Source organism: Diabrotica virgifera, chromosome 1 (assembly GCF_917563875.1).
Source record: "Diabrotica virgifera virgifera chromosome 1, PGI_DIABVI_V3a".
Classification (NCBI taxonomy): domain Eukaryota; kingdom Metazoa; phylum Arthropoda; class Insecta; order Coleoptera; family Chrysomelidae; genus Diabrotica; species Diabrotica virgifera.
The window spans coordinates 242013460-242085548 of NC_065443.1; the positions used below are offsets into that span (position 1 = coordinate 242013460).

Below are 72089 nucleotides of genomic sequence, written 5' to 3' on the forward strand. Positions count from 1 at the left end.
ATGGTAAACCCCAGCTCTCCACCAAGATTTGGCTTTCCGGCTAATCTAAATGTCTATATTGACCGGAGTACATAATATATACGAAACATGTAAAATCCTATTGGTACCGATTCATATACAGAGATTAAACGAATTGTGCTCTTTTACTATATAAATATGTAATATATTTTCTTGGTTAGAGATTTTATGACTTGGTGAGTAATACATATAATAGATATTTTGGGTTTGTAAAGTGGAAGGTAATTCCTGTGTAGTTATAGCAAATTGTTTGATCTCCTTTCTTGTGAATAGGTACAATTATACCTACGTTCCAGTCTTCTGGTAGTTTTACCTGCTTCCAAATAAGTTCTACGTTAGCCTACATATACCACAGATAAGATTTCTTGCGGCATGTTGTAAAAGTTCAGAAGGAATGGCTATGGAATATTAATAGTTATTTATGCTATGTGTTAAGAGTACAATTTTAAGGCACGCATGTGAAAGTTTGCAATTCACATGAGTGCCTTAAAAATGTACTTTTTAACACGTATATCATACAATATTTTTTCTACAAACGTTATAAATTTATAAAATACAATATTTTTGTTAATTGCTGAAACCATGAAACCTATGACCCGTAAAAGGTAGAATTGGTTGTCTACACTCGAGGGGAATGTCTAAAAATTCTTAGCGAAAATATTATACCGTTACATAAACATGTTTTTTTCTACAAACGTGTTAAAAATGCAATAATACAGTTTAAATTAAATTTTAAAAAAACCTTTTAAACCACCTTTTTCAAATTGCGCAAGTTGTATTATTAATATTAATGTTAATAAATGAAATAAATGAATAAATATTTTGACGTTTCACAATTTGACAATTCTCTTTTAACTGGAGTGCCTTAAAATTCTTAAAGCACTAGTGCCTTAAAGTAGCATTTTTAACGCTCCTATGGAGTGCTAAAAATTGCATTTTTAACACGGTTGTAGAAAAAATACATTAATACTATATTAGTATTCCATAGCTGCTTCTCTCTTTTACATAATTCCATAATTTATTTATCTATTGAAACAACAATACATTGATTTTGTACATACATATCACATGTTTTTTGTTGTGATTTAATTTATACTGTGGTAGGGGAGCAAAATATGCTAAATTTGCAGTCACTCAAGCGTTATGGGGACCTATTGGGTTGTGATTAAAACGAAAAAAAGTTAAGTAAAATTTTCCATTTTAGTGGGGACTTTCCATTTTTTAAATTAATTTTCCATTTCCAACAATCGTTTTTTCCGATTTTAGCTCCATCTATCCATAATTCGAAAAAATGTTTAGAATAAAAGTTGCTTATTTTTACGTAAAGAATCCAAACATGCAATAAAAATTTGGGGGTCCCATTTAAGATTTTAAAGTAACCTCCCACCCCACCTCCGTGGGGGTCGTGTTTGATACCATTCGATAGATTTTTCAAAAACATTTTGAAAGTGTATTTTGCAGTTTTTCGATCTGATGTTCATTTTGCGAAATATCGCGGGGTTTGTATTTAAAAGTTTAAATTTACCCCCACCCCTCTCCGTGGGGGGTCATGTTTAGTACTGTTTGATAGATTTTTGAAAAGTATTGAAGACGTATTTTTTTAGTTTTTCGATCTGACGTTCATTTCGCGAAATATTCGCTTTTTTTTGTGAAATTTTTGACTCACCCATTTTCTTACGCCCAGCTCAAATTGTCAGATTTTTCAAATATACACTATTTTGCATGTACTTAACTTACCTTATCTTAATCTGACTATTTCGAGTGTTTTTAAGGATAGATTTTTTTTCGGGCTCCCCTTAAAGAACTTCCCTGTGTTAAGAGCCAATATATGGTAGAGGTACATCTCCAAGGTACCAGGTTTCTCCCCATATGATAATCTGACGCGCTCGAGTTACTGCAAAAATCCCCGCTTGGGCTCTCCTACCACTCTGTTTGATAATTTTATAAAGCAAGATGCAAAAGTTCTGCTTGGTATTAAGTATAATGTTTCTGAAAGAGCAGAAAAAAATTAGGGGAATAATTAGTTTTATTCTTAGTTAAATATATCTTTTTTAGGTCTAATCTGGGCCCAAATGATGGACGCTAACAAACAGACAGATGATAAAGATAAAACCCCAGATGTAAGCATTATTGTCAAATTAGAACACCTGTCTCTAGAAGCTTTGCCAGGAATGGTTCGCGCCTTGAGCATTATTCCATATGAAAGCCAAAAGCGTTTTTTAGTAATGGTCAAAGACATCGTACCAACAACAGTGCTATCGAATGTAGAGTATGCTGTTGAAACTGTTAACAAAGTAGGTGGTCCTGTAGTAACTGTAGCTTTAGCAAGTATACAACTGGCATATGAAGCTATTGTTAACATTAGAAGATGGTGGAAAGGAGAGATTTCAGGCAAGAGATGTTGTAAAAATATTATAGATTCACTTGCTACAATTGGTGGTAGCGTTGGTGGAGGATTTGCTGGTGTAGCTGTGGGAGCACTTGGAGGTAATCTTTGTTTTAATATATGAGCGTGTGTGGCCCAGGTTTTACTTACTAGAGCAGATACAATTTTATATTTAACTTAATCGTTGAATGATTTCTACCCGGCTCGATTTTCATTACTATTAAATTTTAGAGAAAAAAGGGAACGCAATAGAGCTTTACTATCTAATTAAAAAGAATAGTTACATCCAATTCAGTGTCATTTGGTAATGTAGCTTGGGAGGTAGTGTCAAATTTGACCGGATCATTTTAGCATGGCTGTTTTTTTATTTAGTTAGGTATTCTAAAGCATATCAATAAATGATGTGTCAGCTGGCCCAAAACCGGGGATTTTAGGCAAGAAAAGATAAAATATGAAAGTAGATGGAAAAACCCTACAACTTATGTCAAATATTTATCTTCGTGCCTTACATCCATAATGGCCTAGTGGTCCTGGCTCCTGGCTTTGACCCAGGCGAGTCGGGTTCGATTCCTGGAGTCGGCGTCGGAAATCTTTTTTGTTTTTAAAATTGACATTTTGATTTGAAGAATAATTGTTTTTATAATACTTTTTTAAATTGTGTCGTATAAATAACAAGAATAAAAAACCGCTAAACACTGTAAAAATGAGTGGCGCGCACACAATATTCCAGCTACAAAAGAGCTGATATGAATATTACGTGGCTCAAAGATGGATTTTCATTTTGATGGAAAATTAAATTATAGTTTTATTTTGAAAGATTTTTCCATAATATGTGCTAAATTTGAAGCAAAATGCGCCACAAAAGAGTAACTTGTTAAAGTTTGCATTTTGAAGCGCTTTTGTGGCGTGTTTTACTCCAAATTTAGCAAATATTATGGAAAAATCTTTCAAAATAAAACTACAATTTTATTTTCCATTAAAATTAAAATGCATTTTTGCACCACATAATATTCATTTCAGCGCTTTTGTTGCTGGAATATTGTGTGCGCCACTCATTTTTACAGCGTTTAGCGGTTTTAATTCTTGTATCAGGAGTTTTTCAAAGTTTTTTATAAATTAAATATATGAACTTAAATGTTATATTTCTCGATTACATGTTATGCATTATAAATGGTAGCCTTTGTCGCATTATCGTCCAAACGAACTAGTCGTTACGACATTAATCTTGTGATAGGGCTATCCGAGTTCATATCCCAGCCATCCCAATACTTTTTTCTTCCAATATAATTCTTTGTGTGCACCGAATATACACTAGTTTTTTTTTCTATTCGGAATAGATTCAAAAAAATATTGTGATGGCTGACAAATGGACTCGGATTGTCCGATCAAATTTAGCGTCGTAACCACCACAACTAGAACATTTCGGCGATAAGGGTTAAATTTATTATAATTTGGAGCTCGATAACTTTTACAGGGCTTAACCGATTTTGATCACTATACATAAGTTAGAAAGGTATTGACAATACAAAGGTAGTGTCTGATGCATCCAAGGTCAAATATGATAACCTGAAGGTTTTATAGGATTTAGTGAGCTTGAAAAATCGTTTTTTCCCATCGGAACTGGATTTGATCATATATATTGAAACAGGCTCAAAAATCACAGCCTAAATGTCGCAAAGTCCGACCCTGTCGTTATCAGGGTTGAAAAAAAACATGTTTTTTTTATTTTATACAAAACAAACGTTTTTTTTTGTTTTAAACGGTTTTTTTTTGTTTTAAACATGTTTTATTTTCCTTTTTTATATTACGTGTTTTAAACAAATAAAACGTAGAAAAAAACATTGTTTAAATTGTATTTCTTAAAATGAGAAGGATCTGTTTGAGGAATTAGGCAGCACAGATATATATAATAACTTATGGCTGTTCAGCCCATATTATGAACTTACTTGCCCACAATATAGAAGTGCCAGGAATAAAGAACAGTGTCAAAAAATTGCAAATATTTCAGAAATGTACATCTTGCTAGCGCAAAATTCCGAGAAGCTGGTGATTCTGCTCTTGTATTGCATTAGGATGTTCGTTGGAATACTTTATCGGAATGCTTAGAAAGTTAGTTGAAAAACTGGCCAATATTATTTCACATTTGCTCTAAACAATAGAATAAGTATTAAAAAAATTGGAAAAAAATCCTTTGTAAAAGGGGTAATTTTTTTTTCTTTTCTTATTAAAATCCCTTAATAGGGCTACATCTCATGGCAACCAGGATAATGCCCTGAGGTAATGTATTGAAATTTCCCAACACGTGGGATTCAAATTGAGTTGTTTACATTTCAATGACTTAATGGCAACTGAATGCGAAATGAGTGATGTTTCTGAAAAAACCCCTTTTTTCACTACAGAGATATGGCTAGAACTTCTGGAAACATTCGAGACTGAACACGCAAATGGCGAATTTTTGGTAAATGATACGAATAAAGTCAAGGAGCTTATGAAAATGGCTTTGATCCTGGCTCATTTCTTGACAAATTTGCTTGCTCATCGCTTTAGTGGAAATAAATTTAGTCAAGAGCAAATAAAAACTGGTACGGAATATGTAGAAACTTCACTTCACATTCAGAAGCATTGCCAATTATTATTAATTACCAGGCAAAGTGTGTACCCTTTAATCCATATACAGTATGTCCCTGTAAGTTGTATCCAAATGGAAAACTTTTTTATTATTAATTTTACGAAAAAAAGTTATTCTTCATAAAAAGCTCTGCATGGTCCAAAACCTAAGATTTCACTATCAAATATCAAATTTTTTGAATATTATACGAGGTATGTCAAAAAGTTTGAATTTCACTCAAGAGTAAAGTAGCTTTATTTTTCACAATATTGAAAATTGCTATTATGAAAAGTTGTTTGGAATTAAAAACTGTATTCTAGTATGCAATTACATCCTTCTAATTGAAAATTTTTTTTTGAAAAATTATGGATAACTTACGTTATTTTCAGTTATTTTAATACAGATAAATTCTTTTATTATTAATTTTACGAAAAAAAAATTCTTAATAAAAAGTTCTGCATAGTCTAAAATCTAAAATACAACCATCTTATGTCAAATCTTATCAATTTTATAAGAGGTATGTCAAAAAATATGAATTTCGCTCAAGAGTAAAATACGTTTATTTTTCTCAATATCGAAAATTGTTATTATAAAAAGTTATTTAGAATTAAAAACTATGTTTCAGTATGTAATTACATCCTTCTAATTGAAATATTCTGAACTATAAAGGTACTTTACTTTTGATCTAAATTTATCTTTTTTGACATACCTCGTATAAAATTGATAAAATTTGATATAAGATGGTTGTATTTTAAGTTTTAGACCATCCAGAACTTTTTATTAAGAATCACTGTTTTTCGTAAAATTAATAATAAAAGAGTTATCAGAATTTAAATAACTGAAAAAATAATGATAGTTATCCATAATTTTTCAAAAAAAAAATTTTCAATTAGAAGGATGTAATTGCATATTGCAAGGCAAAATCCGAGGAAAGCGAAATGTGGGAAGACGAAGAACATCCTGGCTTAAGAACTTACGGGAATGGTTCGAATGCAGTAGTGTAGAGATATTTAGAGCGGCAGTCAACAGGGTCCGCATTGCCATGATGATTTCCAACCTTCGATAGAAGATGGAACTTAAAGAAGAAGAATTGCATATTAGAATATAGCTTTTAATTCCAAACAACTTTTCATAATAGCAATTTCCAATTTTACGAAAAATAAAGCTACTTTACTCTTCAGTGAAATTCAAACTTTTTGACATACCTCGTATAATATTCAAAAAATTTGATATTTGATGGTTAAATCTTAGGTTTTGGACCATGCAGAGCTTTTTATAAAGAATAACTTTTTTTCGTAAAATTAATAATAAAAAAGTTTTCCATATGGATACAACTTACAGGGACATACTGTATATTGTCTAAACATCGAATGTACAACCATTGACATGGTGGCGTTCTATGGTTATACAACATAAAAAAACTCTTCTCATCATGCGCTTTAGTCAATTCCAAACTATGTAACGGGCTAGGCAATGTCAAAGCTGCTAAGTTAGTTTAAATTTTTAAAGAGCTTAATTCTATAATTGTGTCCCATTATTAATAAATAAAAATATATTTGTTACAAAGTCTGTCTAATAATATATTATGTATAAGATTTTTTTTCATATTTATGTAGTATTCACAAAAAAAAATTAAAAAAAAACGCTCGTTTAATTTAAGTGTTTTAAACATGTTTAAAACAGTTGTTTAAAACAAAATGTTTAAAACAAAACAACCCTGGTCGTTATGGATAGAAATACGACGTAATGTAACACCCAAGGCGTTTCTCATAGACCACCCGCAAAAGCGAAAAGATTAATATTCTACGAAATGCTAGATGCCTAAGTGGGTCATTTGGCTATTGCAGTAAGTAGAGATACAAAGAGATGTTAGGGCTTCGGCTGCACATGGATTCGCTCCCGGCTTCAGGTAGGAAGACCTAACCCTTCGGTCATAACTTAACTTTCGGGTATGAGTTTCGGAGCGAACTCGTGTACAATAAAAGTGGTTTTATAGGGGTTGGGAGCGAACCCATGTGCGCCGAGGGCTTCGGAGACACGTTTCCTAGGGAGTTGTTTATCCTGTAATGAGATGAAGAATTAACAGGAAGTTGTCTCATAAATAACCATAGTAGGATATTGCTAAGTGCTCAGTTATAGAATTCTGGGAATCCAACAGAATTGAGGCGCAGTAGAATTCGTGGAAACCTTTGGATGGGTACAAAAAGGACAGCGATGGTGATTGGCCGAAAAAGAAACTTATGACCATAATAGGATGGCCTAAGTATTACTTTCCAACTACCCGATTGGTAGGGAAATGTTTTGGATAGCCATTATTGGACAAAGTAGGTTATGGCTATCAGAATGGGAGGTGAATTCAGGCGAGAGAAAGAAATCTTGTCCGAGATTAGGACAAGAAGAATTTTTAATTAAGTTCCAGCGGGCATGCAGTGAAGACGTTCTATTTTTTTTGGTCTGTGCCGAGTTAGGCTCAGAATGGAATCTTGAGGATTCTGTAGTGAAAAGTCACAAGTGCGATATGTTGTCGTCAGGACCGCGTTTAGGTCAATTGACGCCCTAGGCAATTCTCTAGCAGCCGCCTTTCAAACATGTACCATTTTTGCAAAAAAAATTGCAAGCAGATTTTTTTTATTTAAATAAGAATACATAAAAATTGTCATTCCAGTTCGATCACATCAGATTTCCTTCTTGAGTTTTCTTTGAAAAAATCATCTATAATGTCGTCATAATTTATCGCCTTTGTTACGTCACTTTCTATGGACAAAATCGACAAATTGTTAAGACGTTCTTGCGTCATACTTGATCGGAAATTATTTTCATGACTATTTTCAATTCTTGACATTTCCGAAAATGACCTTTCAGCGGACACGGTGGTTGGCAACTGGAAGGCACAAATAAATGCACAAAGCAATATCAAAATTAGGGAAAATATCTTTCAATCCACTCTTCTTTAAATATTTAGATATGTCAATTATTGGTGATTTTATTGTGCTATCCAAATGAACCTTTAAGTGAATGCATTTATGTATGAATAATGTAGGTATCTATTAGTGCAGTCAGTGAGGGTATTTGGCTCTGAATTCCATCCTACTGCATCAATTTACTTGATATTTTTACTGTAAGTAGGAAATAGCCCAAGAAACAAAGTCTACGCTATGTCCTATGACGCTTTTAACTTAGGGGTGGTTCTCACCCGTTCTCGGGGGTGGAAATTTTTTTATCAAGCTAACACCGGAAGTGGCCAAAGAAACTAATTCTAAGCAATAACTGTTTTATAAATGTTTTTGAAAACTCAATACTTTTTGAGTTATTCGTGGTTAAAAATTTGCAATTTTCATTGAAAAATGACACTTTTCGGAGACTGTTTTTTGGAATACCATAAAAATTGTGCATCTAACGAAAAAAACTATATAAAACATTTTTGTAGTCTATAAAAAATCGGAGAGATTCATTTTTTCATAAATCTTCTATTTTAATAAAAAAAGAGATGGTAGGTGAAAAAAGATTTTTTTTAGTGCATGCTCAAATCGGTGTATTCAACTTAAAATAACAGAGAAATTGTCGATTTTAGTGGTATAATGCTACGATTACCTTTTATAGTGCTTGAACAGACCTTTAAAACGAGAACTGTTAAATGTCGCTTACACACAAACTAAGCGAGATATGGTGCAAAAAATCTTATGACTAATGTATTTTAAGGAAAAATGAGAAGTATATTTAACCCCCCATCCACCAGAATTTAAATGCATCGTTTTTCTTCTAGAATACCTTCTACTGTAGTGTTATTTCTATATTCAAAAAGTTGGACGGGTTTAAAATGAATGGTTTTTAAAAAGAATAAGATCAAATTATAGAGCGCATTTTTAAATTTTCTTAAAAATCTTCCTTTTTCTCCATGTAATTTGAAAGTGATAAGAGATACGTAAAAATATACCTTAGAAAAATGTAGGTTTTTATTTAGATAACAATTTTATTTTTCTTTCATTACTGTATCTCATTATTATCATTTTCGAGTTATATGGAGAAAAAGGAAGATTTAAAAAAAAATTTTAAAAATGCTCTCTATAATTTGATCTTATTTTTTACAAAAACCATACATTTTAAACCCATCCAACTTGTTGAACATAGAAACAACACTATAGTAAAAGGTATTGTAAAAGCCAAACGATGCATTTAAATCTGGTGGATGAGGGGTTAAAATATACATACTTCGCATATTATTTTAAAATAAATTAGTCATCCTTTTTTGTTGCACCATATCTCGCTTAGTTTCAATGTAATTGAAATTTAACAGTGCGGTCGTTTTAAAGGTCTTTTCAGGCAGTACTTGCAAAAGATATTGATAGCATTATACCCTTAAAATCGACCATTTCTCTGTTATTAAATTGAACAGACCCATTTGAGCATGCACAAATAAATTTCTTTGCACCTACCATATCTCTTTTTATGTTATCACTAGAAGACTTATGAAGGAACGAATCTCTTTGATTTTTCATAAGCTACAAAAATGTTTTATATATAGTTTTTTTTGTTAGATGCATAATTTTTAAGGAATTCGCAAAAAACCGTCCGAAAAGGCGACATTTTTCAATGAAATTTGCAAATTATCAACCACGAATAACCCAAAAGGATCCAGTTAAAAATATATAGAACAGTGCGCTTGCCGCCTTTTCGGTGCTGCCGACGGCCCAATAATCCCTAAATTTACGATTTCTGTCCATTTTGAATTAATAGTGTTAAGCAAATGCAATTTGTTTTCTAGAAATGAATGCCCACTTATATTCTATTGATGGATGTACTATGTACTTAAATGTTATTCGATTTTAATTGTTATATACAAATATTTTTTGTACAGTATTTTTGCCGCCCTCTCATAATGTGCCGCCCTAGGCAACTGCCTATATTGCCTAATGGATAAAGCAGCCCTGGTTGTCGTAAATACCATACCGGTATATTCTTTGTGTTGTGCCCGGTACAATAATGGAATAGTGTTCCTAGTACGGCGTTTAGTATGTCTCTTGCAAAAATAACTACTTAATTCAACCTTCGTGGACGTAGCTCCCGTTTAGCATGCCTTCTGCAAATTAACTTACCTAATTCAATCTTCGCGGAACGTGGTTCCCGGTCTTTTGACTAAAGACAATAGTCTAAACAAAGTATGTTTTATCATCAAGTCAGTGAAATGTATCACTAATAATTAAATACGCAGTTATTTTCTTTTCATAAAACAAGACTATGGAATTTTTATTTTTCATATAATAAATAACAGTTATGTAATGGTACTTTAAATCTAAAAATGTAAAGTGAAAGTGAGTTCGTCGCAACAACCAGAGCTCTAAAGAGCTAACCGATCCAGCACTACAGCAACAACAGATCGTAGCCAGATCCAGCACTACAGCAACAACAGATCGTTCACCAGGTATTTGTGATAAACTTTATATTTTTTTTTTCTTTTTCGAACTTTTAAACGAAACGCGAAAGACTTAATTTCTTTATTTTTCTAATCAGATCAGTTTTTTTTTTGACAATTTTCTACCTGAATAAATAATGATAATTATGTTTTAAACTTATTTCTTATTACAGTAAAACCTCGATAGAACGGACCTCTATTTAACGGACTTCGGATATAACGGACAAAAAATCCGATCAAATGTAAAAAAAAAATTAATTCAAAAAAATAGGAAAAATCCAATTCTGTAAAAAAAAAATCAGGCAAGATGATCTCGGCACTACTTTGTGGTAACTCCGATGTATCGCATGGATTGACTGCTATAATTGTTGGCAAATCTCGTAAACCTAGAGTTGTCAAAGATATAATGCATCATCTACCCGTTTTGTACCAGCACTGAGAAAATTTCAAGAGAAGAAACTGGAAATACCGCCGAAAGAGGTGAAGTGTTTATTGATTTTTAGCCTAATAAAATAAAAAAAAGTCAAAATGTAAATTCGTACAGGTTAAAACAAATTTTATATCAAAGTTTAGGTGGGTACAAAAGATATTTTTAAGAAAGTATCCAAATCATACAAGGGGATCATTGTTTAAATAATTAAAAAGGGGTCATTTTTGCAAAAAAAAATACTTTTTTAACTGCTGAGGTAATTCACTTATTAATGAAGGTATATGGGATTTTTTTCTACAAAGATGAAGGGTAAATCTTTCACATAAGACTTACTAAATTAAATTTGACCCCCTATTTATTTAAATAATTGTATATAAAACTTAAAAAACAAATTCGCAAATAATCATTTTTAGCGTTTTAAATAAGCACTATAAAATATCTTGTTTTACAGACTAAGTTGCGCTATATTACCAGTATTAAGCAAAAAAAAAAATTGGTCGAAAAATATTTAATATTTTTTGAGATATTGAAGTTGTTTTTTAAATGTTACTATATTTTCAATTGCAAAAACGCGGTTGTTGCCAAAGAAATACTCACCTGCTTAAGATCTCATTATTTTTATTTTTATGTATATTTTCGACAATTGTATGGATAAATTCAAATTTCAATTAAACTCCCCCCTAAAATGGCATTTGAAAATCATACAAATTTGTTTATAATTTGTTTTTTTAATAAGGTCGCGGGGATTAAGTATTTTAAAATGCCGTTTTGATAATTGGGTTCCTGGGATTTTTTTACTAATTACCACAATTTTTTTGTCGTTTTTTCTTCTTCTTTTTTTCTTTGGAGTTATATTACTACGGGCCTTTTAGGGTTAAATTTTATTAAGAATGTCGAGTCTATGAGATCTAGATTGTAGACCTAAAAATATTAAGATTTAACTAAAATCTCTTAAATAAAATGTGGCTACTTGCTGAGTTACGGGGTAAAAAATTAAAAAAAAAGTTACTATTTAAAAATTATTGTTACCAAGTACTTTAAAACTATTTAACGTATCCGTATCATACTTGGCAGAAAGTGTGGCTATTATACACCCTACTAAATTGTGATTAATAAACGTTTATAGCTAGTGCCAGAGGCGTACGACAGGGGATAGTGAATGATTGACCCTTCCCAAATTCTACGCCACTGAGTGAATTACTATTTTAACGAAATTTTTCGATTCTCCAATACTTTGTATGTAAATAACTTTATTGGTATCGATAAAGTCATCAGTTTGAGAGATATTGGAAGTTTAAAATGAATGAATGAATGAATCAAATTAACTATGCCGTTTCATTTTTAACGTCCAATATCTCGAAAACTAATAACTTAATCGTTACCAGTAAAGAGTATATTATTTACATATAAAGTATTGGAGAATCGAAAAATTTCGCTAAAATAGTAATTCCCTCAGTGGCGTAGAATTTGGAAAGGGTCAACCATTAACTATCCCCTGTCGTACGCCTCTGGTAGTAGCTAGAAACTTTTATTTGTCACAATTTAGTAGACTGTATAGTACCCACACTTTCTGACAAGTATGATAAGGATGCGTCAAATAGTTTGAAAGTACTTGGTAAAAATAATTTTTAATTTTTAAATAAAACACCCTGTAACTCAGTAACCAGCCACATTTTATTTAAGTGATTTTAGACCAGTCTTAATATTTTTAGGTCTAGAATCTACATATAACTTAGAGATTCGACATTCTTAATGAAACTTAACCCTAAAAGGGTCCGTAGTAATATAACTCCAAGAAAAAAAAAGAAGAGGAAAAAAAGACAAAAAAATTTGTTAATTAGTGAAAAACTCCCAGAAACCCAATTATCGAAACGGCATTTCAAAATATTTAATCCCCGCGACGTTATTAAAAAAACAATTTATAAACAAATTTGAATAATGTTCAAATGTCATTTTAGGGGGAAGTTTAATTGAAATTTGAATTTATCAATACATTTATCGAAAATATACATAAAAATAAAACTAATAAGATTTAATACAGGTGAATATTTCTTTGGAAACAACCGCGTTTTTGCAATTGAAAATAGAGTAACATTTAATAAACAAATTCAATATCTCAAAAAATATTAAATATTTTTGGACCAATTTTTTTTTGATTAATACTGATAACATAGTGCAACTTTTCCTGTAAAATTAGATATTTTATAGTGCTTATTTAAAACGCTAAAAATAATTTTTTGCAAATTTGTTTTTAAAGTTTCATGTATAATTATTTAAATAAATAGGGGGTCAAATTTAATTTAGTAAGTTACATGTGAAAGATTTACCCTTCAACTTTGCAGAAAATAATCCTATAGACCTTCATTAGTAACTGAATGACCTCAGCAGTTAAAAAAGTAATTTTTTTGCAAAAAATGACCCCTTTTTAATTATTTAAAGAATGATCCCCTTGTGTGATTTGGATACTTTCTTGAAAATATCTTTTGTACCCACCTAAACTTTGATATAAAATTTGTTTCAACCTGTACGAATTTACATTTTGTTTTACATGTAGTGAAATTTTATTTTACTAGACTATTTAGACAAAGCTCCTACTTACCCCCCTGAAAATATTCGACATTGAGAAGATGTCAACTTTAATTGTATGTTTTTGCCAAAAAATACATCGCGTATTCATCTTATGGATCAGTGAATAATTTTGACAACCAAACGAGCACATTGCAGAGTTTTTTGATGAAGTAGAAAAGTAAAATAGTAGTAAACAAAACTTTATTCCCTTCTTAACTTACACAGATTTGTACACTGTATCTAAATACAGTACGTGTTTTCAAAATAAAATTGTTGATTGATTTTAAACCTATTTTTATATAACGGACTTTCGGCTTTAACGGACATCCTGTTCCCCCAATTAGTCCGTTATATCGAGGTTTTACTGTATTATATTTGCACAATTCATCTCAGATCCTTATTGTAATAGGAAAAGCAGACTACCTCAGACACCAAGGGTAAGTACCGTTACTATACAGTGGGATACCATTTTAAGTAATTTTTTGTAATTCTTACTATGGCAATAGATTTTGATCTTTTGATGGCGCCCAAAAATTAATAATTTCTTTTCTTTATCTTAAATATTATTGTTAGAACTTACTCTCTAAAATCTCTTGATGACTTGAGCTACCGAGGTACTAAAAAATTATGTAGCACGAATTTTGTCAAATCTAAGTATATCTTTATGTTTATCTAATTTGTCGTTCTTCAATATGAGGCCTATAACTTAAAAATTCGAATTTTCCCAGATGAGGTATACACCGTTAGACACGTCTAAAGTCCTCCTACAAACGCTCAGTTATTGGCGCAATTCGTAGGTTGAAATTTTGAGTAATTGTCTTCTTCTTCTTCTTCTTCTTCTTCTTCTTCTTCTTCTTCTTCTTGTAATAGGACTATGTCCTGTTTCTTCTGTTACAGTCTTTGCTGCGATCCGGAGCTCCAACTCTCGTACCATCGTTTTTTGGGTCTTCCTATGGGTCGCTTGGTGTTGGGCTTCTGTGTTTTCGCCCAATGCGCCATACGTTCAGGGTCCATCCGATCTACGTGGTCCCTCCACATGCGTCGTCGCGCTCTTGTCCATCTCACTACGTCCTGAACGCCTAGCTCTCTCAATGTGTCTTCGTTTCGTACTCTATCTCTGAGTGTGATACCTCTTATGGATCTTAGGGTTTTCATCTCTGTTGTTCTCATTATCTGTTTGGTCTTTGTTGTCTCGGCCCTTGTCTCAGCTGCGTATGTCAGTACGGGTCTAACACATGTCTTATAAATGCGGACTTTGCTTTCGGTGCTCATATATTTATTCCGCCAGATTATATCCCTCAGGAAACCAGATATTCTCGCTGCTTTCATTGCCTGCTGTTTTGGTTCTTGCCACAGATGCCTGTCGCTAGATATTTCCACACCTAAGTATCTGCAATCCATTACCTGTTCGATTATATGGTCGTCCACTACTAACTTACATCTAATTGGGTTCCTGGATATTACCATCGATTGGGTTTTCTCTTTGGATAGTGTCAGGTTATACTTTTCGGCGGTTATTTTGAATTTTTGTAGTAGGCGTTGTAAGTCATCTTCGTTCTCGGCTATTAAGATTGCATCATCTGCGTAGCAAAGTATTCTCATGGTTCGGTTACCCATTTTGTATCCCTGATTCATTATGTTAACACTACCTATAACTTCATCCATTATTAAATTAAATAGGCATGGACTGAGGCTGTCCCCTTGTCTAATGCCTGCATTGATTTTGATTTCTTCCGTGAGCCCGTGTGTGGTTTTAATTCGTGTTTTGTTGGATCTACTGAGCTCTTTGATTATGTTTCTATACCTCTGACCTATGTTTTCTTTTCAAGGATACTGAGCACGTCCTTTAATCGTACTCTGTCGAATGCTTGTTTCAGATCTACAAAGCATGTGAACATGGGCTTGTCGAATTCTATTGATTTCTCAACTAATTGTCGCATTATGAAAATAGCGTCTATTGTAGATCTGTTTGGGCGAAAACCCTGTTGTTCTTCCGATACACCGGCTTTCTTATATATTTTTTGGGATAGAATTTTTGTCAATTTGTTGTTTACAATTTTTTGGAATAATGTTGTTATCTCTTCTATTACTTTTGTCCCTCCGTATTTAATTAATTCATTTGGTATATTATCCGGACCTGGTGATTTTCTATTTTTTGATCTTTTGATTGCTTCGTTTACTTCTTCTTGGGTGATGTTGTCATTCTCTGTTTCTTCTTGGTGAATGTTTTGTAGGTCATTTCTTTGTACTTCATTATTATCGTCGTTATCGTCTTTGTATAGATTCTCGAAATGAGTTACCCATTCTTCTGGTTTTAAACCAAAATTTTCAAAGTTAAATTTTTCAGTTTTTCGGCTATACTGAGCCGTGTGTATGTTCGATCCTGACCGCTTAGGCACGATTTCAAAGCTTAACTCAGCGCTATTGATTTGTTGTATTTTCGATTTTCCTGTCTCTTCTTGAACCTAAGATATATACCCCCAAAAATATGCAATTTTGTACCTACCCAGTCCTATAGCTGGCTTATGGGTGGTCAAAAGTAACAAACTACACCACTTCTGAATTGGCCATCAACCCCTCTTAAAACACAAAAAAAATTCAGATCGGTGTAACTTTTTCACACACATACATACATACCCACAAACATTTTCGTCCTTTTAAATAGAAATTGAGTCATATTTCTGAGCTCGGTAACTTTTGAATGGTATAACCGATTTTCAAAATTAGACATGCGTTGAAAAGGTAATGATCAGCACTATCAGAAGCAGTGAAGGTCGGGCTTAAATTTTCAAAATTTTTGGGAGTTTTGGGGACGAGAACGAAAAATAGACCCTAAATGGGAAGGTCCGTAAAATCTACACCCTTGGACCAAAATGTATGGTTGACCTATGGTTGGGCGAGTCTTTTCCTAAACTTTAAGATGGGATTTGGCCAAATTTTCAATTCGCTCAGATTTAGAAAAACGAAAATTTCGTGTATACATAGTGTCGCATGTAGGATTGTGCGCCACTGGCGGGAACTGCCGTTCTCTGGGATACAAACGTGGTATTATAAAAACAATTATTTTTCAAATCTAAATGTCAATTTTAAAAACAAAAAAGATTTCCGACGACGGGAATCGAACCCGACTCGCCTGGGTGAAAGCCAGGAGCCAGATGGCAGCGTTACAGAGATTCGCCTGTGCTTTCTATATAGCAGAAATACCTACAATGTTGTCAAAGTTTTTAATCCGACGTTATGGGTAAACTCCTATAAAAGAACTATAATTTGGGAAATATTTATGAATGTACTTTTGTGAACTTTTTTTTGAGTTTGGCCCTGCTTATTTTAAAAAAGTAGCAAAAGTTACAATGGCAGTAGAATTGGCAATACTGTTATCCTATATCCGTACACTGCTATCTGAATGTGACTTCCACTATAGGCCATTATGGATGTAAGTCACGGAGATAAATATTTGACATATATTATGTTGTAGGGTTTTTCCATCTATGTACTTTCATATTTTATCTTTTCTTGCCTAAAAGCCCCGGTTTAGGGGCCAGCTGACACATCATTTGTTAATAAGCTTTAGAACACAGTTAAATAAAAAAAAACAGCCATGCTAAAATGCTCCGGTCGACACTACCTCCCGGGATAATAGTAAAAGCAGTGCGACTAAATAATATCCTTGGAGAACTGTAAAATAATTAGTAGAATCCAGAATGAGGCTTAAAACGTATTACAACCGATGTTTATTTTTAGTTGATGTTAGTAATATACACAACCAAACTTCACCATGGAATCACCATGTATTTTAAACCAATATTTATTTCTTTTGAAAAAACTTGTTATGGTTGCGAAGAATAAAGGTTTTTGTTGAAAATAAACAAACCGATAAAACAATTAGTACAGGAACCGAAGCTTTTCACCTCACAATTTTTACAGAATGGATCGATTTGCTTGAAAATTTGAGAATAAGTAGTGGATAGTCCAAGGACCAAAATCTATATGATGCCGGAAAGCGCTTTTACCATGGTGGTGGTTGCCGCCCCATCTCATTTTATTATATTTTGACTGCAAAAGTTGATAAAAACATTCATTCTAAGCAAAAATGTTTTATACATTTTTTTGATAAAATTGAACAGTTTTCGGTTTATTCGCTATCGAAAGTGTTAGTATTATATCGAAAAAATCAATGCTTTTCGATATTGTACTCATTTAGGATTCACTCAATTATTGCCGTAAAAAAATGCTTTTCAAAGCAACTTCTTGGGAATTAAATAACCTACAATTTCATATTTAAATATTTTTCCGTATCTGTGATGCTAATCTTTCTATTCTGAAGAAAATGGTATTTTTTACTAAACTACAAAAATTCGTTATTCGCTTTTAACTCTAAGAACTCTTTGTACTCTTCTAGAATATATTAATAATACATAAATAAAGAAGAATGAATGAGGCTAATGATTAAAAACACCGGTAATTTACTTTATTATGCTTCCAATTGGATTTCTCCTTTTTTTTTTTTTCAAAAAAATATATTATTGATTTTTTGACCGTAACTTTTTTATTTGTTATCTTAGAAAGTTTGGTAAAAAAATTTTGTAGGATTTTACAAGGTCTATAAGGCTGTAACATTAAATCCTTTTAAAATCCTCAGTAGCAAAAACAGGTGACGTTGAAAGGGTTGGTAAAGGTGGCCTTTGCATGTTATTACAAGTTTTAGTTGTCAATAGCTGACTAAATTTTTGCCGTAGAAAAAATTTTTGCAAACCAACTTCTTGGGAATTAAATAAGTTACAATTTCATGTTTAAACATTTTTTCGTATCTCTGATGCTAATCTTTTTATTGTGAGAATAGGGCATTTTTACCAAACTACAAAAGTTCGTTATTCGATTTTAACACCATTTTTTAAAAACTGATCATTCTAAACAAGTCAAACTTCTAGAACCTATTAATAATACATAAATAAAGAAGATCAAATAAGGTCAATGACTAATTTAAATTATGGTGGTGATTAGGGGGTTGTGTCGGATCACTTTTTCGCTGAAAAAAATAGGGACTGACTAAAATAGGGACTAATTCTTTTCGTTATAAGTCACTTAATTTTTGAGCTAGAGACTTTTTTTATTTCTGGAGATAGATATTTTTAAATACTTTAAATTAATTTGAACAAGTTATCGTCGAAAAATGCAGTTTTCCCGTCTTTTGACCTTGAAACACAAAATTCCGCCACCAAAAATTTTTGATTGAGTTTGACAATTTTTAACTTTATTATTTGTTCTCCGATTTTTAAGTTTCTTACACCAGTTTGTAGGTACATGTATTGACATCGTTTGCTATTATTCAAAACAAAAATTGTGCTTGCATGGCATTATACAGGGGTGAATGGAAGCGTTGTATTTTCTCCTAACTTTAAAAAATTCTGTGGAAAGATGGAAGAGCTGATTTTGTTTAATAGTCCTGTTATATTATCCCGGAGGCATCGCTGAAATTTTGTTTTTTGAATTATCCGAATATCTCTTTTATTGTAAGAGTTGTACCATTTTTTGTAAATAAAAACACTCATGGACTCATAAAATAGAGGTTGGATTGATTGATAAGATTAGAATGGCCCGTATGCAGTCCAGATCTTAATACTATTGAGCATTTATGGGATGAATTTAAAAAGCTATTCCCCGTCATCCTAGGCCTCCAGAAAATTTGGTACAGTTATGGCCCTGGTAGAGGAATATCGGGCTATTCCCCAGGCAAGGATAACACATATTTATTCGATGCCAAACAGATTGCGAGCAGTCGTTGCTTCAAGAGATGGACATACCCGATATTGAATTGTTTTGTTTTGTTGTCAATTTTGTTTTGTTAATTTTAGGGCGTTTGATATTTTTAATTAAAAAAATCATCAAAGCAGTGTTTTATTTACAGCTCTTACAAGACAAGAGATATTCGGATAATTCAAAAAACAAAACCTTAGTGATACCTCCAGAATAATACAAAAGGAGTATGAAACAAGATCAGTCCTCCAATTTTTCCACAGAATTTTTTAAAGTTAGGATAAAATACAACGCTTCGATTCACCCTCGTATAATGCCATCTAAGAAAAAAAATTTTGTTACCGGAATAATAACAGACAACATCAATACATGTACCTAAAAACTGATGCAAGAATCTTGAAAATCGGAGTACAAATAAGAAAGTTATAGATATAGATTGTCAAACTTATCAAAAATTTTGGGTGGCGGAACTTTGTGCCGGTGAGTGTATAATAAAAAATTTCCACCCCAGAGATGGGGTGGCAACCACCCCTATGGTGAAAGCTCCTTTCGGCATCATATAGATTTTGATCCTTGGACTATCCACTACTTATTCTCAAATTTTCAAGCAAATCTATCCATTCTGTAAAACTTGCGAGGTTTTGTCCTATTTTAAGCTTCATTACTTGGACTAAATTAGATAACACAGCTCTGTACGTTAGAGATTATTTGCTCTAGTTGTAAATTAATCGAAAATAGGTAAAATAATTATTACGTTTAAAAACGAAAATATGCCCTATGTTGGGATAGCGGACATGCAAAGGGGAAATATTATTGGTCTTGTGGAGCAAGGAATATCTCAGAGGAACAATTTGTTAGATGACTTGCCTCACAAGAGCAGAAAAATTCTATGCGGAGACTTCATAAATTATGCTGCTGCTTGTGCTACCCAAATGTTCTTGGTCAACATATTTGAATCATATTATGGTCTCTCGATGCTAATTCTCCTACAAGGATTACAAAAACTACATCTACCATAATTGATTATATTGTCTCCGATTTCTCACCCCTTAATGTTTGCTCTACAGTTATTAATGCGGAACTATCGGATCATGAAGCAGTATATACGAAATTTAACATCTTCAGCAAACCATCCTCGAAAACCCGACGTTTAGGTAGGATTTTTTCCGCTCGGAATTTTCATAAATTTCAAAATTTATGTTTAACTTCTGACTGGCATTTTCCTTCTACGGACGTGGACTATAATTTCAGTGATTTTTTGGAGAAGCTTGTATGTATCTTCAATAAGGCATTTCCTTTAATTACGATTAAGCCAAAACGTCGCAAACCCTGGACTACCAAAGGTATCCGCATATCAGCAAAAAATATGCGTTCACTACTTTATATCAAGAAATTTACTACCAACGTCTCTGTCACTCAATATATCACCAATTACAGAGTCACATACCTAAAACTCATCAAATCAGCTAAAAAAGCCTACTATCAAAATCGTCTGGGAAGCTCCAAAAGTGTTGCAAAAGAAACTTGGTCCATAATAAACGATCTTCGAAATAAAACCCACGCAGCTCAAACACTTGCCCTTCCAAACCCTGAAAATCTAAACGAATACTTCATTAACGCGAGTAAAAATATAACATCAACTCTTCAGTCTCAACAAGATCCCATTTCCTATCTCCCTAATTCAGAAATTGTGTCGAATTCATTCTTTATAAGACCAATCTATAAATCTCAATTAATCCAAACGATCAATAGTATCAAAAGCAAATCATCTTGTAGTACTGATGGACTATCCATAAAAATATTCTCAAATCTCACAGATAATGTGTTAGAACTCCTCGTGTCACTAATTAATGATTCCTTTGAAAACGGTAAATTTCCAGAGTGCCTAAAGACAGCCATTATTATTCCTCTTCGTAAAGGTGGCGAAAAATCTAATGCCTGCAACTATAGACCTATTGCCCTACTACCGGTACTCTCCAAAATTATTGAGAGGCTCATAAAAACCCGACTTTGTCCTTTCTCTTTGATAACAATGTTTTATCACAAAATCAGTTCGGCTTCTTAACTAATAAATGTACAACTGGTGCCATGTTTTCTGTACTTCACGAGGTTTACCAAGCACTAAACAATAATCTTTATACTGCCACTGTTTTCTGTGACTATTCCAAAGCTTTTGATTGTGTAAATCACAACATTTTGATTAAAAAACTTAATTACTATGGAATTCGAGGTATTTCTTTGAATTGGTTCAAATCTTACTTAGATAATAGGAAACAAGTGGTTAGAGCAAATGATACTGACTCTAGTCTCAAAAACATTATATGTGGATTACCACAAGGTTCAGTATTGGGTCCTCTACTTTTCCTGATCTTTATAAATGACATCACTAATTTAAAAATCGATGGAAAAATTTTTCTTTTTGCTGATGATACCAGTATCACTTGGAGCAACTCAACTATTGCAACTCTTCATGCAACTATAACTTCTGATCTTCTTACGATAAAAACCTGGTCTGACTCTAATTTACTCTCCTTTAACGTGGATAAAACGGTAGCATTATCATATAAAGGTGCTCTTCAACCCCTGCTTGTGAATAGCAGCCAGATCTCTACCGTTGATTCTGTAAAATTTCTTGGTATTCTTTTAGACAGCAACCTCAAATGGTCCCTTCATATCGATTTGTTAAGTAAGAAACTCGCCTCGGCCTGCTATTCCATAAGATCTGTTTCGAAGGAACTCAATTTAGCATCTTCTAAAATAACATATTTTTCTTTATTCGAGTCTCATCTTCGATATGGTCTTCCTTTTTGGGGGTCTAGTACAGCTGCCCAATTTGATGTTATTTTCAAATTACAAAAAAGAGCAATAAGATATTTGTTTGGCCTCAGAAGAACAACCCATTGCAGAAGTTACTTTAAAGATCACGAAATTTTAACTCTTCCATCTTTGTATATTTTAGAAACTGTTTGCTTAATTCGTAAACACATGCATGTCTTTCCAGCAAGGCCTCATCATGACTACTCCACCAGAAATTCAACTTTTGATGTCTATTTACCGATCCCGTCTTCTGAGTTAGTAAAGAAATCTATACTATATTCCGCAAAAAAACTATACAACCATCTTCCTTTACAACTCAAATCTGCAACATCTTTCCCCAAGTTCCGTAAAATGACAAAAGCTCATTTATCCAAAAGACCATATTATTCAGTAGAAGAGTTTCTTAATGACTAACTAAGAAATCACAGTAATGTACAAGTAACAAAAGTGTATTTATATACAGGGTGTCCCGAAAAGATTGGTCATAAATTATACCACCCATTCGGGGGTCAAAAATAGTTCGATTTAACCTAACTTACCTTAGTACAAATATGCTCATAAAAAAAGTTACAGCCCTTTGAAGTTACAAAACGAAATTCGATTTTTTTCAATATATCGAAAACTATTAGAGATTTTTTATTGAAAATGGACACGAGGTATTCTTATGGCAGGAACATCTTAAAACAAAAATATAGTGAAATTTGTCCACCGCATAAAAATTTTATGGGGGTTTTGTTCCCTTAAACCCCCCCAAACTTTTATGTATGTTCCAATTAACTCATTATTGTGGTACCATTAGTTAAACTCAACGTTTCTAAAACTTTTTTGCCTCTTGATATTTTTTAGATACGCCAGTTTTTATCGGGTTGCGGCTTCTTTTTTAATATGTTTACATAAAAATTTTATGGGGGTTTTGTTCCTTTAAACCCCCCAAATGTTTGTGTACGTTCCAATTAAACTATTATTGTGGTACCATTAGGTAAACATAGTGTTTTTAAAACTTTTTTGCCTCTTACTCTTTTTTTGATAAGTCACCTTTTATCGAGATGTGGCTTCTTTTTTAAAATATACCTAATAATGTAAATTATGTATAAATAAATTTTCAGATTATTAACAGCTCTCTATAATCGTATGTACTTAACCATATACATATATGTGGTGGATTCGACAAATATTCAAAATATCTCGATGAATACTGGCTTATCAAAAAAGTACTAAGAGGCAAAAAAGTTTTAAAAATATTGTGTTTACCTAATAGTGCAACAATAATAATTTAATTGGAACGTACACAAAAGTTTGGGGGGGTTTAAGGGAACAAAACCCCCATAAAATTTTTATGGGGTGTGCAAAATTTCACTTTAATTTTTTTTAAGATGTGGCTACTATGGGAATTACACATGTCTATTTTCAATAAAAAATCTAAAAGAGTTTTCGATGTATGAAAAAAAATCGATTTTCAGTTTGTAACTTCAAAGGGCTGTAACTTTTTTTGATGCACTCTTGTATATAGGTAAGTGAGGTTAAATCAACCTATTTTTGACCCCAGAATCTGTGGTATAATTATGACCAATCTTTTCGGGACACCCTGTATATTTGGGTGTCACATACAGCAGCTTAAACTTATTAGTTCCTTTGTTTGTGTTTTATTATATTATGTTGTATGTTAAATTTTGCACTTTATAGTAATTTTGCAATATATTGGTTTTTGTTTTTTTACTTCACTTTTTTAAATTGTTTATATTTTTTTTATTGACGATTTATCTAATTTTATAAAATTGTATTTGTTATTGTTATGTATATCTTTTTCGTGAATCTATGTTAAGCTTTGTCCATAAAATTGTATAATTTTCAGTGACAATAAAGCATATTTCTATTCTATTCTATTCTATTCTAACATAGCTGCAGTGGTAGATATAACACAGGGTGTTGTGTCAAAAACCTGTGTCAGGTGTCAGGAATTAATAAAGCTTGCAAATACACCAAGACAAAGTCGCCAAAAAGTAAAAACGGCTCGCCACGGTGGTTTCATTGGCCAAGCATCTAGAAGAGATCCAACAATTTCTCATGTACAGTTCCAAAAGCAGCTTTTGGAAGCTACAGGTGTACGTGTTTCAGTTAAAACGATAAAAAAGAGTTCGTGTTTATATGATTATACAGCACGAGACAGTCACGGGTTCCTGAATTATCCAGGCAGCACAAGATATTTCGTCTAAATTGGTGTCTTCAACACCAAAACTGGAACATTGGAAATTGACAAAATTTGCTATTTTCAGACGAACCCAGAATTTTTATAAAATCAGGTGATCGACCAATTCGTGTACGTAGAGGGCGAGAAAGACGAGAAAGAACGAAAACCAGCAGATCTATTCACAGATATGAAGTAGGAAGTGTCATGTTCTGGGGAGGCATTATGATCGGTAAAAAACTCATTTAATTTTTATCCAACCAGCTTTAACAGCTCGCAAGTTTGTTGATTTGCTTTTAGAACCTACCTATAGTATAGGTTCAGAAGAGGAGAAATGGGAGGAAATTTAATTTTCATGCATGACAATGCACCAGCAGAGTGACTAGAGATTCTCTTGAAGCAGAAGATATCACTCTTCTGCAGTGGCCTGCTTGCTCACCTGACATTAATCCTATAGAGAATTTGTGGGATATGCTTAAAAGAAAAATTGCAGCTCGCCGGGATAATCCACAAAATACTGCACGGCCAGTACAAGCTTCTCTTGAAGAATGGAACAACCTACCACAACAAAGTGTCGCCAATTTGATTAGGAGCATGCTCACGTAAATTGAAGCTTGCATAAGGTTCAGGGGCGGTAAAACTGACTACTAACAAACACATAAATAAATACAAACATTATTTGTTTTACATTTAAATTTTTCATGCTATTGACATTATATCAAATAGTTTCAATTTTTTATTTCTATACTTTGTTTGCTCTAATTTGTATATATTGGGAAATAAATTGCTTTAAAACAAATATTGTTTGACTTCGTATGTTGGGTTTTTTAAATTCGCTTGAATTAATAAGAAATATCAGATGCTTCCCTATAAGTTTGGTTGTGTGTATAGGTCGGAATGGGACGTTTCGATGCCGCCGGTTCATCGCCAGTCCATTTCATCGCCGTCATATCTCGCATTTCCTAGAATTCCTAATTAATACTGACATCGCCGTCATATCTCGCATTTCCTAGAATTCCTAATTAATACTAAAAATAACTAATAATTGTAACTGTCGAAAATTCGGAAATATATCAGATAGCGATTAATTGACTGGCGATGAATCGGCCGGCATCGGCATCGAACTGGCGGCATCGAAACGGCGGCGATGAAACGTCCTAGACCCGTATAGGTACATACTTGTTAGTACATAATTAAAATTTGTTAAATCGACAATTAATCTGTCAACACCTCGTAAAGAGAAAGGTGCTGTATGGCATTGAATGTTGAACAATCAAATGGAATGAACAATAATGAGATCATGTTAAAGAAAGTGGAGTGCTTAGATAGAAGAATGCAGTAGGTAACAGAAAGGATAAAATTTATAATAGATGCATGGTGCAAGTCATAAGATAGAGCTTAGATCAATGTCAAAATGGGTTAAAGTGGTTAAGACAGAATCAATGACAAATAGAAATTTACCTGGACAAACTGTATTAAGATTGTACCTATGTAATTTACAGGTTCTTAATAGGGCAAGGCGAAAACGGCGAGTTCGTTGGAAAAAATATTCCCATGAGATTTTTTTGCATAATCACATTCGTGAGACATCCCGGAATAAGGTTCAAGAAGTCGCCCACTCGAAAAGTGGTCCAAATTTTTGAAGTGAAAACTTCTTTAGGCACGTTGTGCGATTTTTGGATAGGGGAAAAAGCATTGAATTCGCGACCGTCATCGCTTATGCTGTTATGTGTATGTATATAGGTACAGGGTGGTGAATCGTAAAGCGGGCCATAGGAAACTCAATGTAAAATTCTAACTAAACTGCTAAATTCCTGCTTCCCTAATTATTTTACATCAAAAGTCATGAGATAATATTTGTAGAGGATTGAAATCTGTATTAAAAACAAAAGTTAAAATTGTTCTATGGTTTAACCACATTCCAAAATTTTGAAAAATATGATACATTTGCCACAGTAGGTATGTGTGTAAAATTTAGGCCCACGTTACTATTTAACTAACAGTGCGCACAGTATTGATTGAATAAAACATCTTTATTATTAATACTTTCTCCTCAACTGAGGGTATATTATCAACTTTGTTATTTTTTAAACAATAAACGATAAAATAAAAATTTTGACAGTTTAAATATTGTTAATATTAATAACTTCATTGTGACCAAACGCAACCGTTAAACATGTGGCGTCATAGTCTAAAAAATTTATTATATTTTTACAAAATTTTGGAATATGTTTAATTCGTAGAACAATTTTAAGAGTTGTTTTCAATACAGATTTAAATCCTCTACAAATAGTTTCTCACGTGTTTTGATGTAAAATAGTTAGGGAAGCAGGAATTCAACAGTTTAGAATTTTACATTGAACTTCCTATCGCCCGTTTTTAAATTCACCACCCGGTATAAATTGTGTAGAGGCATTTAAATGTAAAATAAATATAAAACTTATTTTAGCATGGGGAAAAAGGATTGATTTCGTTACCATCATTGCTTCGGCGAAATAAATTTTGAACATATACAGGTATATCGTGTGTACCTATGTATATATAAATTCTATTATAGAAGTATTTAAATTTAAAATAAATGTAAAACCTATTTTAGGATGGGGAAAAACGATTTATTTCGCGACCTTCATCTCTTCGGCGAAATAAATTTTTAAAGTGAAAAGTTCTTTGTAAATTTTGGAACGCTTTATTAATTTTTTTAACTGTTATTTATACCTTCAAAAATTGTAATAAACACCAAAAATTCATAATGATTTATAAAAACTAAAAAACATGGTTACCAAAAACGTATGTATATTTAACAAGTATAAAAAAGCGCCGAGAACGCCCGAGCTACATAATATAATAGAGTCCAGACGCGCGACAGCCCGAACGCCCGCCCTGTCATAAGCGCTGCATAAACAATTAAAAAAAATAGTTTAAAATAAAATAAGCCCAACATACTCACCTTGAACAGATACAAGGTTTGAACTTTAATTTAGGTACTTGGTAACCTTAAATATAATATTTTTTACTGGTGCTTTTGGGCCTTGAAAACCGCCATTTTTCGTTTTTTTTTTTAATTTTAAATTGCTTATAACTCGAAAACGATCAACTTGGGAGAAAAATTATAAGACCTTTTTTGTCTAGAATGGTCCAAAAAACCTAAAAAAAAGTTTGTCCGGACCAAAAATATTGATTTTTGCAATTTGTTTAAAAAAAATTGTCTAAAAAAAATTGGACCACTTTTTGCGTTCCTTGAACTTTATTCTGGAGTGTCTCACTAATGTGATTATGCAAAAAAATCTCATGGGAATATTTTTTCCAACGAACCCGCCGTTTTCGCTTTGTCTAAATGTGTAAACTTGCTACCAGTACGATACTAAAAGCGGTATAAACTTGATCCATGTGCATTCTCCACCCAGCATGGATAAGCGGCATATGGCATATAGATTACGGCTCCAGAGTGATGAAGGGAATGACTGAGCAGAAGCTAGATCCTGAACTGGATCGGGTTGGTCCATTTCGAAATAGCTCGATAACGACGTATTTTCGTCAGATAAATACATAAACAATCCATAAACCCAAGGCCAAAGCACCGACTGTCAGTCACAACAAAGAAACGTGTGCCTTTTTTGTAACCAACTAAATAGTGAATTAAGAAAAAAGTTCAATTAGCAATACGTAGATTCAAAGTATAATTTTTTTTAGGTCCAGTTGGCATGATAATCGGAGGTATTGGTGGAGGAATGTTGGGCGGACAATTGGCCAAGGGTCTTTCGCAATGGATGACTGAAAAGATATTTGATGTTCCAAAATCTGAGGCGCTAGAAAATGCTTATAATTTCTTTAATTTGCGCAATCATGCTTCCAATCATCAGATAAATACAGCTTACAGACAGAAGTGTCTAGAATACCATCCTGATAAAGGAGGTTCTGAGGAAAAGTTCCATAAAGTACAGATGGAAATGGCGGTTATTAAAGCTGCCAAAGGAGAATTGTATTCATAATAATTAGTTTGTATTTTTGTACTTAGATTTAGATTATATAACATATTTTGTACTATACTATTTTATGTACACATTATATTTGTACAGAAATAAAATTTAACGTTTGGCTCTTTTTTTGATATTACATCCAAAACATGGCCAAACTAGCTCAAAAAGGCGCCAACTCTGAATGGAAGGCTCTTCAGCTTTTTGAAACAAACGTTTGTTGAATCCTAATGTAAAGCAATTTTGTTGAACTGTACGTACCTCATCTGAAATTTTCCTCTCCCGATGTAATAGACCATTGGAAAGACAGAGATTCCGATTGAGCCCAATCTACCCTTTTCTACTATATTTGGTTATTTCCTGTCAAATAGGTCTTTTTTTTTTTTCCCTGGAAGCCGTCTGTTGTGAACCGGTTGTACTGCAGCCACTTGGCTTATTGTACATCTTCCATTGTTTATGAAACCCATTCCAGAATTCTGGAACCCTGTACCAGCTTGTACAGGTCTAGTGTGTGGGTGCCATATAATTTTGGAGTCATTTCGATGTCTCCGAAAAGTGTTTGCCGCCTCCGATCCAATGCCTCACAGTCATGCAAAATATGGTTGACTGTTTCAGGTTCTCTGTTACAGAGTCTGCAGCTCAAGTCTCCATGAAACAGCCCCATTGTATGCAGGTGACCCTTAACTGGCGCATGTCCAGTGAGGAAACCTGTTATGACTCTGAGCTGATTCCTGCTTGTTTTCAGCAGTAACTCAGCTCTACTAGCACATGTCCGTCCGATATACATCTTGCCATGTGTTTGACCGGGTACACTCTCCCAGTGTGAGTTGTGTTGGCTTCGGATCCAGGCTTTTTTTCGTTCGCGGACGGTGCTTTTTGGCACTCCCACGGCCGGCTCTGGACCCAGGTATTTTGTAGCTGATGCTCTCTTGGCAAGTGCATCAGCTCTTTCATTGCCGTATATGCCCCGATGACCTGGAACCCATACCAGTATAACACTGTTATGTTGTGCCAGTCTATCAAGTTCTTGTCGACATTCCCACACCAGCCTAGAGTTCACCTTAGGGCTTATAAGAGCCCCAATGGCTGCTTGGCTATCTGTGCATATGTTAACCCGCTGCAGTTCGAATGCCCTCAGGTTGTTTTCTCTTGCACACTGCAAGATTGCAAAAATCTTTGTCTGAAATACGGAGGTACATTCTCCCAGTGGAATAGAAATGTTGAAATTTCCACCACTATAGAATATTCCTGCGCCCGAACCGTCTGCAGTTTTAGACCCGTCCGTATACCAGGTGCAACCCTGCAGTCTGGGTCGAGAGTTTCCTCTGTCCCGTTCGTCTCGTGGGCAAATGTCCACTTGAAAAGGTACTTCAGGCATATATCTTGATGTCATATGGTCAGAAATCATCATCCATTCGGCATCATTAATTTCATTCGTTATTTTACTATGTCCTGATTTAACTGGTACGTTGCTCAGGTTTTCTCGCAGTCTATAATAGCCCATTCTCGCCTCACCTCTTATTGTTATATGTAAAGGAGGGAGATCCAGTAGTGCCTCCATAGCTGCCGTAGGTGTGCCCCTCATAGCCCCCGTGATCCCGAGACAAGCAAGTCTTTGCACCTTGCTTAATTTGATGATGGCACTTTTTTGCTGCACTTTTGGCCACCATACCACTGATGCATATGTAATTGTGGGTTTTACTACCATGTTATAAGTCCAATATACCATGTCTGGTCTCAAACCCCACATTTTTCCATGAGTACGTCTGGCTACCATTAACGTAGATACCGCTCTCTTCGTTATTCTTTCTATCTGCTGATTCCAAGTAAGTCTTGAGTCTAATATTATCCCGAGATACTTTACTTCACTCACCAGATTTAAATGTATACCATTTAGACTTAGAGGACCCAATTCCTCTGAATTCCTTCTTTTAGTAAATTTCATGATTTTGGACTTTAGAGGACTGATGTTAAGCCCTATATTTGAAGTCCATTCTGTAACTACTGTCAGAGCCTGTTGCATTCGATCTCTGACTGTACCATTAAATTTTCCGTGGGCTAAGATGACTAGGTCATCCGCATAGCCCAGGACGTGATGCCTATCGTTGTCGAGTCTAGCTATCAGGCCATCCAAGACCAGATTCCACAATAGAGGAGATAAGACTCCCCCCTGTGGGCAGCCTCTGGCTACCTGAGCTGACACTGTATCCCCTAGCAACGTAGCATATATCACACGGCTTCTCAGCATGCAGTCTATCCATCTACAGCTTGTTTCGTCTATTCCTTTTAGACGGATCGCCCTTGTGATCGCTTCGTAAGAGGTGTTGTCAAATGCTCCCTCAATATCGAGAAATGCACCCAACATCACCTCTTGGTTTTCTAGAACGTACTCCACTCTCTGTACAAGATGGTGCAGTGCCGTTTCTGTGGAGACTCCCGCTCGATATGCATATTGTCCCCGATGTATCGGACTTTCAACCAATACACCATCCCTGATATGCCTATCGAGCAGTTTTTCTAAGGTCTTCAGTACGAATGACATCAGACTTAATGGCCGCAGAGACTTGGCCCTTTCCTGTCCGATTTTGTCAGGTTTGGGTATAAAAGCCACCCTTATCAGCCTCCATGCTTTTGGTATGTACCCCAGCCCTAAACTAGCCTGCAGTATCTTACACAATTTTTTGAAAAGAAGGTCGTTTCCCTTCTGTAGAAGTATTGGATAAATCCCGTCCGGACCCGGTGATTTATATGGCTCGAATGAGTTTATTGCCCATTTGATTTTGTCCTGGTTTATAACTTCTTTTGCCACATGCCAGTTTTCCCTAGAACCATAATTCATGATATCCAGTCCGGTTTGCCATGTGTCTAGTGGTATCAGTTTTGTCTCAGACTCAGGAAAGTGCACCCTGAAAAGCTCTTTCAGGGTGTCTTCACCATTCTGAGTGTATTCACCTGACTCTTTTTGGAGCGAGGGAATACTTATCTGAGGGTCCTTTGAGAGAACTTTATGGAGCCTTGCCATTTCTGAAGTCCCTTCTATCTCTTCACAATGCCTTCTCCACGATTCTCTTTTTGCCCTTCTCAGTTCCTTATTGTAGTCAGTCAGAGCTTTGCGATAATCGCCCCACTCGCCTGACCTTTTGGCGAAATTAAATTTTCGTCTAACCTCTGTCCTTTGATTTGCAAGATTATGATTCCACCAGGGAACTTTCCTGTTGGAATTCCTGACTATCTCCGGACAGTTGTCTTCGAACGCTGACGTGACAATCTCTTGAAATTGTTCGGCAGCCATGTCTAGGTCCAATGTATGCCTTATCTTCCCGTTAATCCTGCCTAAGCTATATTCTATGTCTGCTTGATATGCTTCCCAGTTTGTTTTACGAGGATTACGATAAGTTTCCTTGATAAGCTCATTGCCTGTCATTTCAAAACAAATGTGTCGATGGTCTGAAAAGGACACCTCATCTGACACATGCCAGTTTTTCACAGTTCTAGCCACGTTAGTCGTGGCAACTGTTATATCAATCACCTCCTTCCGTCGTGAAGTCACGAAGGTTGGTGATAAGTTGGGATGTTTTAAGTGTAAACACAGCTTAAAGTGAGTTGGTAGCTCTGAGAGAGATGGCCATCTGGCACTTACTGTTCTGCGGTGATGTTCCATGCGGACTGACAGGTAGGGCAGAGAACAACGGGGCAAAGACAGTAGTTATAGAAAAACTGAATGTAAAATGTATTGAATAACATATTAGGAATAAATATGAATTATTCCATCGACAGTGGTCTTATTAATTAAACAATGGTTAAGGTACTTGAGGACATATCAATGGCGACGAGGATAAAAGTGGTAACGAAGTAAATACTAATTGTTTTATGTAAACCGATGTCCGGTACCTTTGTTAGTGAATCAAGATGGCGAACAAAAAGTTCGAAGAATTTATTCCAGATTTACAACCGTGGACTATTTACGAAGAAAGATTGGAACAACATTTTGTGGCAAATGGGGTTGAAGAGGAAGCTATGAAAGTGGCGATCCTAATCAGTTCGGTAAGTGCACCCACATACACCTTGTTGAGAGATCTATGTTTTCCAGAAGCTCCCAAAACCAAAACATTTGCAGAATTATCACAGTTATTAGCTACCCATTACGGAGGTCAAGTGAGTACATGGAGAGAGAGATGTACATTTTTTGACCTGCGGCAAGAAACTGAGGAAAAAATAGCGGACTGGTATGCTAGGATAAGAAGTGCTGCAGTTACGTGCAAGTTTGGGGCAGATCTAACCAAAGTGCTGCTAAATAAGTTCGTGAGTGGTATGTGTCCTAGTAAAATTCTCGACAGATTATGCGAAGAGGATGAAAAGGCGACGGTGGAGCAGATGGTGAGTTTGGCAATGAAGACAGAAAATGCTATTATGGCTTCAAAAACAAGCTCGAGGTCTACTGTAAATGTTCACGTGATAGATCATCAGCAAGCTTCGTCATCGTCGAGTTCTCGAGTTCGTCGGCAGGGACAGGATGGAGGTTGGCAACATGGGACAAGGCGGACAATGCATGGCAGCTCAAACGTCAATGTAAATTCAAGTGTCAATCAGATGTCGAAATGTAAGATATGTGGAAATAAACACAAAAATAGTTGTAAATATAAAGATTACATTTGTAATATATGTAAAAAAATTGGGCACTTGGCTAGGGTCTGTTTGGCACATAAAAATAGTGTTAATTTTATAGATAGTGAGGCGGAAGAGGACATTTATACATTAGACAGCATAGAATCAAGAATTGTTGATCTGTGCCATGTACAAGTCAAGGTAGACAATCCCTTTAAAATCCAGGTAAAGATTGAAGGCAAAATATATGAGATGATCATTGATAGTGGCGCTGGTATAAGTGCAATCACAAAAGAAACATATATAAATAATTTTTCTCATTTTAGGCTAACCAGTGATGATCTGTTGCTAAAAAGTTATGAAGGTAGTGTCTTTTCACCAGAGGGATATTTTATAATAGATATGGGCTATAAAAGCAAGAAAATACCAGTAAAGCTATACGTTGTTCAAAAAGGTTCTGCAAATATTCTAGGGAGAGACTGGATAAAGGCCTTCAATATTAGGCTTGAAATGATGAATCAAATTGTAAGTAATAGTAAAATTCTAGATCTAATAAACAGTTTTTCAAACGTATTTACTAGTAAGTTAGGAAACTTTAATCATAAGGAAATTTCAATTAAAGTTGTGGAAAATGCTAAACCAGTTTTTTGCAAGCACAGAGCTGTTCCTTTAGCCTATGCGAAAGAGGTAGAGTTAGAGTTAGATTGGTTAGAGAAAGAGGGAGTAATAGAATTAATAGACAATTCAGATTGGGGAACACCTTTAGTCTTTGTTCAAAAATCAAATGGGAAAATACGAATATGTGGGGATTACAAAACAACAATAAATAAACATTTAGAAGATGTGAAATATCCACTTCCAAAAATTGATGAATTATGGAATAAACTAAAAAAAGGTCAACGTTTTTCAAAAATTGATTTACAACTAGCTTATATGCAGTTCTCCTTAAATATTGAATCAAGTAAGTTGTTAGCGTGGAACACTCACAGGGGTTTGTACGCAGTTAAAAGATTACCATTCGGAATAAAATCAGCAAGTAGTATATTTCAACGAGAAATTGAAAATCTCTTTAAGGGCATGAAAAATGTAACAAATTTTTTAGATGATATAATAGTAACGGGGGAAACAGCAGAAGAACATATGACTAACTTGAGGGAAGTTCTTAGCAAACTTGAAAAGGCTGGGCTGACAGTTTGTAAAGAAAAATGTGTATTTTTTAAAGAGGAAGTTGAATACTTGGGGTACAAAATATCAAAAGAAGGCCTTAAGAAAACAGATAGTAAAATTGCTGCAATAATAAATGCACCTAAACCAGAAAATATAACAGAAGTTAGAGCTTTTACAGGGCTAGTAAATTATTACCATAAATTTATACCTCGGGCTGCCCAGATCTTAGAACCAATATACAAGCTTTTAAAAGGTAATGTAAAGTTTTTCTGGTCAAAAGAATGTGAAAGGGCATTCAATATTATAAAAGATATAATAGCATCAGATAATTGTTTAGTTTATTTTGACCCTGACCTTCCAATAATAGTAACAACAGATGCAAGTGACAAGGGTATTTCAGGCATGTTAAGCCAAGTTAAAGAGGGAGAGGAGAGAACAGTAGCATGTGTGTCAAGAACTCTCATGCCAGCAGAAAAAAAATATTCTACAGTTGAAAAAGAGGCTTTAGCAGTTCATTTTACCATAAATAAATTTTACCAGTACCTCTGCTGTAATAAGTTTAAATTAAGGACAGATCAAAAAGCGCTAGTTGCATTATTTGGAGAACACAGGAGCATCCCTAAAATGTCCGCAAACAGGATACAAAGGTGGGCTTTATTTTTGTCATCGTTTGACTACAGTATTGAACATATCAAGGGAATAAACAATCCTGTAGCTGATTATTTATCAAGGTCACCAGTGCAGGTTACGGGAACAGTAGAGGAACCAGCGGAAGGAATGACATATATTCATTTCACGGAGTCTATAGAATACTGGCCAATTAACAACAAAGTACTTAGAGAAGAAACAGACAAAGATGGCATTTTAAGGGCAATAAAGATGTATATTAAAACGGAAAGATGGCCCAAACATTTAAGTGATGAAATAATGCCATTTTACCATAAACGACAAGAGTTGTATTTAGATGAGCACATAATAATGTGGGGACATCGTATTGTGGTACCATCAAGTCTAAGACCACAAATCCTCGATGAGCTCCATGCAGGACATTTTGGAATAGTCAGGTGCAAGTCATTAGCGAGATCATATGTTTACTGGCCTAAAATAGATTCCGACATAGAGCATAGGGTAAAAAGTTGTGGTCCATGTTTAAAGAATAGAGACAACCCTCCATCAGAGTTTTCACCGTGGCCTGAAGTGGACAAAGTATTTGACAGAGTGCATATAGATTTTTTGCAATTAAAAAGCAAGTTGTGCTTAATATTGGTGGATGCTTACAGCAAATGGGTAGAGGTATTTCCTATGAGTAGGGCGACAGCAGCAGAAACGCAAGAAAAACTAAGGGAAGTTTTTGCCAGAATGGGACTACCAAGGTTATGTGTGAGTGACAATGGACCTCAACTAGTTGACAAAACCATGGAAATATTCTTTAAGAAAAATGGGATTAAGCATTTAACAGGGGCACCTTACCATCCATCCAGCAACGGAGCTGCAGAACGGTATGTCAGGACATTTAAAATGAAGCTGAAAACAGCCCTAGATGATCCAAGAAACTCTGGTATTCCACTGTCTACATTAATATCAAGATATTTACTAACATATCGCAACACAAAACACCCAGTAACAGAAAAGTCACCAGCTGAACTTGTATATAATAGATCATTGCGAACAAGAATATCAATGATGGCCGAAAAGCCCAGTAAAGAACAGCAAAATATTTCTATAAAGGAGAAAAGATGTTTTGAAATAGGAGAAAGGGTTATGGTAAGAGACTATAGGGAAACAAACCGAAAGTTGTGGGTGGCAGCTAAAATAATAAATAAAGTAGGTAAGAAAACTTATTATTGCAGATTAGATAGTGGTCAGGTATGGAAGCGTCATACGAATCAGGTAGGCAGGTGTAGCACTGAGTTTGCAAACAACAGGGAAAATGAACTTGACAGTAACAATGACTTTCAATATATAAAACTACCAAACGTAGTACATCCGGTAGGTGAGAGTATAACACAATCTGAATCAAATTTGGAGAAGTTAACGATGGAAACCCAAGGTGAGCCAGTTTTGCTGGACATGGCTACTTCTTCAGACACTGGCAACAGATCATCAACTGATACAGTTTACAGGTCAGATAATGAACAAAACATTATTGTTAATTATCCATCTGATAATATGTCTCAAACAGGTAGAAGCAGACGCGTTACAAATATGCCAAAGAAATACAATGATTTCATTCTAGAGTAAGTCAAAAAAAAAAAAAAAAAAATTGTTCAGTTAGGTTTTACATAATCATATTAATCATATTTGGGTAGATATAAATTAAGGGTGAGGGTGATAAGTTGGGATGTTTTAAGTGTAAACACAGCTTAAAGTGAGTTGGTAGCTCTGAGAGAGATGGCCATCTGGCACTTACTGTTCTGCGGTGATGTTCCATGCGGACTGACAGGTAGGGCAGAGAACAACGGGGCAAAGACAGTAGTTATAGAAAAACTGAATGTAAAATGTATTGAATAACATATTAGGAATAAATATGAATTATTCCATCGACAGTGGTCTTATTAATTAAACAATGGTTAAGGTACTTGAGGACATATCAGTTGGTTTGTTTCCTACGTTTAATATGTCTAAATTATGTTGCATTATAAACTGTAGTACTGACTCACCTCTTGCATTGGTGTTTGTACTGCCCCAAGTCAGATGGTGCGCATTCGCATCACAGCCAATGATCAATTGCAATCCATTTTTCCTGCAATCTCTCACTAGCTGCTCCAATTCCCTTGATGGTGGTTGTTCGGGATCATCATATGGGAGGTATGCTGATCCGAAAACTATCTGCTTCACCCCTCCTCCATCTATGATCTTCATCTTTACCGTGGTTAAATCCCTGGAACAGTGATTTATCAACGGCAGTGTTTTGATGTTTCGTTTGACTATTATGCAAGTTCTCGGGACATCGGCAGATCGGCTATATATAAGCTCTCCACCAATACCCGATAGACCTCTTATTTTGCCCTTGTAAACCCAGGGTTCTTGTATCAAGGCTACATCAAACCTTCTCATGGCGACAGTAAGTTCTGCCGAAGCTGACTTACTATGCTGGAGATTCGCTTGCAGGATTCTGATTGGAGCCATCAATGCCTCTGATGGTTTTGAAGGATATCTTTTCAAGTCTGTAATACGCCTTGAAATTTGCAGCCTTCAATGTTTTATAGGAGACCTCGTCGATCGTGTATACGAGGATTTGCATGTCCTCTCCGACCTTCCGATTTTTCAACAACCAGTCTTCCGTCTTAAGGTCTTTATTTTGCCTCTCTAAACGGGTTCTGACTGTTGATTCTTCAGCCTCTTTCTCGGGGATGCGGGCGAGGACCATAGGGCGTTTTGGCATGTGGCTGGGATCGACCACATTTAAGTCGACTCCTTCCCACAGGCCCTCCATAGTCCTTACCACCTCAGTGGTCCATTTTTTGGTATGTTCGTTAGCACAGTTTACCCACAGAGTACCTGCGCTAAACGATGTTTTATGGAACTGTAGCAGTTGATTTTGACTTCCAACAGGAGCCTCATCCACTGCTAGCTTTAGTTTGTTGATGATCAGGTCTGCGTGAGCCTGATCTAGTTGAGTATCCGGATGGTGCCTGTGTGCCACCGCTATCCTGAATACTTTTGTGACATTGCTGTATGACCTAGTCTGCTCATGAGAGCTCCTTGGTCTCTTAGCAACCCTTTGTTGCGGGGGGGTAATGGTATTCTCCCGCGGTCTCTTTTTACCCTCGGGTTTTACCAGTACTCCCGTTTTGTTTTTATGGGGATTTGCTGTGGTCCATGTTCCAGCAGCCATTTTTGCCTTTTTCGTCATCTTTCTTTTTTGAGCTCCAGAAAGGCGTTTTTTGCTACTTTGTGCAGAGTCTGTTCCGCTTGGAACAACTTCTGGCTCAGTATTTGGGACAGATACAGAATCCACGACTGAAGTCACCTCTGTGTCCGTTCCCGTTTTTGTGTTTGTTTTTTCAATCTCGTTCTCCATATTTGTTCCCACGAGTTGGGACGAATTGCTGTCAGGCACGGCAGTGCGCCCTTACCGTGCTAAGGCTATAATCCCCCAGAGTTCGCCATCTCTCTAGGGCATCGCTTTAGATACACTTTACTCCCTGTACCATGCATCCCGTCGGCACGATGGTGTTACACCTTAGGATTGGGAGGATGGATCATTTGGCGTTACCCAGGGTGCACCACGTGGAGGCGATCCATCGCTACACCCCCAAATAGGTCTTACTTCATTTTTAAGCAATTCTCCTATAACTTTTAAATCATTAGTTATCTTAATTTTGACTCCTTTAAAGGCTTTTTAGTTAAGTCTGATCCATCCCTGTCTTCTTTTTTTAACTGTGGTTGTAACAACTAGCTGATGATTTTCTGTTGGAGTGAATGAAAAGGGAGTGGTAAACTCCAACAGAAGTAGTAAAAAGAAGAAGATCTACTTAATGTAGCCAAAGGACAAAAATGTGTGGCTTCTCCGTTGAAGAAGCTGGAGTAACTAAAATACAACTTTGTAGTAGTATTTGTATGGAAGGATGCCAAGACAAAGAATATCGAATTGGTACAGGACTAGAGATGAGAAATCATTAATAGATAGATATAACTTGAATGGCTAGCTAAATATGTATGAGAAGGGCCACTTGACACTCAAGGAAGGATTCGGCCAATTTGCACGGCTATTTTTGGCCAGACAATAGATTAAAGGAAGTGACAATGATGGCTCGAAAAGAAGATATGAAGATAATGTTCAGAAAATAGATAGAGTAAATATAATAATATACTGAAAATAGAATGAATTTTTGGGCGCCAGAAGAAGGATAACTAGGTTAACGCTCTTCCAGGTATTCTACGCTGCTATAGAGTATGTCAAATTTGTAGTACAAGTATGTGAAAAGTTATTAAAGATTATTAAATTATAAAATATACTACTAAAAATAAAGGAGTAATAAGAAAAAAAAATCACAATAAATGTATATTTATTGAATGTAACTACTAGATCTTTTTAACAATCTCTGAGTTAGGACAAGTAACTAGTGTGTAACTCTAACATGACAGGAAAAAGTGATACTAGTGAAAGTCAATTACAAAATCATCATACAACTATGATCTAAGAATACTCTTTATAAGGTTAGAAAAACTGACTACGGGTACCTCTAATACAGGAAGTACAACTTACAACTAGGTTAGTAGAACCCTCACCAAATAATAATTGTACGTTTATAATACGTACACCTTAATTAAATACTACCTGATACTATATATAACATATAAATACCTCACTGTGAGTGGGACAGGCACAAGCCTTATTGAATAAATAAACCTACGAGTGGATACACAGATCCTTTTCCTAACTCGTGGTTTATAATAGTAATAATAACAAGTGAAACCAAAAACTAATCTGAGGGATTAGAATCCAGAAGTTCATATGAATTTAATAAATTAAAGTTAAAGTTAAATAAAGTTAATAAGTTAAAGTTAAGTAAAGTTAATAAGTTCAAGTTAAATAAAGTTAATAATTACAATTTTGACTAATATGTGAAGTTAATTTTTAAAAATTTAATTAAACATATACTAAAATAATGGAATGAGTTTAAATAATTATACAAAAGTGGAACACAGCCTAAAAATAATCAAGATAAGAGTACCGACTACTATTATCAGGGAAAATATCTGAGCTCAGAAATTTATACCTTTATAGATTGCAGAGTGTTGGGGAACGCTATCAATTAAATATTATGTTGTAAAGAAAAAAAACCTATAAAAAATATAAAGCAGGAAAAATGTGTGTGCAATTGAACTATAAAAAAAAATGTACTAAATATCACAAAACCAGTCTGTCTTTAATAAGAGCACAGTAAATGTTCCCAAACAAACCACTCTTTCCTAATCTTGAAGTTGATGTAATGAGCACCCAAGGGTGCTAACTCTCGCTAGCAGCTGTCCTGCTGGAGGTACAGGAGAGGAAGACTGGTAGAAAGCAGCTGAAGGTACTCAAAACTGTTGGAAAGCAGCTGGAGGTACTCAAAAAAAAGAAAATGTGGAAATAATCCAGGCTGGTCGCCTATTGATTGTTTCTCTCTGTGTGGTCTGGCCTTGGTGTTGTTGTAGGGTGGCTTTAAGATTTCATGGTAGGTGCTAAAAAAAACACAGTGTGGTGTTACTACCAATCTACCAATGTCAAAAAAAAGAAGCAAGAGATACGAGGAGGTGTTTTTATTCCTATGGGAATAAGAAGAAATAGGTCATTAAGTCCAAAAACTTGAATGACTAGACAGCTTGACCTTTTATCAGGTTGCTATCAGATGACCTTGGTCAAATAACACAAGTAATTTCCAATTGAAATACAAAATATAATTACTGTGAAAGAATATTTTATTATAATATATACACCGGTATATAGATATATTATACAAGGATGAAATATAGTAAGACTAAGCGATGGATACTTATTTGATCATCGTTCAAAAGATAGGAGTTCTGTAGACTTGAAAGGAATATAAAAAATGGAGTTTAAATTAGCTCTATTTTCCAACTGGAAGCACAAATTAACAACGAATATTGAATTATCTCTAGATGAGTTTGATCCATGAAAATAAAACATAAAAACCATGAAAATAGACTATGTGAAACTTAGTTAGCAAATGTCAAGGACTTCCAAAATGGCTGAATAAAATACTTAATAAAATGTGTATTTACCGGGGTAGAACTCATTGGATATAGTATGCTCTAAAATTCTTCAAATCCACTGCTGCTGGATAACTTCACTATACTTTTATTGTAATATTTAATCAATTTGGAACTGAGAATTAGAGGTGAATAATTGAGTCTAATGACCCCGCACACTACGATTCAGACCGAACACTCGAGAAACAATGGCAATCCAAGGCTCACGTTCACAGCTGAATCCTTCGTACCCCTCTACTAAGCATTGGCTGTCAAAGTGGGGAAACCAATGTTGCCACGTTTTAAATGTGACGTCATCAAGCATTTAAAAATTCTGAGATGGGTTTAAGTTCTATTTGAATAAACATTGAAAGAAAATAATTCTGAAAATAATTAAATAATATTTTGGATAGTTAAATAATATCTTCCCATCAATAATCGATTCTATAAGGGGCGGAACGTCACATTCCCTTTCAACCACCAGAAAAAAATTTTATTTAAAAAAAATTTTTTTTTTTTTTTTCAAAATATTAAACTAGAGTAGTAGTGCTTAGTGTATCATTCCCCGTTGATTCGCAAGATTACAAATAATCACCACTAATAATCAAGGGAAAGTAGGATGGTCACTGCAGCAAATAACGGAAATTGCAAAATATGACCCGAAGTCCTAGTAAAAGTGCTAAAGATGAGACATAATTTATAATGACAAATAAGTGTCGAATTGGCAGTAAATCCAAAGTTGAACTATCCATGGACATCAGATTTATAAGGAGTATATCCAAGGACGAACAACCAGGCAAAGGTGAGAGCCAATTCATACCATAACGCAAGTACATATACTAAAGTCACCAATGAAATCAATAACTATAATAAGTGAAGAATCAAACACTCAATCCTAAATTGAACTAGCAATGGACACCAGATTCGTAATAGTATATCCAGAGAAGAACAACTAGGAATATTTATAGAATAATTTTCACCAATACCAACTAATATAAATAGTGAACATACCAAAGGAATGCAAACACATTAACCAAAATAAATGTGGAATCAGACACTCAATCCAAAGTCAGACTATCAATGGACAACAGATTCACAAAAGCATATCCAATGAAGAACGACCAGGAAGATTTATGGACCAATTCACATCCATACTAAATCATATAAATAAATTAGGTCTACGTACACCCACATCCGGTAATACGAACCTATACAACCAAATAAACAAAATAAGTGAAGAATCGGACACTTAATCCAAAATCGGACTAGCAATGGACACCAGATTTATAGGAGCATATCCAAAGAAGAACGATCAGGAAGATTTATGGACCAATTCTCACTAATACTAAATAACTAACTAAATTAGCTCTAGATCTACCCTCATCCGGTAATATGAGCCTATCGAAACTAAATAGTAAAAATAAAGGATGAACTTATAAGTTCTATGACTCCATGGTAAATACAAAATATGACGGGAACGAGCTCCCAATCTTTCATAAGACTGTATATTCATGTGAACATACATAGGATTATCCAGGAGATATTCCTGAATCTAAGCAACAATTAATGCCTAAGGAAAGAAGAGGGAATCTACTAAAAAGAAAATCAATAATTTGTCCCAGTGGGTTAATCACTAACATTACGACTCTACGTCTATGGAAAGTCAAGCATCAATATACTATGAACTAAGAGACATAAAATAAGCAAACTAGACTTCCCTATTATCGTGTGAAAATGTGCCTGGAATATTTGGAACAATTGCACAAGAATGGTTAGGAAGTGTTGTACACCATTTCCCAACCAGAAATATTATCATGGATAAACATCTGCCTACTCTGACAAGAAAGACATGGATTACGAAATCGGATAGCAGTGATCAGTTGCTGAACTTCGAACCCACGTATTCACCAACTTTGAGCATTAACAGACTAGTTCATAAGAAGAAATATGAAGGACTCAAGAATTCATTTATAAATCAAAATTCCAAATTCATTCCAGAATCATCCTGTGGAGGAAGTAAGAATCCGAATTAATATAAAGTATTTAAGGTACCTGTGACAAATATCAATAAAGTAACCCAATAACAAATTAACAACCACAACTTCTTTCCAATATGGCAAATCCAATGACATGATATAAAAACAATAAAAAAAAAATAATAGGTATGTAATCAAATATCCAAGATATAACACATAATCTAAGATATGGTAGTGTAACATAGCTCCATCTATATTAAGCAAGAATACTTGTATGAGCCCACACATCCAAATATCTTAATATATAATAATCAACAGCCCTTTTATTCTGAGAGGTTGAGTACAAAACTAAGAGTACAAGTGGAGGTTATTAACTTGGTAATACTACTGGCTGGATTAGTATTTGAGAATATTTGTCGATAATGACTCAAATGCAATCTATAATACAAAAAAATAATAATAAACTCATACAAGCGGTATTACACAAGAATTCGGTACCTAATAACTAATACGTGAGAAATCATCAAGCCATGCCGAAGGATAAAAATTGCTATGGTCAGGCATTATCTGGTGATTAACAATTTAAACTAAAATACTATACCATAATAAAACTAATTAAAGGCAAACACAGGAAGATATTAGCTTAAACAACCCTGTTAAGCTAATCTTCTTCCGATGAAGTTGAAGAATCCACATCGTCCATGGTGTTGTCAGGCAGTAAATCCTTTACATGAAATTGACCAATTCGCTTATTAGTCGAATTGTCCTTTAATTCATAAATCAAAGGAGATATTACCCTTGAGACAGTACATGGGACATATTTCTGGCAAAACTTTGCAGAAATGGCATCACCCTTATTGGATTTGACAAAATTGCGCTTTAAGACTCGATCACCAACAAAGAATCGCAGATCTCGTTTCCTCAAATTATAGTGCTGCTGGTTCCTTAGGTAAGAAGTTTTTAACTTCTTCCTAATGTCTGCGAAAATATGAGGTAACGTCTGGAGATCATCTAAGCGATGAAGTTTCTCAGATATTTGAGGAAGATTTTCGGAATTGTCTGAAATTACACCAAAATAATCACCTGATAAAGCCACATTCCTACCAAAATTCAAATATGCTGGAGAGCACTGGGTAACTTCATGGACAGAAGTCCTTATGGCTTGAGCTATGGAATGAATATATTGATCCCAAGCTCTGTGATCAGGGTAAGTATAGGACCTTAGAGCTGTGACAATACTGCGATTTACTCTCTCAGTATGATTTGCTTGTGGATGGTAGGCAGCATTATAAAAGGTCTTTTGAACCTTATATTTAGCTAGAAGATCTTTAAAGGCCTTCGATACAAACTGAGGACCGTTGTCACATGACACAATTTGAGGAACACCATACACCAAAAAGACTTGTTCCTCCAAATATTTTAAAATTGCTGGAGTTGTGGCCTGGCGAAGGGGACAAACTAAAGGAAATTTAGTGAAATAATCCACAACTACCAGGCAATAGGTATTACCCTTGTAACTCCGAGGATAAGGTCCAATGAGATCCATTGAGATCATCTGCCAAGGAAAATTTATGTTCCTGAAGGAACCCATAAGTCCAGCCTGTGGTAGGTTACTTGGTTTACAAGTAGCACAAACCATGCATTTAGAAATGTACCTTTTTATAGACTTCCGCAGACCAGGCCAATAATATAATTCGGCAATACGGTGATAAGTCTTATAAAAACCAAAATGACCCGCCGTAACTTCATCATGAAACATATGCAGAATATTTTCCCTATTTGGCGTAGGTACAACTATTTTCCACTCCGACATATTGGATAAGGACTCTATCGGACTTAAGATGTGTTTGTACAGAATATTATTCTCTACCTTAAAATCAGGATATTTTTGTGGGTCTTGAGTGACCCTATCAATCATATTCTGATACCACATATCAGGACTTAAAGAGGACAGATCTAGGACATTAATATCATGGACACGTGAAAGAGCATCTGCGACCACTACCCCGTTTGCCTTTCTATGGACAATCTTATATGAATAGGCAGCCAGTTTGCATATCCATCGAGAAAGCCTCTGTGAAGGGTTTTTCATACTATGAAGCCATACTAAGGAACTATGATCAGTAATTATAGTGAAATTACGACCTTCCAGATAATAACGAAAAGCTTCTAACCCATGGATGATAGCTAAGAGTTCTTTCTCCGTAGTTGAATAGTTTTTCTGGGCCTTGTTCAACTTCTTACTAGTGTACGCTATGGGGTGTTCGGAGCCATCTTTCAACTGAAATAATACGCCTCCAGAAGCTGTATTAGAGCAATCTGTCATTAGATAAAAATGCTCATCAAAATTAGGTGACATCATAACCGGAGCGCTCGTTAAAGCATCTTTAACGCGCCTAAAAGCTTCGTCAGCCTCAGGAGTCCAAGTAATGGTCTGTCCCTTTTTCCTGTTCTTCAAAAGATCAGTAAGAGGTGACAACAAAGTAGAGTAGGACGGTACAAATCGCCGATAATAGCCACACATTCCCAATATCCTACGGACTTGGGTGGTGGTCTTTGGTATAGGAAAATTTTTGATAGCAACTATTTTCTCAGGATCAGTCCTCAGCCCCTGGTTATCCACAACATAACCCAAGAACTTAAGACTAGGGCGACAAAACTGACATTTATCCAGATTGACCGTTAGATTAGCTTCCTTAAGACGTAAAAATAACTTATCTAAAATTTCCATATGAAGGGAAAAATCAGGAGTGACAACCAAAATATCGTCTAAATAATAGAAAACATAGGGCTCTAACGGTGGACCAATGACTAAATCCATCAGACGACACATTGTCTGAGGAGCAGAAACAAGACCGAAAGGCATGGTGACAAACTGGAATAATCCTTTACCACTGACAGCAAAAGCAGTATACTTCTTGCTCTCTTCACTCAGTGGGATCTGTAGGAAGGCCTTAGACAAATCAATAGAAGAGATGTATTTGGCATTCTGAAGTTTGCTCAAAATCACATCTATTCTGGGGATAGGATAAGCATCCCTGTTAGTTGTGATACTGTTTAGTTTTCGACCGTCAAAGCAGATCCTGAAGGATCCATCCTTCTTCTTCGTTAACCAGAGCGGAGAACAGTAGGACGATGTTGAAGGTTCTATGATATTTAAAGCAAGCATCGAATCTACTTCCTTTTCTAAATCTGCCTGCCAGGCTTGAGGTATGGGGTACTGATATAATCTGAAAGGAGTGGGATTTCCCACTTCGATAGTGTGAGAGATTAACGACGTACGACCTAGTTTGTCTTTTGAAGAAAGAGTAGTAAATTTAGAGATCATACTCTCTAATTGCCTTTGTTCAGAGCTTGATAAACTAGCAAAATCGTGAATAGCACTAAGGGTAGATAAATTAAATTCAGATATGGAAAAAGAAAAATCAGAACAACTTAAGGTACTATTGAAAGCATTGAAAAAGTCCATACCTAAAATTATAGAATTCTGCACGGAAGGAATAACATAAAATGTAATTTCCCTACATAAATCTGCCACTGTGATTTTAATTTGGAGTTTGCCCGTAATGGACTGAACTGTACCATCTGCAGTAGATACTTGCAAAGATGAAATGGGCATAATGGGAATACTAGAATTTTTCAATAAATTTAACGAATGTGCCCCTATCAATGAAATATTAGAGCCACTATCTAACAAAGCTAAACACGATTGTCCTAAAATTTGAATAGGAAGATATGGCCTATTATCATTTTGTTTCCTAACTAATAACGAATTAATATCTAGATCTAAAGTATTTGGTTGTCTACAACCGTTATATGGAACTAACCCAGACGTATCATCATCATTAACAAAACTAGAATCTAATATAGATAATGGAACCACATTACTATCACAATTATTATTGTTACGTTGAACACTACCAATCAAAGAAGCGTTTGTAAATGACCATCTGTGATCATTTGAATCAAGCGAATCTAACGTATTATCTATAGAAATAAATTTCTGGTTTAATTTTGTTTTGTGGTGTGTGCTGCTTTCTTGAACGACACCCCTTTCCCTTTTCGTGAAGATGGGTTTGGGTTGCTGGATGTGCTGGGTCCAGCAGTTTCGTTTGACGATGGGGTTTGATTCCCTGATTGGATGTTGGACGGAGAAACGTTCAGGGGACGGACCTCCGACGTGTCGTTTCCCGAACACTTAGAACAGTTTCTTTTAAGGGTGTTCTCTCGGCCACAACCATGGCAGAAAATACGATTTTGAGGAATCCCACAATTGTAAAATGGGTGACCAGGCTGATCACAATTCCAGCAGACAAGAGAACTAACAACCGAAACATTATGTTCATGACCCTTATTTAGCCAAGAACGTTGCCTAAAGGAAGTTGGCTGAGAAGAAGAGTTAGAAGAGGATCGAGATGTGGATGGAGGTTGAGAAGACCAGGATAACGTTTCCTCCAAACGTTTGCATTTTATAGTAAGGTCATCAATGTTCTGAATGTCCATAAGAGCTAATTGTTGATGATAAAAGGGCAATAGACATTTAAGGATGATTTTAATTTTAGCTAAATCTGACAAAGGAGTGTCTAAACGACTACACATACCTAATATAGTATTAATAAACATAGTAACAGATTCCCCAGGTTTCTGCTTATGATTCTTAATTTGATCTAATAAATCATCCTGGAATGAATACGGAAGAAAATCCGACTTCAACTTTTTAATCAGATCAGACCAACAAGAAAAATTACCCCTGTTATTCATAAACCATGTAAAAGCGGTCCCGGTGAACAACTCAGCAGAAGCAGCAAACAAATCCTCTTCAGAAACACCTCTAGATATTCGAAGACATTCAACCCTTTCTAAAAATGACATCACATCAGTGTGCTGTTTTTCACCTGAAAATGAAATACCCCATTTGTGTACTTGAACAGGTTTGGAGTACGTAAAGCTAGGTACATTGACTGAAGCATTAGGAGTAGAGGTAGCAATGGGGTTAACTCTAGAATCAAGTTCACCCTCTAGTGTTAATATTTTAAGAGAAACAGACCTCTTGAACGGTTCCTGTTCTTCAGAAGGACAGTGTAGCAAGTGTACACGGGCAGAAATATGGCCTAGACGAGATGTTAATCGCGCATACTCTGTATCCTTTACAGTTCCCCTAAACTTTTCGATTTTTTTAGACAAGCTGTCCAATGTTTCAGTGATTCCTTTTTGTTGTTCCTCAAAAGGAAGGGATACAGCTGAAATTTGGAGAAAACTTCTATTGCCAGCTTCTTGTTTCAAAGCACCTCTCAAAAGATTGCGTTTTTTATCGACAGTTGTCGACTCCTCTGGCATTATGTCCCGAATCTTTAATTCATAATCCAATTCATCCACCAGAAGATGTTCAGCTTTAAAAGCACACATGATGAGAGCAAAGTTATTGACAAATAGTCCAAAGAACAGAAATATGAAAAATATGAAAATATGAAAGTTTGCACGCAAAATATATATAATATAAACCGAGAAAATATCAGCAACACACCAACAAAATCAAAATAGCCAGCAAAAAAAAAAAATATATATATAATGCAGTATATAATCTAATAAATAAGATCAAATAAATATATAAGATCAAATAAATGGATAAATAATCCAATAAATATTGTATACTCAAGTAAACCTACTACCTAAATACTGGAAGTAAATTTTTTTATTTATATGTAACTTACCACCACTCTAGAAAAAATATATATCTATAATAATAATAATAATAATCAACACTTAGTTGTACCTCCAACTATACCACTATTGACTGAAGAAATAAAATTGTTATATGAATTATATTATTAATAGCAATATTAAATATAAGTTCCCAATAAAAATTCAAAATCTAACCCAGAATGTAAGCTGCACAAACATATACTATAATGAGGTCCCAAAATATAAACAAAAATCAAAACAGCGTTTAAGAATACCTGATATGTATCAGAAATTAAAAATAAAATAAATAAGTAACAATATGTGTATAGGATACCAAACGGAAATAACAAAGAGATTTCAGATAAAAGAGAAGAATTGACCTAAATGAATACTGTCTCAGACCAAAAATAAAGCCACCACGTTGGAAAGCCGATGTAACAACTAGCTGATGATTTTCTGTTGGAGTGAATGAAAAGGGAGTGGTAAACTCCAACAGAAGTAGTAAAAAGAAGAAGATCTACTTAATGTAGCCAAAGGACAAAAATGTGTGGCTTCTCCGTTGAAGAAGCTGGAGTAACTAAAATACAACTTTGTAGTAGTATTTGTATGGAAGGATGCCAAGACAAAGAATATCGAATTGGTACAGGACTAGAGATGAGAAATCATTAATAGATAGATATAACTTGAATGGCTAGCTAAATATGTATGAGAAGGGCCACTTGACACTCAAGGAAGGATTCGGCCAATTTGCACGGCTATTTTTGGCCAGACAATAGATTAAAGGAAGTGACAATGATGGCTCGAAAAGAAGATATGAAGATAATGTTCAGAAAATAGATAGAGTAAATATAATAATATACTGAAAATAGAATGAATTTTTGGGCGCCAGAAGAAGGATAACTAGGTTAACGCTCTTCCAGGTATTCTACGCTGCTATAGAGTATGTCAAATTTGTAGTACAAGTATGTGAAAAGTTATTAAAGATTATTAAATTATAAAATATACTACTAAAAATAAAGGAGTAATAAGAAAAAAAAATCACAATAAATGTATATTTATTGAATGTAACTACTAGATCTTTTTAACAATCTCTGAGTTAGGACAAGTAACTAGTGTGTAACTCTAACATGACAGGAAAAAGTGATACTAGTGAAAGTCAATTACAAAATCATCATACAACTATGATCTAAGAATACTCTTTATAAGGTTAGAAAAACTGACTACGGGTACCTCTAATACAGGAAGTACAACTTACAACTAGGTTAGTAGAACCCTCACCAAATAATAATTGTACGTTTATAATACGTACACCTTAATTAAATACTACCTGATACTATATATAACATATAAATACCTCACTGTGAGTGGGACAGGCACAAGCCTTATTGAATAAATAAACCTACGAGTGGATACACAGATCCTTTTCCTAACTCGTGGTTTATAATAGTAATAATAACAAGTGAAACCAAAAACTAATCTGAGGGATTAGAATCCAGAAGTTCATATGAATTTAATAAATTAAAGTTAAAGTTAAATAAAGTTAATAAGTTAAAGTTAAGTAAAGTTAATAAGTTCAAGTTAAATAAAGTTAATAATTACAATTTTGACTAATATGTGAAGTTAATTTTTAAAAATTTAATTAAACATATACTAAAATAATGGAATGAGTTTAAATAATTATACAAAAGTGGAACACAGCCTAAAAATAATCAAGATAAGAGTACCGACTACTATTATCAGGGAAAATATCTGAGCTCAGAAATTTATACCTTTATAGATTGCAGAGTGTTGGGGAACGCTATCAATTAAATATTATGTTGTAAAGAAAAAAAACCTATAAAAAATATAAAGCAGGAAAAATGTGTGTGCAATTGAACTATAAAAAAAAATGTACTAAATATCACAAAACCAGTCTGTCTTTAATAAGAGCACAGTAAATGTTCCCAAACAAACCACTCTTTCCTAATCTTGAAGTTGATGTAATGAGCACCCAAGGGTGCTAACTCTCGCTAGCAGCTGTCCTGCTGGAGGTACAGGAGAGGAAGACTGGTAGAAAGCAGCTGAAGGTACTCAAAACTGTTGGAAAGCAGCTGGAGGTACTCAAAAAAAAGAAAATGTGGAAATAATCCAGGCTGGTCGCCTATTGATTGTTTCTCTCTGTGTGGTCTGGCCTTGGTGTTGTTGTAGGGTGGCTTTAAGATTTCATGGTAGGTGCTAAAAAAAACACAGTGTGGTGTTACTACCAATCTACCAATGTCAAAAAAAAGAAGCAAGAGATACGAGGAGGTGTTTTTATTCCTATGGGAATAAGAAGAAATAGGTCATTAAGTCCAAAAACTTGAATGACTAGACAGCTTGACCTTTTATCAGGTTGCTATCAGATGACCTTGGTCAAATAACACAAGTAATTTCCAATTGAAATACAAAATATAATTACTGTGAAAGAATATTTTATTATAATATATACACCGGTATATAGATATATTATACAAGGATGAAATATAGTAAGACTAAGGGCCGGTTGTTCGAACGCTAATCAATAATGATCATTATCAAATATTTAATTACTGTCACCAAAACTGGCAATGTCAACTTTGTTTGGGTTGCTGAAAACATAATTAATTACAATTATGAGATTTATTATTAATTATGTTAATAATTATTGTTATATTAATTGATTATAGACTCCACGGACTTTTTAGCAACGCAAACAAAGTTGACATTGACAGTAATTAATTATTTGATAATGATCATTGTTGATTAGCGTTCGAACAACCGGCCCTCAGCGATGGATACCAGTGGTGTCATGGCAAAATTAGCAGTGCCGGAACGCACTGCTAATTTTTGTTTACAAAACCTAAATTCTCTATTTATTTTTTTTTCTTTTCTTAACCAGTGTGGGAACGGCGTTCCCACGCGTTCCCACACCATGACACCACTGATGGATACTTATTTGATCATCGTTCAAAAGATAGGAGTTCTGTAGACTTGAAAGGAATATAAAAAATGGAGTTTAAATTAGCTCTATTTTCCAACTGGAAGCACAAATTAACAACGAATATTGAATTATCTCTAGATGAGTTTGATCCATGAAAATAAAACATAAAAACCATGAAAATAGACTATGTGAAACTTAGTTAGCAAATGTCAAGGACTTCCAAAATGGCTGAATAAAATACTTAATAAAATGTGTATTTACCGGGGTAGAACTCATTGGATATAGTATGCTCTAAAATTCTTCAAATCCACTGCTGCTGGATAACTTCACTATACTTTTATTGTAATATTTAATCAATTTGGAACTGAGAATTAGAGGTGAATAATTGAGTCTAATGACCCCGCACACTACGATTCAGACCGAACACTCGAGAAACAATGGCAATCCAAGGCTCACGTTCACAGCTGAATCCTTCGTACCCCTCTACTAAGCATTGGCTGTCAAAGTGGGGAAACCAATGTTGCCACGTTTTAAATGTGACGTCATCAAGCATTTAAAAATTCTGAGATGGGTTTAAGTTCTATTTGAATAAACATTGAAAGAAAATAATTCTGAAAATAATTAAATAATATTTTGGATAGTTAAATAATATCTTCCCATCAATAATCGATTCTATAAGGGGCGGAACGTCACATGGTCATCTGGAGACTTCTTCATTTTCAAAAAAGCCAATATTAATTCGAAGATCCGTGATAAATTTGTTTAGCATAATATCCATTCGAAAACGTATTCATATTTAATGTCACCTACAAGAAATATTGTTTTATCAAAGTGTTATCAATATGTATCTTTTTCTTTAAGTACCGTGCCCAAATTTTAGGCGTGAGCAGCTTCCATGAAAATTTGCTTGTATCGTTCTAGATTTTGCGAGGCATGCAATAGTTGATCTACTGATAAGCAGTCCATTGACGAAAATTTCGGAGGCATGAATACATCATTTTCTGTACATAATAATCTGTATGGTTGCCGTTATCTCTCCATGAATTGGAATAGTGTGACCTGAAACTCTTTCAAGAACTAAGTTTGTGTTGGCTGTATATTTCTGTTCAGAAATCCGGTTCGAATAAAGGATCTGGTTGCACCGTACAGTGGTTCCAAATACTGAAAACGTGGTCATCATAGGATATAATAATAAAATATATTTAGGGATTTTTATGTTTACAGTTGTTTTCTCAGACTGTCGTAGGGTCGTAATACATAGGTATAAGGATCAGACTGGATCTATTCGTATTCATAATTCCGGGACAAGTAAGCCATGTACGTACAACCATATTTGGCCGGCAGTGAAAGTCAAAAAGAACGCGTACCTATATTGAAAACGCTGCAAAACGTTTTGTAGTTTATTAATTTTATTGCTGTAAAGCAGATTCTTCTTTTTCAAGGATTTATTAATGTAAGAAAAAGTTGACTAAAGATTTGATAACAATAAATGTATAAAATTTGTTATTGAATAAACAATAAAAATATACCTACTTGAAATAATCACCATTTCGTAAAAATACATTAAAAAAGTAGGCCTACATAATTCTGCCATTAATGTTTATTAATCTCAAAATGTACAGTCAGAAGATACAGAATCACATTGGTTTAGCTGCCTTTGCATTGCTGGCAGTTGTTTGAGTACAAAAGTGTGAAATGACGCATATTACATGATTCTGGCGATTGTTGCGTACGTATGGGCGGTTGTACCTAATAGGGTCTAAATATTGTACTCCAAAAAGAAAATGTATTATTAATCAGCAATTTCAAAAGTCCCGTATAATTAAAATTTCAAAAAAATATACGTTTAAAATAAAATTTTCGAATTTATTTCGGCCATATTGGATCAGCCCTTTTGTTTTAAAAAAAAAATGTTAGATTCGTAATCAGCGGTTCCAAAAACCCTTATGTACGAAAGTAATTCCGAAGTGTATGAACAATATACGCTTTTAAAGGTTCATTCCTACCTTTTGGCATTTTGAACCACAGTGCATCGCCGCATCGGTATCAATAATAAAGGCGCATTTTCGATTGTAAGCCTTAGGCAATTAATTCTGTTCGTTTTTATTTAAAGTATAAGTGCGAATTTGGTAGCTTTTTAAGGCTATCTTTATTAGCTACAGCTACGCCCGCCCCTTAGTGTTGACTTTTATTCGATTCCCTGGCTATTTTCCCAATGTCCGTAGTCAGTTGTGAAAGATCGATTTCTTCGAGACCTAAATCTACTATTATTTATAGTGGGATAGCAAATCTTTAGATACCTGAGGGGACGCCAAATGAAATAATCTTTTAATATTGGCTTCAAATTCTTACTTTCGTAGCGTCAGGTTTTTGATATGGAACTTCCAGCTGATTTTGTGCATCCTGCGAATAAATTGCAAGATGGTTGCTACCTGACCTCAAAAAAACACTACCAGATATGAATTTTACCAAGCCCTTCTTTCAGTACGTCATTAATTTTAACGGCATATAGGATTTTAAGCAAAGATATAGATTTGGCCAGTTCCGAAAAATAGCGTAACGCGGAGCAGTTCGGGTCGGTGGTCTATCTATCTCTCTCTACGGGCGCTTAGCTTTCTCTCTCTAGCACAGCGATACTCAACCTTTTTCTTTCCTGGGCCACATAGTAGCTACTGCCAAAGCTTGCGGGCCGCAATCAAGATGAAATAGTATACAAGGTAGGGATGATACAAATGAGTATTTTTCGGTAACAGTTACGTTACGTTCCGGTTCCATATTCATACTTGTTCCAAATACTAGTTACTTTTTAACCTAGTATTTTTCATAATTTTCCTGTCACAGACAGAGTCGCAGTCGGTTGTGATGCCACAGCTACCGATTTTTCGGTAGATCTACCGAATTCTTGTCAAATCTACAAACAAAATAAAACTAAAATACTTCTAGACTAGAATATAGTAAAGAGAAGGAACCAACCCAAACAGCGCACTGGCGTCTTTAAGTCGTCTATAAGATGTCGCAATCCGGCAAACTAGACGTCTTAAAGATGTCTGTTGTCTCCTGAATGGCGTCTTTAAGACGTCTTAAAGACATCGAATGTTACAAAGTAAGATGTCTTAAAGACATCATCTTTAAGATGATGATATTTATGATGACGTCTTACATATATCTTGCTTAGGCCATTTTAAGCCATACTTATTCATTCCCTTTGATACAAAAGTAAAAATAATACAAAAATTTCTTATATTTTTATGTATATTTTAACTACAAACCAATGTGTACCTGCTTAATCTACTACAAATATAAATAAAAAAATATAAGTAAAATATAAAATAAAAATTTGTTGTATATTTCACAAACGTTGAACTGTATTCTCAATCATAGAGTTTATAAGTGACGGGTAACATTAAAAAAAATATATTATTTTATAACTTTAAACAAAAATCAATTAACTCTTATAAAATGTTATAAATTAAAAACTTTGTTATAATACCCAGAAAACCCAAGGGAAAACTTTAACTTTTTTCCTATTTTTTAAAAAGTTTTACTTAACACTGTTGCCTTCCTGTCACTTGCCCTTCTCAACCAAGTTTGAATTGCACATTCACTTGTTTTTTGAGAATATGCTAGTCCTGTAACATCTGCGGCTCCTAATGGTAGGGGAGCAAAGTATGCTAAATGTGCAGTCACTCGAGCGCTTTGGGGACCTATTGGGTTGTGATTATTAGGTCCTAAAACCAAAAAAAGTTAAGTAAAATTTTCCATTTTAGCGGGCGCTTGCCATTTTTTAATTTAATTTTCCATTTCCATTAATGGTTTTTTCCGATTATAGCGCCATCTATCCATAATTAGAAAAAATGTTTCGAATAAAAGTTGCTTATTTTTATGCAGAGAATCCAAATCTGCAATAAAAAATGGAGGCTCCCATTTAAGATTTTAAAGTAACCCCCCACCCCACCTCCGCGTGGGGTCGCGTTTGGTACCATTCGATATATTTTTCAAAAATATTAAATAAGTGTATTTTGCAGTTTTTCGATCTGATGTTTATTTTGGTAAATATCGCGTGATTTGTATTTAAAATTTTAAATTTACCCCTCACCCCTCTCTGTGAGGGGTCATGTTTGGTATCTTTCGATAGATTTTTGAAAAATATTGAACGTGTAGTTTTTAGTTTTTCAATCTGACGTTCATTTTGCGAAATATTTGCTTTTTTCTTGTGAAACTTTGTGACTTACCAATTTCCTTACGCCCCGCTCAAATCGTCAGATTTTTTAAATATACACTGTTTTGCATGTACTTAACTTACCTTATCTTAATCTGACAATTTCGAGTATTTTTAAGGATAGATTTTTTATTTCGGGCCCCCCTAAACGAACTCCCCTGTGTTAAGAGTCAATATATGGCAGAGGTACATCTGCAGGGTACGACGTTTCTCCCCATATGATAATCTGACGCGCTCGAGTAACTGCAAAAATCCCCGCTTGGGCTCCCCTACCATAAAATGTAAAAATATTTATACAAATATAAATATATAAATAAGAAACTCGAAATAAAACAAATACATTTAAGTGACTCACTTAACAACAGCGTTGCTAAACGGGTATCATTAAATTTTCTGTTTCCTTTCATGCCCTTCCAACTATATTTTAGAGCTTGGTCATTTGATAGGATAAGTTGAAAAGCCCTTTTAATAAAATCATATGCATTGCGTCCACCCAGCTTAGATATCTCTTGGAGCTAAAATTAAATAGAAATCAAATTTTAATAATAAAAATCAGTATATGCAACTTACTACCTTGGAGAAATTATCTTCATCTTGAAGATATTCTTCAAATTTTTCAAATTCTATATCTGTTTTTATGGGGAAATCTAAATTTTCATTTTGAAAAAAACTGGTTCTTTCATTTTTACTCTCTGTTACACCATTTAAAATCATTTCTTTCAGTTTTTTCACCTCATTTAGAGTCTCAGTTACTAGTCCTCTTTGGATATGGCCCTGTTGGATCAAGATTTTTAACTGCTTATCTAAAATATATATATTATTTGGATGCATACTTGAAAAATTCTAAATACTATTGCATTTAATTTAATATTTATATAATTCAGAAGAATAAATTCTAATAGAATAATTAGTAAAAAAATATAAATAGATGTATAATAAATATGTACCTTTTTCAACACAATTCTTGCACTGCTCCAGAATAGTGTGATTGGAACCCATAGTTTTGTTATTTTTTCTAACTGCATTTTGATCTTGCATAAATGCCAATTCATTAATTTTTGAAATTGAACCTTAAAACAGTATTTAAAAAAATCAGTATCTATGATGATTTGGTTATGAACTAATTAGCATACCTGACACAACAGGATTTGCATTATCTAAGGTCTTGCCAAAAACTAAAAAAAAAATAAAAACATTAATTTTTTTCTTTACAAATTTTAATTTTGAGTAAAAACAGAAAACTCGCCCAAGGCCTTTCGGCCGTGAAGCAACCCGTCCATGCGAGTGAGATCTAAGAAGGGAGATGTAAACATTTCCCAACTTAAAACTCCGATAGATGGTTAATATTCCCTGACCCATTCAACTGGGATAAACAATACCCACCACCTCACCATGGCTCTCCGCTGACCCCCCGGTATGAAGGATTGCCAAAGCAAAAAAAATATAATAGCTTTTTCATTACCCCAAGACAAACTAAATGCATGTAGTCTAATGGAGAGCTTTGAACCATATGTGAGTGTGGAATATTCTGTAATATTGACTGACCTAAGTGGTGTGACTTATCTGTTTGTAGCCTAAATTGTTCATCTGTTCTAAGTGTCAATGCATTTATTTCTGGGAAACACATTTTGTCCAAATATTCCCCTTGAATTAAACATTTAGTGCACGATGAATAACCAGTGTGGCCTTTGATGCATTTGATGAAAGATTTAGCTGGAGCATCACATACAAATGCTTTAATTCTAACATGAAAGTGTGTGTTATTAATTTTAATTCCATTATTTACAGTACTAATAGTATAGTATAGTTGATCCAAAAGATGGCATAACGCAGACATCCAAAGTGAAACTTATCCTTCAACATCAAATTGTTCTATATGGTCCACAAAATGTCCAGAAAAAAGTCACACCATTTTGAGCGTCGGGTTTGGGGGGGAGAGGGGGGAAAAATAGGTAAATTCGTAGTTTTTTAAGTTTTTCGCCAATATTTCTAAAACTATGCGGTTTAGCATTAACTACCCTTTATACAAAATTGTTCTACATTAAATTTGAAATAAAAAAGGCCCTATGCATAATCTTTCTAAAATGAATGGTTCCAAAGTTACGGAGGTAGTATAGTATAATAGGTCCAAAAAAAGGCCTAACCCAAACATCCAAAGTAAAAGTTTTCCTCCAACACCAAAATGTTCTATATAGTCCACATATTGTTCAGTAAAAAGTTACACAATTTTGAGCGTCCGGTTTGGGAGGGAGATGGGAGAGAAGCCGGTAAATTAGTAGTTTTTTTACGTTTTTCGTCAATATTTCTAAAACTATGCTTTAGGGTAAACAATGCTATATACAAAAATGTTCTACATGAAATTTAAAACAAAAAATGTTTTATACAAAATTGTTATAAAATTAACGGTTCCTGAGTTACGGAGGGTGAAAAATCGAGGTTTTCGATACTTTTTATATTTTTTGGGCAATATTTATGATATAACTATACCAAAAACCCAGACATCCAAAGTGAAAGTTATCTTCCAGCACCAAATTGTTCTATATGGTCCACATAATGTTCAGAAAAAAGTCACACCATTTTGAGCGTCGGGTTTGGGGGGGGGGGGGAGAGGTGGGAGAAATCGGTAAATATAAAAAGTATCGAAAACCTCCACTTTTCACCCTCCGTAACTCTGGAACCGTTGATTTTATAACAATTATGCATAGACAACGTAGAATGAAGTAAACACTGCTGTTGTATGTAGGTATATAATTTATTAAAAAATTCTTAAAATTTATCCACAAGGGAGTGGAAGTACAACAAAACGTTTTCGGTCAAACTGACCATCCTCAGTGTAAACCTGGAAATAAGTGAACCACTTAGATTGAAATGCAAAAGGGTGAAATTTTGACAGTTAAAAAAAGAAAATGTGGTTACTTACGTCCAGTGTACAAGTAATTGAAACTAGCCACTTGAATAGGTGTAAAACCTCAAAATAACATTATTGCTACATTATGAGCTGTGTAGTAATCGACAATAAGTCGATGTCTTAAGATTAAAAATATATCACATGTGGATGTATGTCATCCTTGCTCGGAATTTACACAAGGTTGTGATCAGGTGAGAGGTTAACAACCAACTGATTAGACAGATTGGTGCCTGAAAATTCATGACAAGATGTCAAAGAAGATAGGTGGATTTCTCAAATGTCAACCGGAAAATTTGACAGAGTGAATTAATATTTAACTTAATTATTAAATTGGGAATATGCCACTATTAAAAATGTTTGTTATGAATTCTAAGTTGTAAATAAAGGTTAATAAGCTGTAATAATATATTCATTAATGCACCGAAAACAAAGGCAAAATTCTACTCATATGCTGTGACGTCATAGACTGTTTGTCAACTGTACTATAGGACTAAGAATAATTATATTTATTTGAGTAAAGTTATAATGACTGAATATTATTGAAAATTATATAGAAATTTTTTTATATAGAAAATTTTTAAATATGACATCTTAATAGAGTAGCAGTTGTAGAGTTGGAAGAAATGCTAATAGGGAATGGTCGGTTGCATATGTTTCAGGGAACCAACGAATATAATGAGGAAATACCAATCTATAGATCTGTAATGTAAATTATTGGAGGTATTAGAGGAAATGGTATTAAATGAGGAAGTGGAATTGAAAAAAACGTATGTACATATCTTGATCAAGAAATTTTTTTAAAAATTTTTGTTATGACTGAATATAAAAAGTTTGTCGCATATAGAACTATTGAAATTCTAAATGTAGAAAAATTATTCAAACGGGTGATAGTGAGTTGCCTATGTTCAGTGGACAAATATATGAAATATAATTACTGTTTTGAAAATAAATTGTGTGAATTGTTAAATGGATAAAGACTGATATTAAATTAGGAAAATTGCGCTGAAAGAAATGTACATGTTTTGATCAAAGAAAAAAAATTAATTTAGATTGTAAGCTCTAAATGTAAAAAGAATATGTCACATATATTAAACTATTGAAATTCTAGATTGAATATTGTATTGACCAAAGTTGATATTAAGTAAATTTATTAAATGTTGATAGCTGAGATTTATTTTTTAATTTTAATCTAAATGAAAAAATAGAGTGAATCAATTAAAAATGTTGGAAATGCAACAAAATTTTTTTTTTGGTTATTGTCTATATTAGAATGTCATATCTGAAAAGATCAAGGGTTCCATGGTGTGATTTTGATATAATGAGAAAATGATTATGTTAGTGAAAATAATTAGAGAATGAGATGAAAGAGATAGAGTCTTGCCCGGAGCACAGAGTGAAAGAAACTGAAAGATACAAAAGAATATCTTATTGGGTATATTGTTTGGGTTTTTGTTTATTTTAGGTTTGTAGTGGTATGTATAGGAAAGAAGGCCCATGTGAAGGTGGATAAAATATAGAATTATGGAAATAATTGTCTATGAATTGGGGTGAAATCACGGTTGAGAGAAAGTTGACGGTTAACACAGTTTGGACTTGTCCTTGCGTCTCTGACAATCTCTAAATCCTCATATAGATCTAAACGAAGGGTATTCTTATCTTGGATGTTATGAATCAAAGTCACACCATCTGGGATGTTAAGGTTGTGTTTGTTGACTTTGAGATGGTGAGAGAAAGCTGATGTATTGTCACGTTTAGTGTGTTCTGCTGTTCTAGTAGATATTGATCTATAGGTTCTTCCTACATAAGAGGCATCACAATCAGAACAAGATAATCTATAAACACCACTACGATTCATAAAGTTGATTGGATCTTTAGTGTTAGATAATGTTTTGTTGAGAGTGTTATTGACTTTGAATGATATGTGGACATTGTCCGAAGAACAGAGAATGTGTTTGATCTTCTCAGATATGACAGAATTATGAAAAGGTAGGGACCTATAGATTGGTGTGATGACTGGGTTTGAATTGTAAGCTAGTTGCTGAAGGCGATTGGATTCTCTTTTCCGGATGAGCTTGTCGATTATATTAGGGTTGTAATCATTGTTGACTGCTGTTTGTTTGATTATATTAAGTTCCTTGTTAAATTCAGCTGTAGATAGAGGCAGTGTATGTAGTCTGTGGATGAAACTCCTAAAAGCAGAATATTTTTGAGACAATGGGTGGTTGGATGAAGAATGGATAACATGATCAGTTTGAGTAGGCTTGCGGTAAATACCAAAGTTGAACTGGTTGTTGAGTCTGGCAATAGAAAGGTCTAGAAAGTTAATGGCATTAGATGATTCTAGTTCCATAGTAAATTTGATATTGGGATGGATTTGATTGATTTTGAATAAAAGGTGATTAGCTGAGTCTTGCTGACCATCCACAAAAACGAGACAATCATCTACGTAACGGAACCAATGTAGAACTTCAGGATTTTTCATGATATAATTGGATTCTAAATGATCCATAAAAACATCAGCTAGAAAAGGGGATAAGCAACTACCCATTGCTAAACCATCTGGTTGTTTATAGAAATTATTGTTAAAAATGAAGAAATCCTGTGATAGACAAATTTGTAGAATATCTATTATCGAAGAAATGATATGGGGCTGAATAACCTTATTGATTAGGAGAGTTTTTACCAGACTAATTGTTTCATTTTTGGGGACTGAAGTAAATAGGTTGCTAACATCAAAAGAAAGCATAGTAATGTTAGGATTCAGATTGATGAGTTGAAGTTTTTCAACCAATTGGTAAGTGTTAGATACTGAAAATTGAGGAGTGAAGTTGATTTTATTGTTTTTAATAGGAATTTAGATAAAATAGAAACTGGAGTATTAATGAAGCTAACAACGAGGCGTATAGGAATGTCAACTTTGTGTATTTTTGGCAAACCGTACAACCTTGGAACTAAAGGGTTGCTAGGAATTTTGCTGTATGGAGCATCAAATTCAGTGAAAAAATCAGAAAATTGTTTGATGTTGTCTTTAAGTTTAGTGATAAATCTTTTTGTAGGATCTACTGCTATGGAAATAAAATGATTGCTCTCTAAGAAAGATGTGACTTTGTTGTTATATAAGTCACGTTCAAGGATGACAAGACAGTTACCTTTGTCTGCTTTACTGAAAATTAATTGGTGGTTTGTAATTTTTTGTTTGATTGATTTTAATGACTTAAGAAAAGAGTTGGCTTTTTTGGAAGAAAGAATATGTGAGAAAGAAGAGTTATTAGAAGAATCAATTTTAGTTTTAAATTTGTTGAGAAAGCGGTAACAAGAGTTTCTGATAGATGTTCTGTCTAAAAGGGTTACGGAGAGATTTTCGATAACTATGTCTGTCTCGATAGAAAGGTTCTCTATATCTTTGATTGATAAGTCTTTGGGGACTGAGTGTTTAAGACCATAGTTGAGCAATTGTATTTCGTCTTTGGAAAAATTAATGTGGTGAGGTTCTTTATACGGGGATGGAATTTGAAATCTGAAAACTTTCTGACATCTCTGACATCCGAAGCTTGATCGAGCAAAGTTTTGGCTTGAATAAGTTTAATTAATTTGTTATTAACTCTATTGAATTTAATTGAATTAGAAATCTCCACCTTATCCTGAACATCTGACATAAAGTTATTAATATTGATAAAACCTATTATTTCGAGCAAAGAATCATACATTACCTTAAGTTGACAGTTGAGGTAGTTTAATTTTCCATAGTGGTTACATATCTCCTTCTTCATTAATTTAACTTGTAGTGAGCTCCTGATGTTTGGAGGTACATTTTTTGATGTTTTTACTCTTCAAAAATTTGGAATAACTTTGTGATTAAGGCATTGAGATATGAACTATATACCCAATTTAGTGTTGTTCCTCTTTGTAGCAAGCCGCAAGTACTTAAGAGACAAGTTGACCATATCGTCATTAATTAAAACTTTAAAAGGGTAAACCCTGTAGTTGGCTGTATACCTTTGTTAAGACAACGTAGAATGAAGTAAACACTTCTGTTGTATGTAGGTATATAATTTATTAAAAAATTCTTAAAATTTATCCACAAGGGAGTGGAAGTACAACAAAACGTTTTCGGTCAAACTGACCATCCTCAGTGTAAACCTGGAAATAAGTGAACCACTTAGATTGAAATGCAAAAGGGTGAAATTTTGACAGTTAAAAAAAAGAAAATGTGGTTACTTACGTCCAGTGTACAAGTAATTGAAACTAGCCACTTGAATAGGTGTAAAACCTCAAAATAACATTATTGCTACATTGTGAGCTGTGTAGTAATCGACAATAAGTCGATGTCTGAAGATTAAAAATATATCACATGTGGAGTATGTCATCCTTGCTCGGAATTTACACAAGGTTGTGATCAGGTGAGAGGTTAACAACCAACTGATTAGACAGATTGGTGCCTGAAAATTCATGACAAGATGTCAAAGAAGATAGGTGGATTTCTCAAATGTCAACCGGAAAATTTGACAGAGTGAATTAATATTTAACTTAATTATTAAATTGGGAATATGCCACTATTAAAAATGTTTGTTATGAGTTCTAAGTTGTAAATAAAGGTTAATAAGCTGTAATAATATATTCATTAATGCACCGAAAACAAAGGCAAAATTCTACTCATATGCTGTGACGTCATAGACTGTTTGTCAACTGTATAGGACTAAGAATAATTATATTTATTTGAGTAAAGTTATAATGAATGAATATTATTGAAAATTATATAGAAAATTTTTTTATATAGAAAATTTTTAAATATGACATCTTAATAGAGTAGCAGCTGTAGAGTTGGAAGAAATGCTAATAGGGAATGGTCGGTTGCATATGTTTCAGGGAACCAACGAATATAATGAGGAAATACCAATCTATAGATCTGTAATGTAAATTATTGGAGGTATTAAAGGAAATGGTATTAAATGAGGAAGTGGAATTGAAAAAAACGTATGTAGGGGAAAGGTAGGTAAAGTGGAATAATTACCGATTCAAGCTTGTATCCCGGTAGAAGTATTCGTCTTAAAAGTTTGAGTTTATGGAAGAAGCCACTTACGTTATAGCCCTACGTAGTACTGTTAAGAAATTAAACTAATATATCACCACTTCGGAGAAAAACGTCAAAAGTAAAAGTGGTGTAATATTCCACTTTACCCGCCATATTGGAGGTAAAGCGGAATACAAAAACTTAAAATGAATTAATATTATTTATTCAACTAAGCATATAAACAGAGCTCAGGAACATTGAAAAACCCTCGTCTTAACTGTTTTGGTTCATTAATAATCATTTTAATGTCCTTAATGTTGTAATCTAATACATCATCTTTATTAGGCCATTTGAAATATTTTTGCGTCCTTTCCATACACTTTACAGACGCTGATTCACCTGATTTTGAAATTACTAAACCGGGAAATGTTTGTCCGTTGTACTCTACAGCTACATATATCCCTTCCTTAATATCTTCTGTTTTTATGGTAGGAATTTGAACTGGTAGGTCCAACTCTGAACCGCTGTCGGTGTCACTATAAATGCTGATGTTTGCATCATCTTCTTCTTCGCTGTCGCTTTGAAATAGTTGCTTCGTAACTTTCTTGGTTGGATTTTTTGGGGTCGGAGCCTTCAAATTCTTTAACTCTTCAATAAAAGGGGTAGAAGTTGCTACTACAGTTTTTCCTGATCGAGCCCTTTTCTTCGTTGGATTTTCGATATTTGAAGCGACCCGTGGGATAGGTAAAATATCCGCAGGACTAACAATAGTCTTATGGAGGAGAATGTCATTTGACACTGGAGTGGACGCTGATGGCAGGTTAGATGTAGCGAGTAGAGGCCCAGGACGATCAGTTGTATCTGCAGCCACGAAAACGTTTGGATCAGGTCTCTCAAACGGCCAAATACCCGTCTTCTTAAATCCTGAGATAGCTGTTGCCATACTAGCTGCCTTCAAGTAAGCTTCTCCGAAGAGAGGACCGACATCATGAATCGTCACAACTTTCCCCGGGTGGGTTCGCAGCCAAACTCGCACTGCCTGTTCATAGAAGGTCGACATGGGATACATAAATGGTACGTCCAGTGGCTGAAGTCGATGTGTGCAATGTGGTGGTAGCACCAGGATGTCTACAAAGTTTTTCTTAGCAAGCTCTAAGACTTCAATGTTTTTTATGTGGGTTGAATGGCCATCTAAAATTAGTAAAACCCTGTCCTCGGAGGTAGGCTTCGCAAATTTAATAAAATGGTGAAACCAAGCCGTAAAGATTTCGGTCTGCATCCATCCAGAAGCATGCGTGAAAATTTTGGTATTCAGAGGAACTCCAATGTCGAATGTCAAGTGATGTCTCACCCGTGGAAAAATAAGAGCAGGAGGGATGTATTCCCCTGCAGCGTTGAAGCAAATTTCTGCAGTTGTAAGCGTACCTCTTTCAGCTGATGATAAAACTCCTACTTGCTTTTTCCCCTTTTTTGAAATAATCTTTGAAGGCTTATTTGACACGGTAGAGATTCCGGTTTCGTCACAATTATAGATGCGGTTAGGTTTGTAGTTGTGTTTTTGGTATAAGTCTTCCAATAAATCAAAGAACTTTCCGACACTAACTGCGTTAAATGCTGACGCTCGCGCTGCTGACGTTTTTTCTGGAAGTCGAAGTGAAAGAACTGGGTGCCGTTTCATGAAACCAAGCAACCATACTTTACCAGCTTCTTTCTTCTCATTATTGAATCTATGTTCAATGTTATTTCGTATGGCAAACTCGTACGTAAGATATTTTAAGTGAGAAATAGTTAGCCCAAACAGGCGTTCTTCCATTTTAAGAATATAGTCTACCAACATCCTCTCTTGATCTACCGTGAACACGCAACGGAATCGTCCAAGTTGCTTCACTAAACGTTCTTCTGGTGGTCGCTTTAATCTTCTAAAAAGAGTTGTCGATGGAATGTTATATTGTTTTGCAGAAGAATGAATTGATAAACCACCTTGACATGCAGTTAGAGCCTCAGCCATTGCCTTCTCGTCCCAACTCTGCTGCGAAGTCTTTCGTTTGTAAAAATTAGGCATGCTAAAAAAATGTTGTCACTTAATAACATTGTTAAACTTTTAGGAGGTAAAGTGGAACGTCATTCCGCTTTACCCGCATACGTTTCATTCCACTTTACCCGCATCAACATTTTTTCTGTACAAACACGATAGCTACTAACCAAACGTGCTAATAAGTTAAAGAAAGAGTATTTATGTCCACAAATAACCATTTTATACAATAGATAATAAATACGGTTAGAAAAACTTACCTGTTGCTGATAAGAAATTTCGTCTTAGTCACCAAATATTACAACTTTTTGTTAAAAAACAATGATCTTGTTTAACTCACATGAACATATCAATGAAAGTGCGCCATATTGAAGTAAATATTGCCAAATGTCAAAAGGTATATTGTGGTAGGAGTTACAACAAAAACCGCCAATTTTGAAATTAAATTTTAAGCTTATTCCGCTTTACCCACCCATTCCACTTTACCTACCTTTCCCCTACATATCTTGATCAAGAAATTTTTTTAAAAATTTTTGTTATGACTGAATATAAAAAGTTTGTCGCATATAGAACTATTGAAATTCTAAATGTAGAAAAATTATTAAAACGGGTGATAGTGAGTTGCCTATGTTCAGTGGACAAATAAATGAAATATAATTACTGTTTTGAAAATAAATTGTGTGAATTGTTAAATGGATAAAGACTGATATTAAATTAGGAAAATTGCGCTGAAAGAAATGTACATGTTTTGATCAAAGAAAAAAAATTAATTTAGATTGTAAGCTCTAAATGTAAAAAGAATATGTCACATATATTAAACTATTGAAATTCTAGATTGAATATTGTATTGACCAAAGTTGATATTAAGTAAATTTATTAAATGTTGATAGCTGAGATTTATTTTTTAATTTTAATCTAAATGAAAAAATAGAGTGAATCAATAGGGCTTTTCATCGATTGTCATTTGTTTCGAGCTTCTGTCATATGTCACATAATATTAATATATCTTCGTCATACGTCTTTGGTTTGTATTATTGTATATACCAATAACGTATGTCGTAGATATATTAATATTATGTGACACATGACAGAAGCTCGAAACAAATGACTGTGAATGAAAAGCCCTATTAAAAATGTTGGAAATGCAACAAAATTTTTTTTTTGGTTATTGTCTATATTAGAATGTCATATCTGAAAAGATCAAGGGTTCCATGGTGTGATTTTGATATAATGAGAAAATGATTATGTTAGTGAAAATAATTAGAGAATGAGATGAAAGAGATAGAGTCTTGCCCGGAGCACAGAGTGAAAGAAACTGAAAGATAAAAAAGAATATTTGATTGGGTATATTGTTTGGGTTTTTGTTTATTTTAGGTTTGTAGTGGTATGTATAGGAAAGAAGGCCAATGTTTGAGAAATCCACCTATCTTCTTTGACATCTTGTCATGAATTTTCAGGCACCAATCTGTCTAATCAGTTGGTTGTTAACCTCTCACCTGATCACAACCTTGTGTAAATTCCGAGCAAGGATGACATACATCCACATGTGATATATTTTTAATCTTAAGACATCGACTTATTGTCGATTACTACACAGCTCATAATGTAGCAATAATGTTATTTTGAGGTTTTACACCTATTCAAGTGGCTAGTTTCAATTACTTGTACACTGGACGTAAGTAACCACATTTTCTTTTTTTAACTGTCAAAATTTCACCCTTTTGCATTTCAATCTAAGTGGTTCACTTATTTCCAGGTTTACACTGAGGATGGTCAGTTTGACCGAAAACGTTTTGTTGTACTTCCACTCCCTTGTGGATAAATTTTAAGAATTTTTTAATAAATTATATACCTACATACAACAGAAGTGTTTACTTCATTCTACGTTGTCTTAACAAAGGTATACAGCCAACTACAGGGTTTACCCTTTTAAAGTTTTGATTATGCATACAACCTTTTTTGTTTTAAATTTTATGTAGAACATTTTTCTATAGAACATTCCTTACGCTAAAGCATAGTTTTAGAAATATTGACGAAAAACGTAAAAAAACTACTAATTTGCCGACTTCTCCCCTATCTCCCCCCCAAACCGGACGCTCAAAATGGTGTAACTTTTTACTGAACAATATGTGGACCATATGGAACAAATTGGTGTTGAAGGAAAACTTTTACTTTGGATGTCTGGGTTAGGCCTTTTTTTGGACCAATTATACTATACTACCTCTGTAACTTTGGAACCGTTCATTTTAGAAGGGTTATGCATAGGGCCTTTTTTATTTCAAATTTAATGTAGAACAATTTTGTGCAAAGGGTTGTTCATGCTAAGCCGCTTAGTTTTAGAAATATTGACGAAAAACCTAAATAACTACGAATTTGCAGATTTCTCCCCCTTCTCCCCCCAAACCCGACGCTCAAAATGGTGTGACTTTTTTCTGAACATTATGTGGACCATATAGAACAATTTGGTGTTGAAGGATAACTTTCACTTTGGATGTCTGGGTTCGGGTCTAACTATACCATACTATAATGCAATCATTCACAAAGTCCTCTAAATATTCATTGGCATAATGTGGTTTATCATAGCCATGATATATTCCTACCATCTCAACAATATTTGTTTCCACAATAGAAATTAATATTGGATAAACCTGACTACTGGAACTTTTTGCTAGGGGAAGGCCATCTATATTTACATTTAAATTTATAGTGTCCTTTAAAAACATTGAGTTAAGTGAGTTTACGCAGTTTTCAATTGCACTCTTCAAACCAATGTGGTAGATATAATATGAATGAATAATAGAGATATACAGGATGTAACAAAAAACAGGTTATAAATTGAATCACATATGCTGGGACAGAAAATAGTTCGATTGAACCTAACTTACCTTAGTACAAATGTTCACATAAAAGAAGTTACAGGCCTTTGAAATGAAAAACGATTTTTTCCAATATATCGAAAACTGTTAAAGAGATTTTTTATTGAAAATGGATAGGTAGCATTCTTATGGCAAGATTATATTAAAAAAAATAACAGTGAAATTTGTGCACCTCATAAACATTCCATAGGGGTTTTGTTCCCTTAACACCCTCCCCCCTCAAATATTTGTATACGTTCCAATTAAATTACTATTGGGGTACCTCTAGTACTTTTTCGATAAGCCAGTTTTTATCGAGCCATTTTGAACATTTGTAAAATCTCATTAATTAATTATTGAGAATGGGAATATTATTTTCATAATATTATTACCAGGTCTCTATAACCGTACTTATATATATGATCGGTTTAGAACGTCTTGCGGCGTTGTCCGAATCCCAAATTCCATTCCTTCCTATTTTGCCACAGGTCATCCCTGAGGTCTCGCGCGCTCATCGCTTTCCGGATGCCGGTGGTCCAATTAACTTTCGGTCTCCCTCGCTTCCTATGTTCAGGAGATTGCCATTCCAGACATTGTTTTGGAAGTCTCTCGTCATTCATTCTGTTTACGTGTCCATACCAGATCAGTTGTCTTCTCTCTATATCTTTCATTATTGTTCCTTCTATTCCCATTCGATTTTTAATGTCTTCATTTCTGATATGTTCTTTTCTGGAAATTGAAGTAGTGGAAATGGATGCAATAAGAAGGTCATTACGTATATCCAGAAAAGAACATAACCGTACTTAACCATTTAAAATTGTTGGATTAGATTCGTAATGTTTTTGGTGTATGGTAGGTTTGGTTAGGCGTTGATTTTAAAAAGTGTTGCTGGCTAGATGGGCACTGTTCCCAAAGGTCATCAAAGAAGAAAAAAACCATTTAAAAATATGGTGTATTTTACAAATGTTCTAAATATCCAGTGGCGGCTCGTCAGAGGAGGCAAGGGAGACTCAGCCTCCCCATAAATTTTTTACACACTCTATACTGTTTTGTTTATCATGAATCGCGAAAACAACAATTACTCTCACTATTATACAACGTGTAAATTCCATATTATCACTAATTATCCAAACGTACGGAGCATTAGCATTGGAACGCATGATCGCGTCTCAGTTTTATTACATATTATTGTAGGCAGGACCCTGGGTTATCCCGAGATGCACGAACGGAGCCGAGAAGCCCTGCTTTCTCCGTTACTAATGCTCCGTGCAGCGCAGCAGGCGTTTAAGGAGACCCGGTCTCCTAACAGTGGCATCTACGGCGCCATCACACGCTGCCCGGAGATATACCAAGGGAGGCAGTGTAGCTTATGTCGGTAAAGTCAGCAGCACCACTTCATAAGACCAAATTCAGACTAAAACTATATTTTATTGCTAATTTATTACGCAAAGGAAAAATTTATTGCTGTAGCCGTTTCCGAGAAACAGTGGGTGCTGCTAGCTTTACGGTAAAGCTAGCAGCACCCACTATATATCTCGAAAACGAAAAGGAGTACAGGAATCATTTTAACGGCATATTTTATTGCTATTTAATTGCTGGTGATTGAAAGCTAGCAGCACCCACTTTATATCTCGGCAATGAAAAGGAGTACGGGGATAATTTTAACGGCATATTTTATTGCTATTTAATTGCTCTTGATTGGTATATTAACCAAACCCAAAAAACTACCCCATCATCCCCTAGCGTAAAACTCACCCCCAAAAAGATGATGAAAATCGAAAATTCAACCCCAAGGAATTAATTGCTAATTTATTGCTAATTTATTACGGAAACAAAAAATTTATTGCTGTAGCCGTTTCCGAGAAACAGTGGGTGCTGCTAGCTTTACGGTAAAGCTAGCAGCACCCACTCTATATCTCGGCAATGAAAAGGAGTACGGGGATCATTTTAACGGCATATTTTATTGCTATTTAATTACTCTTGATTGGTATATTAACCAAATCCAAAAAACTACCCCATCATCCCCTAGCGTAAAACTCACCCCCAAAAAGATGATGAAAATCGAAAATTCAACCCCAAGGAATTAATTGCTAATTTATTGCTAATTTATTACGGAAAGAAAAAATTTATTGCTGTAGCCGTTTCCTAGAAACAGTGGGTGCTGCTAGCTTTACGGTAAAGCTAGCAGCACCCACCCTATATCTCGACAATGAAGAGGAATACAGGGCCCATTTTAACGGCATATTTTATTGCTAATTAATTGCTCTTGATTGATATATTAACCAATCTCGAAAAACTACCACATCATCCCCTAGCGGGAAACTCACCCCCGAAAAAATTATGAAAATCGAAAATTCAACCCCAAGGAATTAATTACTAATTTATTGCTAATTTATTACAAAAAGAAAAAAATTATTGCTGTAGCCGTTTCCGAGAAACTGTGGGTGCTGCTAGCTTTACGGTAAAGCCAGCAGCACCCACCCTATATCTCGATAATGAAAAGGGGCACAGGGCCCATTTTAACGACATATTTTATTGCTAATTAATTGCTCTTGATTGATATATTAAACAATCTCGAAAACTACCCCATCATCCCCTAGGGCGAAACTCACCCCCGAAAAAATTATGAAAATCCAAAATTCAACCCCAAGGAATTAATTACTAATTTATTGCTAATTTATTACGAAAAGAAAAAATTTATTGCTGTAGCCGTTTCCGAGAAACAGTGGGTGCTGCTAGCTTTACGGTAAAAGCTATATCTCGGCAAGAAAAATGGGTACAGGGTCCATCTTGGCGACCAATTTTATTGCTAATTATTTTTAATAATTCTGTCAAAATTCCGTCCTGTCAATTCTGTAAATATTCTGGACGCTACCGGAGAAGCCCCTGGAACGAAAATAATAAACAAAAACCAAAAGTGGTCAACGAAAACACCATGGTTTATACTAGAGGTTAAATAAAACTGTCACCAAAAAAAGAAAGCTTTCCTAAAATATAGGTCAGAAAAAACGAATGAATCATATGAAAACTATAAAAGAGTAAGAACTGAAACTCATCAATTGGTAAGAAAAACAATAGCAGATTATACTGGGAAAGATTCACAAAAGGACTAGAGATGGATTTCTATGGACAACAGAAGCAAGGCGCTTCATAAGACAACAAAGAAGCGAAATGAAAGAACTAGTTGAAATAGAACACATAAAAGAGGATACGTGGGTGGCCTTCCTGACAGAAATTTTTAAAAAAGAAAACGAAAAATCTTTACCAGAAACACCAAATAAAATCAAATACCAAATGAACTCTTATAATGTGGTGGTGTACAACAACTGCAACTTCTTATTCATAAAATAATCGCCACGAACAGAATACCAGATGAATGGAGAAGAGCGATCATGCTGAGGTTCTTCAAGAAACGAGATAAGAAGGACCCCAATAACTATCGAGCAATAAATCTTTTAAATACAACACTCAAATTGACAACAAGAATTATAGCGACAAAGATAAACGAACGAATAACTCTGCAAGAGGAGCAGCAAGGATTTCGGACAGGAAGATCATAATGCACGGATGCAGTTTTGGTAATGACAAATAAAATAAAAGTCGCTGGAATATAATAAATCAGCATATATTATGTGGCTGATAGATTTGGAGAAAGCGCTTGATAGAGTGAGAATTCGGAACGCGACACATTTATTATATGAAAAGGGAATATCAGTGGATTTAGTAAAAACCATTGAGAATATAATATATATGAAGATAGCATAGCGATATGTCTGTAAACCTGTATTGCCCCAGTTCCCAATATATCTTTTCATAACTGTAGCAGTTAGTGCTAGGTTTGTTCTAG

At 34.4% G+C, this 72089-nt stretch overlaps 1 protein-coding gene across 1 annotated transcript; it reads left to right on the forward strand.

Annotated features, from left to right (window-relative positions):
* Positions 1 to 2073: 2073 nt before the first annotated feature.
* LOC126883098 (uncharacterized) lies at positions 2074 to 28271 on the forward strand (the record flags this gene model as incomplete). The annotated part of the gene is given in 2 exon segments (XM_050648344.1): positions 2074 to 2505; positions 27867 to 28271. Coding segments are annotated over 2 exon segments (731 nt in total), but the record flags the coding sequence as incomplete, so codon positions are not given.
* Between the last annotated feature and the right edge of the window lie 43818 nt (positions 28272 to 72089).